General features: G+C 40.5%; 2 protein-coding genes across 2 annotated transcripts; one reads left to right on the top strand and one right to left on the bottom strand.

Annotated features, from left to right (window-relative positions):
* The first annotated feature begins 811 nt into the window (after nt 1-811).
* On the top strand, nt 812-50,984 carry sh3gl3a (SH3-domain GRB2-like 3a). Its single transcript, XM_073464561.1, has 11 exons — nt 812-943; nt 42,803-42,871; nt 43,064-43,136; nt 43,236-43,379; nt 43,544-43,677; nt 44,545-44,703; nt 45,223-45,326; nt 46,217-46,341; nt 46,455-46,487; nt 47,777-47,842; nt 49,233-50,984. Exons 1-11 carry the CDS (start codon nt 899-901, stop codon nt 49,433-49,435), a joined length of 1,155 nt encoding a protein of 384 aa, XP_073320662.1. The 5' UTR covers nt 812-898; the 3' UTR covers nt 49,436-50,984.
* Nucleotides 50,985-58,788: 7,804 nt separating this feature from the next.
* gjd6 (gap junction protein delta 6) lies at nt 58,789-59,994 on the bottom strand. Its single transcript, XM_073465036.1, has one exon. The coding sequence runs from the start codon at nt 59,992-59,994 to the stop codon at nt 58,789-58,791; it is 1,206 nt and encodes a 401-aa protein (XP_073321137.1).
* Between the last annotated feature and the right edge of the window lie 954 nt (nt 59,995-60,948).

Genomic DNA, 60,948 nt, shown 5'->3' with positions numbered 1-60,948 from the left:
TGTACAGTGAATTGGATAGCAGAAGAGTATATGACAGTGAAGAGAAACTACGAGGAGGTGACATGCAGCAAAGGTCTGCACTGAGATCTGAAAAGTTTTGAGGACTGCACTGAAGAGCAAGCTGCAGTTATGTCTTTGAAGTCATCAATTCTCTGCGCCGCGGTTTCCTCCGCACGAGCAGCTGTCAGCCAATGGGGTTTGAGAAGTGGCGACATCCCTGCCATTCAGGAAACCCTCTGCTCCCCCGCCACTCATTCAATTAGGCAACAGCACGTAAATATCACGTCCGGTTTGTACTTTCAAGATAAAACCGCAATGTTGTCACATCAAATAGTCCAGTAAAATTGAAAGGAGTCTGTACTCTGCAGTAAAATAACTAAATAAATTGTATAAAGGGCTGGAAACAGTTGAATTATGACTACAATTAAGCTCAACAACCAAAGCCTTGGATAGTTTGATTTAAACTTAATTCTTTGAAAAACAATTACATCATGTTCCATGTTATAATGAGGTTACTGTAACATTTTGGTAATACTCACTGAGCACACAACTCTCTATATGTGCCTCATTTCCTGACTGCAGAGATAGTAAATTTTCTACCTCACTCACTATGTTGTTCGTTTTGCATGAAATGAAGAAAAAAAACGGGCAATTTGCTGTGTTGAAATTATGCTTTTATTGTGACGGAAATAAAATCATTTCCGGTTGCGTAGTGTTGCGCTGCCCGAGCTTGATTCCGCTCAGGTCTTGCTGCAGTCTTGAACGGTGCTGACTGATGGTTGCGGTGCTGTGGATTCTCCTGTCAGCTTCCTTAACGTAGATTTTTTTTTTTTACTAGTTCAATTCAGTGTTTAAAGGGACATTAGACCAGAGGTGAAGCGTTGCACGTTGTTCGAAGATGTCTGTGGCCGGGCTGAAGAAACAGTTCCACAAAGCCAGTCAGGTATGGAGACGCCTGTTATTGCTCGTTCATAACAACACTTGTTTGGATGTGGACAGTGTTTGCAGTTAGCGGTGAAGGGAGTCAGACTCCAGGTGACTCAAAAACACGCACAGTGACCTACTTTAAGTTCTGACATGTACCCGTGCTGGGCTGTGGTGCACATTCACACACTGTTGCGAAACACTGTATGCTATCTGTGTAACGTTACTTTTCCATCCAGAGAAGTTCGTTTTGTTCGGAGACAACGCTAACCGAACTCCGTTGAAAAATCATCAAATTAAAGGTTTCCTCGCATGTGGGCGAACTGAAATCCGTTGTCCGACTTCATTTAAGGGCGTTTGCGAAACACTTGAATCCAGTGGGACAGCTCGGCATTGTTACTGACATATAGCAAGTAACGATACGTTATCAGTGGGTTAAACAATTAATATGATAATGTTAGGTAAGTCTATAAGAAAAGTGAAAATACTGATGAAAATCTTTATATATAAAGCATAATCAATATCCTAATATGTTTACCGAGCTATCATCTGGCCCAACATCTTGAGCCTGAGCCTGTAGTTGATACAGTATGGCTGTATTACAGTAGCTATTATATTGTGCTAGTGAGCACAGCTGATAATGTTCAGTCCAGATGTAGCACAGGTCTTCTGTATGTTGAAACGCTGTCTGTTTGCTCCTTCTGAGGAACAACAATCGACGGTAGCAGAGCTGTCTTCTGCAGCTACGCCAATGGTTCTCAAACCCTTTCATGTCATGAACCCCTAAAATGACACAAATTAGATTATGAACCCCCATTTGATAAATTCTGTCTGGAGGCCCCTCATCTGATAAGATTTTTTGCTTTTATTGCATATTACACAAAGTGACTGAAACTCATGATTACCAAAAGGTTCATATATTCTGTCATTGTGTTACTTATGGATTGAATTACAGTAAAATAAAATTATTCCTGCTGTGGACCCCCTGGAACCCTCTTAAGGATCCCTAGGGGTCCCTGGACCCCACTTTAAGAACCTCTGGTGCAGACCAGCACTGTGTTTCAAAGTTGTCACGCTGGCAGCACACAGTAATTTAAATGCAGGTAGAATGACTTTGAGCCATTAGAATCATTCACCCAACAGGCACTTTTATAACAACAACTACACACACAGAAGTTGCATACCCTATATTGTTTAGTCTGTGAATGCGTCCACTGCTCTTAAATTCAATTTAAAGTTACTCTTTTCATGAAAGTCACTCAATTCCATTCATAATTGGCCTGTTATTCCCACAGCCTCCTGCCACCAAAATACACCATGGTGGGTGGCTGTGAGTAACTGTGAACCACTTTTAACATTTAGATAACATGTCTTTGGAAACAAATGCTGCCTGCTGGATCATCTGATTGTCTAAACAAGCAGTGGCTCTTAATGGTTCAGAAATGTCTTGAGATTAATTTGAACCTTGTTAATAATCTTCTCCAAACAGTATTTCCCCTAGAATATTTCTCAGCAGCGGTGCTGTTTAGCGCGCCACGTCCATGTGATGCTGGCCAGTATATATGCATTTTGGCATCAGGGCTCGACATTAACACCCACTACCTGCCAAATGCAGGTTATTTTGAGTCGTGGCTGTGAATTTGCTCGACCAGCCAGGTTGGCGGGTAAATAAAAGCAGCTTAACAGACATTTGTGATAAACAGCACAGACTGAATTGTGAGTCTTGTTGTCTTGTTTTTGTTACTCAGACTCCTTAACAAAGAGCAGAGCCAGGCCCTGCCTTCAACTCATCAGTTCATACTGATTTTGCCAAAATATAACATGTAATAGGTCTATGTAGTATGGAATCAAAAGCAAAGTCTGCATTAAACAAAAGTGAAGGGCCAAAATTACCTGGATGTGGTACTGATTCGAAAAAAATCTGCACTATACATTGGACCAGTCTACCTGTGTACTGTGTCCCTCAATACATAGTGCTGGAACGGTTACAAAAACCAGTCAGGCCAACGATAGGAAGCATTTTCCGATTTTTCGTATGCTATTCCATGACTACATTTACTTCTAATCTAATTTTTTGGGCGAAAAATCAACTTTGAAAATTTCAAATATTATCAGTTTTCCAAAAATTGATTACAAGTTAATTAATTAACACACACAAAAATAGCATCAGTCAGCAAGTTTTAGGAATATGTTCCCATTGTGAAGCAAGAATAACAAGAATAATGTTACGCTTCCAAAGCAACAGAAATAACTTTGCCTGTGAACAACCTCCAACTCTCATTACATTTGCAGTTAAATCATTTGACAAAAGGCTGGTGAATCTGGTTCCTTCCAGTTATCAGACTTTTTTTTTTCAAGGGCTTAATGGGATGCTACACATTAGTGGCGGTTTGCCATTAGGTGTGTTATTGTTTACTTCCGCTTTCCAAAACCGGAAACCGGCAAGCCTGGGCTGGCATACTACAAAATAAACTGATATAACGGTTTCATACTGCATACTACTATGGCAATTATATGTAGTATGTGGTTCTAAATACAGCCAATGCTTACAACCTTGATGAGAGGATAAAGCAGAGCTATCCATCTGGTTATGAACACTGAAAACACTGAGAATAATTTGCGGGAACGGCAGTCAGGTAAACAAGTGTTTTCTCAGAGTTTGATGTCAGAAAATAGCAGTTACATTTAGTTGATGTGCTAGCTTGCATGACATCTCTCTGTAGTCTGTCTGCATTGCTTGCGTAGCTGGACAGTGCATCTTGCTTGCCTGCCAGCTGCTTCCAGGGCTGTGTTCTTTGACTTTGTGCAAAAGTAAGAGTGAAATTCAACTATTTGTTACATTGCCCAACCGACAACAATGTTTATAAACTGCAGCGTGACAAAGACATATACGATCATATACTCATGCACAAAAAATTATTTTCGTGATTGCACTCTTCATAGGCACATACAATCTTACAACAAAACAGTGCTTATGTAGTCAAGCTTTAGTTAAATCAGCCCTGGAGGATACGGCTGCAATGAAGGCACTAACCAACCTCAAGATGGATCAGTTAGTGAAGATGAGCATACTGTTAAGTGCAGCAAAAAGTAATTGAAAAATTGGATGTGAATGGAATACAACATTCTTTTTGTACTTCACGGTCATAGTCCGATAGTACGACAAAACTCAATTTGTAGAGATGAGAAGGGAGTCTGTTTTGAAATATATATATATATATATATATATATATATATATATATATATATATATATATATGTATAGTGAAAGTAGAAGAGATGAAGTGTGACACAGCGGTGGCAGTGGGTTGGCGAGGAGTCGCATTTCCAGATAGCAACTCCAAACCATGGACAGTTGTATCACAGCTTCAATCTTGCTTTCAGAATCGTTACTCCTAAATATACTAAAACTATGTCAGAAACAAAGGCCTATCTTACAGGCAAGTCTAGTATTTGATATGTCTTTATTGATGTGTCTTTGTGCTTTAAAGTTAAATAAAAAATCTGATCAAGAATTTTAGAATATTCAGAGATTACATATCATTTCTGCAATTGCAATATTGGTTAGATGTTTCCTGAACCTGACCTCATCCCTTGATGAAATTCCTTCCTCTTGCCACAGGTTATAACTGTCATAATGTCTCATGTATCATTGAAATTCCCGCACCAAATTACATCAGTCATCTAACTGGATAGAGAATGATAGAATGACGTAGGTGATGATAGCAGCTGGGTGAATCATAGATCAGGCCACAAGTGAGATTTACTGTCTAATTTAGAGCGTCATTATCTTGTCCCCTCACAGCTTGAAAAGATGTCTCATATTTTGAGGCTTATGAAGGCTCGATGCCAGTATTTATCTGATTACTTGTGAAGTTATTCCCATGTGCGCAAGCTTAATGTCAACCTTTTACTTCCTGTTTGTGTGTGTCTCAACTCCTCATTGTTGCAGTGGTGTGTGAGTCCCTCTACACTTTGATCAGTGTGCATTGATCTCAACATGATGTTTCTCTTTCACAGCCTGTTAGATGAGATAAACAGGAGGTCACGTCTCTAACATAGTGGTGTTATCCACTCTCACTTTTTTATTTAAATGAAGGCTCTTAAAGTGATTTCACATGTGAATACACTGTGTACAGTATGTTCTAACTGTTTGTTCCCTGGTACCTGTTTGAACTCACTGATGTTGCTCTCAGTCCTGCAGTAATGAGCAGTCAAAGATGAGGCTGTGAAGCTTTTCTAACATTTACAGCACGCGCAGCAGATTCCTGCTACTGGAAACATAGTGAGAAAATATTTGACAATAACAGCCAGACAATGTATCAATCAGACGTATCATTCCTGCTAAAAAGCACACAAAAGATCAGTTTTTAGAACAAGGTGTATGTCAAAATTATTGTTTGTTATTTCACCTGCTTCCTATAGTAGAAATGGGGAAGTGACCAGGGCCGAGACCAAGGTGTATAAATCTCTCTTCACATGGAGAAGATAACAAAAACGCTGTCACTTACTGTTTAATTTCCATATCTGAATCTCTTTCCACTATTATTGGAAAAGGGGTAAGGGTAATGTAGTAGAATATAATCTCTGGTCGTTTTAGATAATTCAACATGCTAGTGTGTGCATGTACACAGTGTCAAGATTTTATGAAGCAGAAAAACCTGCTTCTGTCCCGCCAGCATAGAAAAAAACTGTCACTTGTCTCCTGCTGCATGCTTCTCCCGTCCCAGCCTGTTGTGTCTTCACGTCCCTGGAGTCAGAGTCCTGGTCAGAGCCGCTGTATCACCTCTGTACTGTATCTCCTATTGTCAAACTGTATGTGGGACTTGTTAGGTTTGCAAAACAGGCAAAATAATGCTCTCCTTCTTCGCGTTATGCATATGAGCAGAAAACGCATCGGCTCGCGTTTTCACAACATCCGGATTAGGGATGTAACGGTTACCGGTGTCACGGTAAACCACGGAAAATTTCCCGACGGTGAAGGTTACCGTTTAAGTTTTAATTACCATGGTAACCGAAACGGTCGATAACCACGGTGTGGAAAACTCGCCAGATACTTTATCCAAGTCTCCCTACGCAGGTGCAACGTGCAACGTGCAACGTGCAACGTGCGCTTGTTATGTAGTGAAGAAGACATGGCGGAGGGAGGACGTGATAGTTGCGGCCCTCAAGGCATTTTTCCGCCTTCAAAGAGAACCAAATCTGAAGTCTGGGCGTATTTTGGTTATTATGAGAATGCTCAGGGACAGCTGGTCGAGGCTGCAGGAGCTGCAAGAAGAAAGTTGTTGCGAGGGGCGGCAACACATCCAATTTACTTACTCATTTGCGCAACCATCGCCCTCAACTGTTAAGTGAATGCAAGGTAAATTAACCTTAAAGGGATAGTTCGGATTTTTTGACATGAAGTTGTATGACATCCTCACCATCAGTGTCGTGCATCAGCAGTGACTTTCCCCCCACTGCGTCCTGTGAGCCGAGGTCTGTCCCGCTGTTGTTGCTGAAGAAAGTAGTTACGGCTAGTTTGCGGGGCCACGAAGATAAAGCGTTTTGCTTCAAAAAACAATATCCGTTCAAAAGAGTAAAACATTTGCATCACAAAATCGTTTACGACAAAAAAGTCAGACCTCACGATCACCTGGCACTATTTCCCCTCCCTTCGAATCACTGCGCGCTTCCGCCTGTTGACACACGGCACCGCTCCATCAGCTGTGGCTCAGCAGCCATTTGACCAATCAGATTGACCGAGGCCATTGACAACAGACGAGCAAGCAGACAGAGAGACAGACAGCCAATATATATAAGTAATATCAGAAATATATAATACTTGTGGATTATTTGTAGAATAGACTATATATAAAGAATAATATAAAATGGTGAATATAACAAGTTTCTAGATAGAGATACGAGCCAAAATAGAGTTTTTATAAGTAATTTAACAATAATCCTTTTTGTTTTGATCTAAAAGATTATCCAACCTGTTTCTCACAAAAGTGATATGATCTAGATTGTGAGTTTTGTGATTTGTTGGTTGCACCCTTAGTATTAAGTAACAATGACAGTAATAATTAATAATGACATTTTCTATTCATTTTTTTCACAGAGAGGGTCTGCTGGCCAATCGAGTGCTACTGCCAGTACATCTCATTCTACCTCTGTAACGCAGACATTAAAGGACGCATTTCAAAAACAGGCTGCTTATACCCTAACCCTTTTAATATATAATAAATCTATTTAAATATAAATCTTGGTGAAATTATTTCAATTTATCAGTGTATCAGTGTTTTTTCAACATTTTGAAGACATTTTAAAAATACCGCGGTATACCGATAACCGTGATAACTTTGGTCACTATTACCGTGGTGTGAAATTTTCATACCGTTACATCCCTAATCCGGATTAACAGTATACACGCACTGAATAAAATGGAATATTGGGCAAAAAACTAGGTGTGATATTGGACTTTTCATAATAATCTGGTAATTATTCAATATTTAATAATAATTATTAATTAATAATCTTTTACTCCATAAATCAGATAATGATTGGTTTATTAGTGTAAATGTTCTCAATGATACAGTGACTGTGTTTAGAGCAGACCGCTGTCAGCGCCCAGAGCAGAAGGAACATTTAGCTGTTGTCTAGTGGCAGTAAATGTACAGCACAGTTCTCAGTTTGACCATAAATAAACTCTGCAGCTCCTTAATACACAAGAAGAACTTCTGTTTGAGTGACAGCTAGCACTATCCCTGCTAATATTCATGCTGCTTGTCCATCCTAATGCTATCGCTAATCCATGCTAGCGATGTTGATCTTTCTAGGAGGGCAGTCTGGTTGTGATGTAATAACTATGTATGACTATAAACCGTGCCCGCATTCTCTGTTTGAGAAAGACTGTTGACCGTTAGACAGGAAGAAACACTGACTGGAGGGGGGGCTTTAAAGGTTCAGAGGAGAAAACCAACCTATTTGAATCCATGAAAAAATCTGACATGTGGGTGGTGATTTAGTTTTTCAGTTTTTACTGATTTTTGAGTGTATATGACAGCAGGCTACAAACAGAATGGCCTTAAAAGGCAAGTGAATGAATAAATCAATAAAAATAGATAAATAAAGGAACAAATATGAATTGAGTGTGTCTCTGTATGTGAGAAGGTGTAAGGACATTAGTTTCTGTTGTGCTGTGATGTGATGCTGTAGTGACACATAAAGAAGACCTAGATATTAGCCGAGGGCCCAGTCTGTCCTGCCTTTACAGTATATGACTTGATAATGGCAGTGTTGTTGTTTCCGATGTAATGTTCAGTTTACTGTTCAAAGTCTACAGTACAGGTGGAACCTACTGTCACTGAAGTTTTATGACTAATACTCCTGACGTCTCATTTACACAGATGGGAGGCGGTGTCATAAAAACCTGCAGTTACTCAATTTCTCTGTCTTTCACTGATTGCCACTTCATCTGAGTGGGATACACTTGTTTAGTGGCTGGTGGGCTCCTCACCATTCAGTAATTCACAACAGTTTTACTGTCTATTAGGGGTTTCACGACTACTTATTTTTACTTGTTTTTCATAACAGCAGTCGACTAGTCGACTATTTGTTATTTAAGAAAGATGCAGAGAGAGGAGTTCTAGCAAACAGTGAAAATTGTATTTTGTAATGCAGAAAGTTCAATCATTGCACTGTTACATGTCACACTATGTGGGATCGCATTTTCTAAACATAACAAGAAATTAAATAGCAATTTGGATATTTTAAACAACAGAAGAACAAAAGAACCAGCTGTCATCAAAGAGATGCAGCTGTACGGGGCTGGCAGCTAGGTTGCCATGACAATGCACCGCATATTTGGCATATATATCATATATATTATATCTATGTTTGACAAAATATATAAAGCTACATTAGACACTGTGACAATGAACAACAGCTTTTTACATTACATTACATTCTTTTTTTAGCTGATGCAATAAGAACAGAAACTGGGCTCACCAAAATGACAACCAAACTGTGTGGTGGTTACTTAAAAGAACAATACATCTGGTGTGTTGGTCAGTAATAACACTTTAACCGCCGTCATTGCCAGCTCACTTATAACATCCACCCAGCTATCTTTTTGGTTAGCGTTGAGAAAAACTAGGACACCAACCTGGGATGGAGGACACTCCCATGCCTACCGTTGCTCTCTATCTTACAGCCAACTTACAGTACGGCATTCTGGTGGTTTAGTGCAAATAAACCTGCTGTAAGTAACTCGAATAAAAACAAATTATCAGACGGTCACATGAGGCGAAATCTGCTTCTCTTTAAATTTGAACATGGACACCTTGTTAGCCTTAGCTAGCTCGGTAGCTTCCAGCTAGCTGGGGATCTTTAAAACCCCCCTCCAGTGTTTTTTGGTATTTTTATGATATTAAATATTTTTGAGTCCTCTCTGTACAATGTTGATGACAAATGACTTAATTTTGTGCTCAAATTCACTAAATTGAAGTTGTTGCTAATAAGGAATAATGACATAAATCCATAATAGAATCTGTTGATCCTGCCAGAAGAGCAGTCTGGTTGCAATGGTAATAATTATGTATGACTATTAAACCATTCTCTGTTTGAGAAAAGACATTGACCATTAGACAGGAAGAAACACTGACTTTAATGGTTCAGAGGAGAAAACTCAACCTATTTGAATCCCTGAAAAAATTTGACATGTGGGTGGTGATTTAGTGGTCTGACACCAAGACAGAACTCATCCTTAGATTTAGATTTTCACAGTTTTTACTGATTTTTGAGTGTTAACAGGCTACACAAAAAGAATGGCCTTAAAACGCAATAAGGAAAAAGGGATGTTTATATAGTCACTTGTATTTTTGGGTTAGTTGAATGGATAATTGTTACATAAAAGACTGACTGTTAGACAGGAAGAGAAACTGACTGGAGGGAGGCTATAAGTAACCAGGCTGCTTTCGGCTTACCACAGCTCCACCTCTTTGCCCATTTTTGATTAGCCGGGGCTTGCATGCCAAGATGGCAGCCGGTACAACCCACTTTGAGCGTCATTCTGGCTTTTGAGAACCCTATGGCCGACGACACAGTGGCTCTGTCCACTGTTTTTACAGTCAGTGTGTGGAAAGCTCAGAAACACCTGTTCGGAACATTCCACAGGTAAACTGGTTCACTGGTAGAAGGTGACATTATAATTGGGTATGAAAAGGGCATCCTCGAAAAGGCTCAGCCGTTGCAAGCAACATAATTGTATAAAGCTGGGTTATCAAACTTACTGCTCAAAGGTCTGCATCTTATTTATATTCAAGGTCAGACGTCAGGAAAGGCTGGTGCTGACAAAATAACATCAGATCACTTATAACGTATAAGTAACATACATTCAGTGTAAATTTAAGTGTCCTCACCTCTGTGTTCTGTGGATACTGCTATTCAAAATCGCTGTACTTGGTGTCATAGTGGCGTTTTATATCACAACTCTTTACAATACTGTTTCAGTCCGTATTATCAAACAAATATTACTATTATTTCTATTTTTACCACTATTTTTTTTTTTAGAATTAAGAATTTCAAACCTATCTTATGATTAGACAGTTTCTCCTTAAGAGCATTTATGGGATTGCACTTGCTTGTACACAAAAAGGGACAGAGGCATTTGTGCAAAGAATAAAAACAGAGATGATCACACCTTTTCTTGTTTCACACCTAACACACCTTGTTAATCCTTTCGTAAAGTGAGTGTGATTTTTGGAAATGTCTGCTTCAGAAATTTACGAAAACCCTGAATTCTACTGTTGTGAAGGAACCAGACATTTAAAACCAAGCTCCAAATCAGTGAAATGATCCAGGCTTAAGTATCTCATGGGATGAGCTGCCATATGTCTTCACCTCAAACAACTGATGTGCTGTCATGTGCATGCATGCCTGCAACAGAAACAAAATGCCACTAGGTACAGCTGACACCTCAGTGGAAAGCATCCATCCATCTTTAATGATGTATGAATGATGTCTTTAGTGATGCAGAGACTGAGCCACAGTCGCCTGGTGGTCTCGCCGACAGCCTTTCAGCTCATTAACATTTCAGCAACTCATCATCATTCTGTGCTGCTTCACTGTGACGTGGATCAGCCAACTTACGTTGGTTGTACAAAATGAGTGCCTTAGGATATTGGTACCTTCTCTTTTCTATTGAGAATGTACAGTGCCTATAAAAAGTCCTCACCCCCTTAATTGTTTACCCGTTTTATTACTTTTATAAATGGAATCATAGCAAACATACAAAAAAATACATAACCAAAAACAGATTTCTACAAAGTAATGTCAATTAATTAAAAACATATAATGTAAAATAAGTGATTGCATAAGTATTCACCCCCTTTAAAGTTCAACAGAGGTCCAGCCAATTGGTGCTAGTAGTCTCACAATTAGTGAAATGGAGATCACCTGAGTGCAGTGAATGTGTCTCAAGCGACTGTAGTATAAAAACACTGAAGGTCCAATCACTGGTTAATCAGTATTCATGGCTACAGTTACACCATACATACAATTACAGCAGACAAAAGAACACTCCAAGCAACCCTGTGAAAAGGTTATTGAAAAGTTTAAGTCAGGGGATGGATACAAAAACATTTCCAAGTCACTGAACATCCCCCGGAGTTCAGTTAAATCCATCATTAAGAAATGGAAGGAATATGGCACATGTGTAAATCTGCCTAGAGCAGGCTGTCCTCACAAACTGAGTGACCGTGCAAGGAGGAGACTAGTGAGGAAGGCCACCAAGACACCTATAACTATTCTGAAGGAGTTAAAGTAGGGGTGTGCGATATGACGATATTAGATCGTGAAGGATTAGAATGTGTAGACGATCTGCCAGAGTGCAGAGATCGTAGGGATCGTCTAGGGCACAGTCTATAAATTGCAGTTCTATGCTGATGCACCGACGCACCAAACGTATTACGTCGTGCAGTGACGCGCCTTCTTACCCGCCTCCTTGTTTATGTGTGTAGCGGTAGCCGCATGCAGAGCCATGGCTGAAAGCCAAACGGAGGAGTTGGTCGCTTTTTAAAAAAAACAAAAAAAACAGCGTTTCACCATCTCTCATCTCTGCCAGTTAGCCCCTCCACCTGCCGCCTCTCTCGGGTGCGCACGCACGCACGCACGCACACATGGATAGGTCGCGCTTGGCCGCTAATAAACCGTAAATGCGCTAATTGTACAGTGTTCAAATTACCGCGACCCCCCCACCCCCCGTCGGATAGTCCGACCACTGACGGACCCTTTTCAATAAGCTATTAAGTGTTTTGATATACTTAAATCCTGTTAAAATGACTGTGTTGAATAAAACAAACAGTAATGTCTTCATTGATATTTTACTTTCATGTTTATTGAAAGCTACCTTTTATGTTGCAAGAGTGCACTTTATCAGTGTTGTTTACCTTTTAGTATGTTTACCTTGTTTGCACATGTTGGCAAAACTGCAACTATTTAAATTAAAATCTGTTCAGAAAGGTTCTTTGGCCTAAATTGTCTGTTTTTCTTTTTTTTGATTTAAGATCGTGATAAAATCGAAATCGTGATTTTATTTTTAATAAATCGTGATATGATATTTTTGCCATATCGCCCACCCCTAAGTTAAAGCTATAGTTGGTAATGTTGGAGAGCTAGCAAGATTTGAAAGTGTCACCTCCTCTAAGCTCCACCCCCTCCACCCCCTCCTCCCCCTCCCGTCAGTGCGCCATCCAAAGCCACGCCCCTGTGCGTGGCTGTGGCTGTGCAATATGATCAAAATGTCATATCCTATAACCTCTTCAATACGAGCGCCCCCTAATCAGGGGCCAGCATGAGATGCGTCGAGTACAAACACTCAATGCTCCATGCAGGAAGCACAGATCCTATAAGTTAGATAAGCAGTATGTACCGACGACCTGTAACGTTACTGGCTTACACCGACAGAGAAGCTAATGTTAGCATTGGGCTAATACGAGCTACAAAAGAAGCTAAGTTGGCTAACGTTACATATTTCATGAAAATAACAAATCCCCCCGAAGCAAAACAAATAATTACCTGTCCAACAGAAAGACAGCAACCTCTGCATCACTTCTTAGGCCCTTCAGCTCCCTCAGTTGTCTCCACCGTTCAAAAGCTGAACCGATGTTGACTCTGGTTTTCCCTCTGGCTTTATCTAAAGCCTTTTTCGTTGCAGCCTTTTCTGCCTCCGGCTTTCTTTTCTTAGCCCGTTTAGCGTGGCGAGCCGTTACAAGTAACGCTGGCAGTGCTACTTTTGGCTACATTTTCTCTGCCATTGTTCTCTCCTGCTAACTCGGTATGGAGTGTGCTGAATATTTCCAGCAACGGTGACACATGATGAGTGCACGCAGGGAGGAGGGAGGGACAGAGGGGGGCGTGGGCAGGACGAGACATGAAGGCATCTGATTGGTTCTTTCCACTCGCACCGAGAGGCAGGGATTAGTCAGAGTTTTTACAGGCCTGCAGCTGCCACAGAGGTCTGATTTTTTTCGTTCCTTTTTCTGAACACATTATGTATTGACTACTCTCAGGATGGAAGGACCATTTCACCCAGTACAACAAACAGTGTTTCTGAACAGGATTACCAACTATAGTAGGGCCCTATAAAATCTGTTTTATTTTTTCCCAAATTCCGTTTTATTTTTCCCAAATTCCGTTTTGCCGTTTACATTTTTGGGAATTCCGTTTTTTCCGTTTAAAGTTTTGAGAATCCCGTTTTTTTTTACCTTTTACTCTTATTTTACTACCAAAAACAGTGTGTTTTTAATGTAAATGACTAAAATGTACACAAATTAAATAGAAATTAACTTAAATTTATTGAGGTGACAACAACACATTTCCTCAATACTGTACCGTACAGTACATTAAAGTCCATCAAAAACAAGCAGAAAGTAATGAAACTTTAGTTGACTTGTCATAAAACAACAACCAAACATTTTAAACTTCTTCAAAAGTAACTTAAACAAGTTATTTAAGTTGTACGACTAGTTAGTCCTTGTTAGCTACTCTCTCTTCAAGTTTCCCACCTATCAGACAGAGCCGTGGGCAGCTGCTTCGCCATGCTTACATTGTTTTGAAGGGGGAGGGGCTCAGTCTGTGGAGGGGGCTTGTTGTGCCACCCAGATGTGCTTCCCTCCGTGCAGTTTTCCCCAGACATACGTTCCTCTTCCACACGAAAACAGCATTTCAGTGAAATTATGTCAAATTCCGCGTTAAAAATAGATTCCGTTTTAATTAGCCAATTCCGCGATTCCGTCCGCGATTCCATGATCGCAGAAATCATAGGGCCCTACTATAGCTTTAAGCAGCTGAGATGGGAGAGACTTTACAACAACTGTCGCCTGGGTTCTTCACCAGTCAAAGCTTTGTGGGAGAGTGGCAAAGAGAAAGCCACTGTTGAAGAAAGCTCATTAAATTTCCACTAGAATTTAGCCAAAGGCATGTGGGAGACTCCAAGGTCAACTGGAAGATGGTTCTTTGGTCTGATGAGACCAAAATGGAGCTTTTTGACCATCAGACTAAACGCTATGTTTGGCAGACACCAAACAATGCACATCACCACAAACACACCATCCCTACCGTGAAGCGTGGTGGTGGCAGCATCATGCTGTGGGGATGCTTCTTGACAGCAGGCCCTGGAAGGCTTGTAAAGGTAGAGGGTAAAATGAATTCAGCAAAATATAGGGAAATCCTGGAGGACAACCTGATTCAGTCTGCAAGAGAACTACAATTTGAGAGAAGATTTATTTTCCAGCAAGACAATGACCTGAAGCATACAGCGAAAGATACACAGAAATAATAGTTTAAAGACAAGACAAGGTGAATGTTCTGGACTGGCCGAGTCAAAGCCCAGACCTCAGTCCAACAGAGAATTTGTGGTTGGACTTGAAAAGGGCTGTTCACGCCAGATCCCTGTGCAGCCTGACAGAGCTTGAGCAGTTTTGCAAAGAAGATTAGAGTAAAATTGCTTCCAGATGTGCAAGCCTTATTGAGACCTAGCCACACAGACTCAGTGCTGTGATTGTGGCCAAAGGTGCATATACTCAATACTGACTTGAAGGGGGTGAATACTTATGCAATCACTTATTTTACATTATATATTTTTAATTAATTGACATTACTTTGTAAAAATTTGTTTTCACTTTGACATTAAAGAGTTTTTTTGGTATTTCCTCCTACTTCTTATAGGCACTGTAAAAGTGTAGCTAGTCTAATGTGAACAGAGAGATTATTCCAGGCCTGGGTTGCATGATAACATGTTCGTTTTGACTTTTGGAACAACCAATATACTGGTCCCAGATTTCCTAAGGGTTCTGGATGGTTCATAAGGCAAGAGCATGTCAGTGATTAGTTTCTGCCAAGAGCCATGGAGTGATCTGTAGACAAGTAACAGAATTTTGAAAAAAAATCTCTGAGGAACCAGTAGCCAATGTAAGGATTGTGGAATAGGTGTTATATGGTCAAATTTGACGATTGACAAAATTGATTGTCAGGACCCTGGCAGTGGCATTCTGAATTAGTTGGAGTTGACAAAGTGCTTTCTTGGGAGCCCTTGGAATAGACCATTACAGTAATCTAATCGTTTAGATTGCTGTAGTTTTTCTATATCATGCTTGGACATTATTCCTCTAATTCTTGCTATGGTTTTTAAATTGTAGTACGCAGACGAGGTGACTGATTTGTAGAGGTGTGAATCTTCACTGGCCTCATGATTTGATTAGATTATGATTCAGTTGTCAATGATTCTCGAGTATGGCATCCTCAATGATCTATATTACTGCACATGGCTACTTTTTCATCATTTAAATTCCTCTTTTATTCAGAAAGTCCGTCCAATAATCAGACTACAGCAGTCTACAAAATAAAAGCTGCATCTTTTCAATATTTGTATCTCAGTTCATAAACATCACAAAAATATTTATCCATCTGCAGTGCCTTACACGTTTGTTGTAGTATATAATACATATATTGTACAATAAGAGCTTTAAGATAAGGCATTTATTGACTGTGCTGCACACACCTCTCTCAGAGTTGGACGGCAAAGTTGACAGCACCTCCTCCTCCTTATGATTTATAGCTTGCAAAAATGGCTAACATGATTAGTAATTGCTGTGAGGCAGAAGTCACACTCTGTGTGGGTCTCGTCCAGTTAGTGCTTCCCAGCAAGATCCAATATGTGCCCTGAGATGTCCGTTTAAAAAAATGCTCAGCAAAAGCTGCAGACTCTCGATTATGCTCTCTCTCTGCATCGATGCAAAATCTTCCACATCCGCATCACGATGCATCTTATAATCAAGTAATTTCCACACCTGTACTGATTTGATGTGACTATTGAAGTGTAAATCTGAGTCTGTGATGTCATTCAGCACCTTTTATGAGTACAGTCTCTGTGATGGGGCCGAAATCCTGATTGAAAGATTATACAAACATTATTCATCATTAGAAAATTACTAAGGTGGTGGTAAACAACCTTTTAAATAAATTTTATCCAAGAATGGTAGGTTTGAAATCGGCCGATAGTTGTTCAGCTTGGTAGCGTCAAGGCTGGTCTTCTTTAGAAGGGCTTAAAGACAGCAATTTGTAAAGCCTTGCAGTTCGGAAAATGACTCATTGGGGAGAGTTGTTAACTCTGTATTTTATGAGACTGTTCAACACTGTTTTAAGGAAGTTGGTGGGTAAGACATCAAGGCTTTTCAGTCAAATCAACGATTTTTCATTAATGGAATTGAATTGTGTCATGACTACTAAGCTGCTTCTAGAAGATTGTTGTGGAGGTGCTTCTTTGTTTGGCATCGTGGGGGTTCTTAGTTTGTCTGATGCCTTTAATTTTGTCATTAAAAAAAAGATGCAAACTCTGCATTTGCATCTTAGAAACTAGCATCAGGGTTTTGAGGCTGGAGGATTGGTTAATCTGTCAACTGAAGCAAATAAGATGTGTGAGGTGTTACTGTTCGGTGTTACTACAGTTTTTCTTTATATATTCAAAGTGAATCTGGAGGTTTGATTTATGCCATTTTCGCTCTGTTTTATGGCACTTCCTTTTCTGGGCTCTTACAGAGTGAGAATTTCTCCATGATGCCTTTTGAATATGAACAGTCAGTTTTGACTTTAGTTTGACAATTACGTTTGCAATTGTATGAGTGAAGACATTGAGCTGATCGTGATCATTTGATGACTTCCATAAAAAGTATCCCTTCTAAATAAAAAAATACACACAATTAATCTGACAGGGCAACATCAAGCACAGTGACATGCTGACACCCTTAGTAATAAACAGATCAAGAGTGTGTCCTCTGTTATGAGTTGGCACTTTTACACGTTGAGCATAGCATTATCTATGTGTACATTAAAATAATCTACAATGACAAAAGTCAAATTCAGTGCAGATAATTGAGGGCATCTCAGTAAAATCATCAAGGAAATATGTAGAGTATTTTGGTTGCCTGCATATCACTATAAATAAATTACTGCAGATAATTTTATTTCCATTTTAAATGACAGATATTAAAACGATAAAAAATCGTCAAATGATATCGTCTTGCAAAGCAACTTATTCTTAAAAAAACAAACAACCCCTCCTTGTTTGTTTAATCATGATGTCCAACTAATTCTTGGTTAAAAACATAAAATCAAGCTTGTAAGAAGTTATAAAATCATTGATTAAAAGTAATAAGTATACAACATTGAACAGGCTACATTCATTGAGTGTGTCAGATACAGAATTTATTAATTAATATCTTGTGTTGTGCAGATTATTACAGGTTGTGTATCTGCCTTCTTAGTATTATAGATCTCAGTTCAATTTGAGTTTTAGCTCACAGTTTGTAATTGTCTTTTAAGAGTGCTGTAGGGATGACATATTTTTGTAGGCTAAACTGGAAGTTAGCATCACCCTGGTTCCCTTGACACAAAGCCTATGGGATTTTTGAATTGGATTTTGGAAAATCACCGAAAATAAGCTCTGTGGCGATAACAAGTTTGTGATACTTGATATAAGCTTTGTTGGCTTATAAACAGACGACATCACGGTCACATGACTTAAACGTCACCACCACTAAGCATCTTACTACACAATTACTATACATGTTTTCTATAAACTGATCAATGTACAAGTTGTAAAGTTAGAGTTAGAATAGTTTGTAACTAAAGTCGCCTGTAAAGATGGACTAGTGAGTAGATGAGTCTCCATGTTCGCTGAGATGATGTTTAATGTCCCAGATAACCTCTGTAGTCTCATTTAGACACTTGTTAGCAACCGCCATTTTTAACACACGTAAGAGCTTTATAATTAAATTGTGGGACATTTAATTATGTATTTTATGTGCAAAAATAACAACAAATAACAAAAATATCTTCAGCCTGGGGCAACCACACACCATATTTCAGGCACTCAACCCAAAAAACAATTAAAACTCATAGACTTTGAGACGAGGGAACAGGAAGAACAAAAATGCTAACTGATTTCTGGGTTTTAGGACTACAAACTACAGCACTCTATAGCCACCAATTTTACACATTCAAGATCTGAGTGAGTGCTACAGCACATGAGAAGTCCGTAGTCTGTAGTATGTTTGGCTGATATTTTGTGATGCAATTCCAATAGTGCTAATCCTAAACTAACCTTTTTTTTGTATTTGGAAGTTTTGAGAATAGCTTTGCTAAAGCAACATGCTTGTTAATTCAGACTTGCTAAAGGCATCATTGTTCACTTGACACTGAAACAGGAACCTGTTCCTTTTTAAATCTGCCTAGATATTGATGCAGAGCTTCCAATTTGTTTTTATATTTTGGCTGATAAATACCAAGAAATGTAATTTCAGGAATAGAAATTATCAATTCAATTATCGGTATTGTTGGAAATCTAGTATCAGTTAGTTACGCTGTAGACAGCATTGACAATATATCAGTGGTGTAAAGGGGCTTCCATTCTCTTACATTGGCAGTTTTCCAGTTAAACTGTCCAAATTAACAACAGAGAAACCTAATAGGGAAAATATTAAATATGAGTGGTATCCTCCTCGCTAGTTTATCAGCTGTCATTATGATTCTGTGTTCCACTCACACCATGTGGCCTGACTGAAGGAATAATAATTACATTAGATCTGGCCAGTGCTCATCACTACTGATAGTAATGGACAAGTGTGTCCCTGCTCTGGACAGGCCTCTAATGAGGAAATTACCTGGAATGGCAGGTTTAACCCAGGCATGACGAAGGACAATTAATCCAATAATTTCTTGTAAGTCATTTGATTGTCTGCTTCCAGTAGACAATCTTGTTAACTTACTTACAGTTAATCAGTAGATGATTCTCCTGCAGCAACTGGCGGTGTCTCAGATTTCCTGAAACAGCAGTGGTGAATTGCTTTGTAGGTTGGGTTAGATACATCTGCCTGACTGCCTTGAAGGGAAATTTGAACAATACAAAGTCTGCTAGACTGCCTGCTGCCTCTTCCTTCCTGCACACAATGAAAGTCGAACACATTAAAAAAGTTCCACCCACGGCTCAACAACCCTGAGTATCCCCCTCCACACACACACACACACACACACACACACACACACACACACACACACACATATAAACACCAGACAAGTGAAAGCTGTGGTTCTCTATAATCACAGTGCAACACACACACTGACAGTGTTGTTTGGTAGATAACTGTGTGCTGTAAATGCTGAATGAAAGGCCCTTTTCATAGTGTTTCTGAGCCAAGGACATCTCAAGCTTTTCAACTTACAGATCTTTGAGATGGACACATGTGAGGCACTGAGGATTTTGTATCAATGACGCATACGGGAGGGAAAAGTTTTGCTTTTGTAGTGGGTGTACAAGCGGCTAGCTGCCATTCATTGACTCCATCAAATCAATGACACAAAGACACACAGTGAAAACCTATGTAACAGAGGATTTTCTATTTGCTTAAAGAGAACGGAATTTAGCCACTGTGGAATGTGTGCCTTCCATCAGTGATCGTAGTGATGTGATGTGGTCTCTGCTACAGAATCTTCTCTTAAACAAATGATAGTTAAAGTTCCACCAGTCTTTGTGTCATGTGAAAGTTGAGGCTGCAAGCGACAAACAGAATTATCATCCAACGCTGCAGCTCTTCTGAACTTTTTGGCTTCATTGTTTGTCTTTTTTTTTTTTTTTTAGCACATTAAAGTGAAACTCTCGCCAAAATGCAACCTACACTTTTTTTGTGAAGGGTTCATGTGTAGAGACCCTGGTGATACTACGCGCAAAGTTTCATGTTGTGTCGAGTCTTCTTAGTGTTTTAAAAATAGCGATTTTGATGCTACCGTAAAGTTGCCCCTAGCACGCCATTGAAAATGATTTTGACCCGAAAACGAAAATACGGTAAATCTTAAAAGTGGCTTTTTCGTCGTAATTATGCTTTTACACGAAGGTTTGACTCGGGTTCCTTCACAAAAAAAGCCTAGGTTGCATTTTGGCGAGGGTTTCACAACTCTATGGTTCAGGCCTATCACTCACCAACCCGGTTTCCTGTTTGTGTTTTTTGACCAAGCATTGTTTGAACCCACAGAATTCCATCTGAAATTGTAGTGGAGATCTGAACTTTTCTGAGATACAAGGTACAAGGTAATTTATTCTTCATTACAAATCACAGCGTTGATAACGAAATGAAAGTGTGTAAACTCCTTCATGCTACACAAATTACAGGATCGATCACGCACACTCACAAGAAAGAAGGAGCACACAACTTGTTCAGCATCTATCTACAAACTGTTGTTCTGTGTGTTGTTGTCCTCTACCACGAGCCACTCTGATCAGTGCTCCAGACTAACTGTGGTTCTCCCTATGGAATATTTTAGGAGGATTTAAATTGTCATGCAGCACAATACATTCATATTTTTTCCGTCTTAACTGTGTAACTGATAAAACCTTCGGTAGTAAGTAGACAGTTTACAGAAATAACAGTGTTCTGTTTTATTTGAAAGTAAAACGTCACAAAGAGACCATGTCTTCTCCTAAGTCCTAATGAAGTCTCCTTCACATCTTTCCTTGACCTCATACCTTTTTACATCAAGGTCAAGGAATAATGTTTAGGAAAATAGACAGGGTGTACGACTGCAGCCCTGCTCTTAGTTGTCACTCTACCACTGCCTTGGTAAATGCCCACTCAGAGGTTTTAGTTAAGATGTGTCCACAAATACTGTTTGTCCACAAATTGTTTTATTTTCTTGTGAAAAATAGAAGAACATATACATTAGCTGCAGTATAAGGCCGGGCAGCCTTAAAATAATATCACAATATTTTTTGGCTATATCATGATATACAATAGATACCTCCATATCTTGAAATCTTCTCAAAAGTACTTCATAAATGTTAGGACGAGACGACAAAATCAAATATCACAATATTTTTTTTTAAATAGGCCCAATACTCATCAGTACTGTGGATATAGTGTGGGTAAAGGCAAGTATTAGAGCAAGTATAACTTCAGAAAATTACATAACTTTACTGTAATGCAGGAAAAGACAACACTTATGTCATATCATGATATAACGACATCCAAACTCCAAACTAAGCGATACAGCATGTAGTCTCACATCACGATAATGATATATGTCCTATGTATTGCCCAGCCCTACTGCGGTATCATTATCAGTCATTTTTACGGACCCAAAGAGTAAGCACAAATCAAATTTCAGTTCATTGAATCACTGTACAGACCTACTGTAATACCGCTTCACAATATTGTGTTAGTTGCTTATCTCAGCTGGAAATCATTGGGTGGCTCCAATTTCCAAATCATTCCTCCCACCACTGAACAAACAGACTTTAGCTCAAAACAGCAGGAAGGTCACAGCTCAATCCAATATTATGTACATGTTTTTTTTACTTTTGTTCTCTGGAGAATTCAATTCTGTAAATATCTGACTCTCTTAGAGTAAAAAAATAATCAAGAATTCTAAAAAGTGGGTACAGTTTGGATATCCACAACACAGACCTTTTTCTAACAGCATTAGTTATTGGTGTCCAGTCCCCTCCACTTTGCAACTGCAATACGGCTCCTTTGGGAGACACAGTAAAACAATGTGATTCTACAAACACACACAGATCCACAACAACAAAATTCCTGTGTACGTGTGTGAAGGCCAGTGATTCAGCTCCTTGAGAGATTCCACACTGTTTTAAAGGAAAACTGCCTTTTCTTCACTAGGCCTTGTGGTTTCACTTAGTGTCACTTAGCATATATTAGCTGAGGAGAAAGTGTGATCTGCGACAGACTGACAATGAGTCACAGAGCATCGAACAGGCAGAGCATCACACTTTTGTTTTTCACTTTCTTATGACCCTCTGCATTCTTTTTCCTCCGTCCTACCCTGCAGACACACAGTCCAGCCCAGACTAATTTCCCACAAGAGCCACCACGCCGGGAGCCTGAGAGAAAAGACAGTGCTTAACATTATCTCTGCATTGCATTAATTAGTGTGAACCAATATTAACACCCTGCATAATCTGAATAATTTAATTAACCTTGATGTCTTTAAATCCTACCTCTCTTATTAACCTTGAAATCTAAAGTCAAATCTCGTCTAAGAGGTTAAGATAATTTGACTTCGCCCAGTGCATGTCAAATTGCTTAATGAATTTTGCAAGAAAATGACTTTATCTCAATATTAGTCATATCAAAGTTTAGGACCTAATGAATAATTCGATTTCTTGTTAGAAAGATTTAATTAATACTTAATTGCTATGCTCCAGGTAGCTCCATACATGTGTACAAGCCTGTAATCTGCTGCCTTCACTTTTAATTTGACTAGTCAAACAAAGGTTCACAAGCGTATTTATTGAAAAGAAATACATATTCAAAAACTATGTAACATAAATAAATAATAAGAAATACATATTTACAAAGTAAAATACATTTTCCAATTACAAATGTATAAAATACAAAACCAGACCTAATAGAATTTACATAATAAAATACATTCCACATTTTAAAAATGTATTCAAGAGATCAGCACACTTGAACTGCAGAGTTGAACAGTTAAGCTTTTTGTCATGTGTCTGCACATTGCACAGTTGGTTTAGCTGTTTTCCTTGATTGATTAGACAGAACAGCTAGGGCAGATCGGATGGTGTTGTTCTCTGGGACAGATAAAAAGTAAAATGCTAAATGGGTCGCCAAATATACTTGGGCAGACGTTAATATACGAGTGGGGACCACCCAAGTAAAATATATGTGTGGGAAACACTGTAGTATGTTAGTGTTGTTATTAGTGCCATAAAGCCATTTCGGTGGATGAATGCATGAGTTTGTGTTTTGAATGACTTAATTTACGTCTGCCATGCAAATGAAGTAGGGATGCACATTTTACATTTTTTTTATGACCGATAACCGACGCTCATTAACCGATTAATAACCGTTAACTGATAAGATTTAAATGCTCTATTGAGTGTCTGTGACCCATTCAAAAGTACCGTGACAATTTTTTTTTTCTTATGGGCTTTATTATTAAATGTGCAAATACAGCCAAGTGAACACAAACCAAACAAACACCCCGTTGCAACAATAACCCGATGCACAAACACGTTAAATCCGTCATTTACCGCCAGCTGCAGTGTGTGTGCAAAACAGGGGATCCAGTCCCAGCTGACCCGTCCGGGAGAGTTGGCGGCCACGATGTTGCGCGCGTTGTCGTGGACGCATGCAGACACTTTCCCACTAAGTCCCCACGTCTCCACCGCATCAACTAGTTTAGCTGTGAGGTTATCAGCTGTGTGTCTACCTGGCATACTCTGCGTTAACAGGACGGCGGAATTAACTGAAGTGGGCTGTGGCGGAAAGCACGTAAAGGCACGTGTTGCACGTATGGCACGCGTCGACACGCCCCCATGAGTTGATTGACAAGTAGGCCAGCTAAAAAAAAATAAAATAACCGATAGTATTAATCGGTCAAGGTTCCTGTTATCGGTTAACGGTTAAACGGTTAACCATGTGCATCCCTAAAATGAAGCAGTATTAGAAACCTCCATTCTAAAGTAAGGTTGCAGTACAAGCAGAAGTAAAGCTAATCTAATAGGCTAGGCTATGAAAATGTAGCTAAGCTAGCTTTCATTTCCTGTGGATGCAGCTTATTACAGAGTAACACTGGCAGCTACTGGAACCTTTAAGCTGGACTGTTTTCTTGCCTGTTACTCAGTGCATGAGTTGAGGTCATGAATCAGTCAACACCCCCATAAAGGTCTGTTGGTCTGTGAAAGGGGGGATTCTTCCTCCTGGTTTAGGCCAATGCCCGACCTCATGTGTTCAGAGTGTGTAGGCAGTTCCTGGATGACGAAGGCATTGATGCCACTGACTGGCCCTCTCATTCCCCTGACTTAAATCCAATTGAGCGCCACCACAGACTTTCCAGGATCTCACTGATGCCCTGATCCAGGTCTGGTACCATTCGCTGACTCGTCAGGAGCATGCCCAGACGTTGTCGGGAGTGCATACAGGCAAGCGGGGGCCATACACACTACTGAGTCACATTATGAGTTGCTGTGATAAAATTCACACAAGTTGGATAAGCCTGTGATTTAAATTATTTACTTTGATTTTTTCAGTGTGATTTTTAATCCAGCCCTCAATGGGCTGATGATTTTAGTTTCCAGGGTTTTGCAAGAACTTTATATCATGTGTTACCTTCTGGGTGTGAATCGTTTAAAGGCAGGCAAATGTTCACCAACAAACATCACGTCATTGTCTAGCATAAAGATTGTTTTATTTGAATTGATAGAAGATTTGAGAAGGATTGGAGGGGGTCTTGTTCGGTGGAGGATGGGGTAGAGGTCAGTGGATGGTAGAGGTTGAGGTTGGTGGATTATCCTGAATTTAAGTTATAATAACTTCACTCAGAACATAATAGTTATTTCATGTCCAAAAGCTATATTGGATAGATATGGATAATAGATAGTGGCCTGTTGTGTTGGAATTCTAACATGCCAGAAGCACCACCTGCTGGTTATTTAGGCTTCTTCCTCGCTACATATAGTAGCCTATGTGAGTCTAGATAGACATGGATGGAAACAACAACTTGACTCGTGCACAGAGGCAGTTAATTTTTTCTTTGGCAAAATGAGTCAAGGGACTGGCATGATCCATGCATTGAAAAGTTTGACATAACAGAGGTTACCAATTGTGACTATTTGTATAGTTAAATAGTGATGGTGGTTGGACAACTGCAGGCCACTGGGTTATTAATGGGCGTTTCCCTAGGCTGGAGAAAGAACTGTTGATCAACTTGTAGAAATAACTTCTCAATTTGCATATTTCTTGCCAAACATAAAGTTAAAAGCTCACAGCAACCACTACAACAGTTTTCAGGGTTTTTTTGCTCGTAAAGTTCATGGATCTAACAAGGGAAATCAGTATGAATGCATTCTACTGTCTCTCCTTCTCATTGTATTGTTCTGTTCTTTTTTGTTGTTGTTGTTGTTTTTCCTCACTCTAATCGATGGTCTAAGGACAGAGGTTGTTGTTCACTATTGTAAAGCCCACTAAGACAATGTGATTGTGATTTGAACAGTTTGAACTGCTCAAGAAGACAACCTGTTCTCATAAGACCCGCCCTACTCCACCTCTGATGATTGGCTTCATTGGTTTCGTTCTCGATGCTTGAATCAAACTGTTAGCTCACACAGACACTCTATTAATGTCTGTTTTCGAGGGTGCTGGAGCTGGAGTAACACTCCGACCTCTTCACACCAACAAACCGACCTCTTTACACATTCTCTGGAGCCGCTCTTCGCTACAAGAGACAGCCAGGCAGTGTACCAGCAGGGAAACTACGGCTCACAATCCCCTGCATCAGCTCTACTGCTTGCTGTTTGTTTTTACAAACCAACCGCAAGAAAAACACATTAACCCATTATAACCAGGCATAATACAGTTGGGGAATAATAACGTGCCAGTTACGCTGACAGTTTTTTTTGAGAGTTTTTTGTGGTTCTGGTAGTCCACTGGACAACAAGAGGGAGGGAGATTGGTGGGACCCACTGTTGAGTGCCTGTTCTCGGCTGTCCTCGTGTCACACCCCCCTGGGTGCCGTGGTAGACCCACTGTACAGCCAGAGGGAGGGTCATTCATCAATCATTCATTGTCAAAGACAATTCATGGCTACTTTTTACACATGTGTAGGTCATGGCTGGCTACTCTTATTTTACATAGAAGGAAAGCAGAAGTACCTCAAATATAAAAACAGTAAAAACAAACTGTATAAAAATAATAACTGCCGTACACATCACACGTCAGATTTATTATTAAAGGACACTGTTTAAGTCATGTACCGTGAGTTTTTGGTATCGGCTCAGCCATCACATTCAGGCAGAGATGTCAAAGATTCAATATGATTCGGAGAGGTCTCCAAGTCCCTTCAAATGAGTTCAAGGAGCCATTGAGGGAAAATCTAAGCTTTTCAAGTCTAATGGACAATAACTCTTAGCTCTTTCACCCACCTGTTGTGAGATGGAGGTTGAGTGTGTTTCCAATTAAGGAGTATGAGTCACCTGGCCAACAGGGTGGTAAAGGCAAGAACAGTCTGCATGACTTTAGTGGTAATAGGCTGCGAGGGGGCACCAAATAAGGCCAAGAGAGGTTCAGGAGTGATAGTAGTATGCTGTGCTAATGTTTTTGAAGATTTCGGACCAGAATGTGGCAGTTCTGGGACAGAACCAGAACATATGGGAATGGTCGGCTGGAGATTGTTTGCACCTATTACATGAGTCAGTTACATTGGGGTAAATCCGAGATAGCCTCAAATTAGTGTAGTGAACCTTGTGCACAACTTTACACTGCAGGAGGCCGTGCCTCGCACAGATTGAAGAGGAGTGAACCAACCATAAGACTTGTTACCAATAATCATCAGGTAGCGTGGATCCCAGCTCTTGCTCCCAAGAGTCCTCGAGGCCGGACGCTGGGCTATCAATAGTAGAACTGATAAGACTGTAAATGCTAGAAATTAGCCGCCTTTGTTCAGGATCAAGAGCCAGTAAAGAGTCTACCAGAGTTTCCGGGGGACGACTGGGGAATTTGGGGTTCTGATTCCCAATAAAATGCCTTATCTGAAAAAAACCAAATAGGTGGGAGTTAGGTAGGTCGAATTTCTTTGAGAGCTCAGAAAAGGACATAAAAATCCCTTGGTTGTAAAGGTCCTTAAATTTAGTTATCCCTTTGTCAAACCAGGTCCGAAAGGTTAAATCGGAGCAAGAGGGCAGAAACAGGTGATTGTTTACAGTGGGGGAGAGGGCCGAAGCCCTATGAAGGCCTAGACTTTTCCTAATTTGAATCCAGATTCTAACAGAGTTAATTACCACTGGGTTTGAGGTAAAGTTAGAAGCAGTCAAAGGGAGTTGAGAACAAACCAAGGAATGAAGAGAGAGTTTAGAGGATGCAAGTTCATATCCACCCATGCGGGGCGAATGTCATCTGCTCTGTTGTTAATCCAGTATAAGAGTTTATGAATATTACAGGACCAGTAATAGTGTAAGAAATTGGGCAATGCTAAGCCACCGAGAGCTTTGGGGAGCTGTAGCACTGATCTCCCAATGCGTGGATTTTTGTTGCTCCAGAGGAAAGAACTTAAAAAAATATGACTTCTTAATAAGGATGGGGATATGCAAAAAGAGATATAAAAACTTGGGTAAAACAACCATTTTAACCAAATTAACTCGACCCACTAGAGATAATGGGAGACTACCCCATCTAACAAAGTCTAGTTTACACCTCTCAAAAAGAAGAGAGAACATTTTGGAGAAAAGTCGATTAACTGCATAGAGGGGGCCAACGTGGAGGTGGTCAACACATACAAGTACCTGGGGATACACCTTGACAATAAACTGAACTGGTCAGCCAACACTGATGCACTCTACAGGAAAGGGCAGAGCCGGCTCTACTTCATGAGGAGGCTGCGGTCCTTCAATGTCTGCAGCAAGCTCCTCTGTATGTTTTACCAGTCTGTTGTCGCCAGTGTTAGTTTTTATGCTGTGGTATGCTGGGGAGGCAGCATTAAGAAGAAGGATGCTGGGCGACTGGGCAGGCTGTCAAAGAAAGCTGGCTCTGTTGCTGGCCTTGAACTAGAGGGTATCACAGCTATTGCAGAGAAAAGGACACTGAACAGACTGCTTACTATCTTGGACAATGATTGTCATCCACTGCACAGCACTTTCACAAAGCAGAGGAGCATAATCAGTTCAAGACTACGCACACTGTCATGCTTAATGGACAGGCTGGGGAAGTCATTTGTCCCCAGGGCCATACATCTCTACAATGCGTCACTAAAGGGAAGAGGAGAGATTGACTTCTCTGCATAAGTCTGTCTCCCTCTCCACCACTTCCACTTCCACTACCACTTACAACAATGTTTGTTTTTCTGACTGTCTACTGGCTATTAGCCCATATGCACACCCCCTCCCTCCTCCGCCCAACCTGGACTGTGTCCTAACTTAATACTTGAATACTGGCTGTAACTTTAATACTTAATACTCTTAATATACTTAATATTTGCTATTGATTTGTGTCTCTCCTACTGTTTACATTATTCTCTTTTATTTTCTATTGTCCATATTTAATGCTGGTTTTTAGGCTTTAGCCTTGCACTGTAATACTCCTTTGCACCACACCATGGCACACATTCTTTTAGAGCACCTTACAATGCACACTGAATCACAGGGTCAGTCCCTGCCCTGCTACTGCAAGGGTCTCATGCTTATACATTTATTTTTACATTCATGGCAGAAAATAGCTTAAAAAACTCAACAGTAAACCCATCAGGGCCTGGAGTTTTACCATTCTGAAGTGACATAATTGCCTCCTGTACCTCCTTGATAGCGATTGGACTGCCCAGCTCTCTACACAAATCCTTGTTTATTTTAGGGAAAACAATCCTGTCGAGAGGGTTATCTCCATCTCAAATATCTGAGGGGCATTGCGAGGAGTAGAGGTCAGAGTAAAAAGTACAAAATATCTTATTAATCTCTCTAAGATCTGAGGTAACCTCCCCGGTCGCAGATTTGATCCTGGGGATCAATCTGGATAGTGTAGCTGCACGCGCCTGATGTGCTAGTAGCCGTCCTGCCTTATTCCCGGTCTCAAAAATATGTTGTTTAGCCAGCAATAACTGCTTCTGTGTTTTACTTGTGGATAGCAAATCAAATTTGGACTGAAGCTGAAGGCGTTTTTTATAAAGAGCAGGGGTAGGGGTTAAAGCGTACAAATTGTCAACTCTAAGTATCTCCTTAGTGATTGCCTCCAACTCTGCCTTTTCTACCTTCCTTAAGGTTGAGACGTATAATATTATTTGCCCGCGCATAAATGCCTTAAAAGCTTCCCATAAAGTGCGTCTAGAGGTCTCTGGAGAATCATTCGTATCAAAGAACAAAGAGATCTGTGCATGAAGAAATTCTTTAAAAGAAGGTCGGGCTAGCAAAGAGGAGTTAAGTCTCCATTGGCTGGAGGGTATGACACAACTAGGAAAACTCAGGGGTGTGGTCCGAGATAACAATGCTATGGTACTCACATGAGTAAACCTCTGATAAAAAATAATTATCCAGGAGAAAAAAATCTATCCGAGAGTATGAGTGGTGGACGTGTGAATTGTCTGAATGGGATTTAACTCTCCACGGGTCAAAGACCTAAACTGATTTTATATGCATCAAGGACTTTAGCTGACTTGGATAACGACTGAGGATTAGATGAAGACCTGTCTAGGGAGGGGTTTTGAATTAAATTGAAATCGCCGCCAATAATTAAGTAGTGGTCGTCAACTTTAGGAAGAGAGGAGAAAAAGCTTGAAATGAATTTATCGTCATCCCATGTAGGTGCATAAACACAGGCCAATATCACAGGCATGCAACATAGTCTACCAGAAATAATTACAAATCGACCATTAGGGTCTTCAATGGAGTTTGATAATTCAAATGGAACACTTTTATGTATGAGGATAGCCGCGCCCCTTGCCCTTACTGGGAATTTAGAGTGAAATACCTACCCTATCCAAGGTCACTTGATCCGGTTAACCTCTGAGGAGCAGAGGTGAGTTTCTTGTAAAAAGAAAATATCGCCCCTGAGTTGCTTTAAATGAGTCATTACCTTATTACGTTTAATAGGCTGGTTGTTGCCCTTCAGGTTCCAGGAGATAAAGCGAAGATTCTTACCCCTGGTTGTCGTATTAAAAAGACCCGAGGAGTAAAAACCCTCTCAGTTCTGACATGATTCCTGAGCCAAAGGCAAAGTGAAGAAAAACAATACAAAAACAAATGACAAGAACAAAAAACATACAAAAAGGAGGACATCAAAACAATCTCTCCACATCTCTCCCACCCCCCATTCCCTTACATAAACCAAACCCATCCACATCTTCAATCCCAAAAGGATAACACTTTCTGCTTCCATTACCTTCTCTTGTTCAAGAGGTCATTCAGTTCAACAATATGAAAACATACACCACTCCTTCAAACGCGACATCTGATTACAGAAAAGCAAAATCAGTCTTCACATTTAACTAAGGTATACAGGTATACAGACCGTCAAATAAATTTGCCTCAATTTTTACCACAACTAAGGAAACCATCCTGCTTTAGAAACTCTACAGCAGGGCAGTATATGGTACAGAGAAATAAAAGCAAAAAAGGAGGTAATTAGGTTGGAGGAAAGAAAAGGGGAAAAAAAAATCTAAGTAAAATAAAATAAAGTGCCTAATAAAGCAACGCCTGATATGAGATAGATATGAGTGCACCAGAGGTATATCAGCCAAACCACAGTCTCATTGATACCAACTTAACATGTGTTCCGTCATAATCCAGACGGTAATAACATAACTTATGGCATCAGCACTGTACAGTTAGGGGTAAACAAGTCCCGAAAGTAACAAAACAAAATACAAGAAGTCCATGTACATCTCTCCTGAAGCATGATAAGAGTAAACACAGATCATGCGCTTACCCGTTTCCATGGTTACCATAACGCTCATTAAAGATGTCCGCAGAACAATAAGACCATAGGGTAGCGTACAGTAGCAGGAGCAGACGGCCTCATCTGATTAAACGGGGAAGATAACCCCAGGCTTGGGTGGCAGCTGGGAACACCATACTGCGCCTTACTCCTTGTTCATCACTTGCTGGTTGTAAAATACGTGTGCGTCCTCCGATGTCTCAAAAGTGAAAGTTTCATCTCCATATGAAACTTGCAGGCGTGCAGGAAACAGAAGCCTAAACTTGACACCTTTCTGGTAGAGGGCTTGCTTGATTTTGCTGAAAGCAGCTTGTTTCTTCGGTGACGTCCGGGTACACTCGCAGCATTGCTCCGCGGTATTTAAGCTCATGTTGCCTTGCCCAACGAAGCACCTTCTCCCTCACTTGAAAACGGTGAAAACATAGCACAAAAGGCCAGGGGTTACCTCCCGGTCCGGGTTTAGGGGCTAGGGAGCGATGTGCTCTCTCGGGCTCCGGGGATTTGGAGAGGACGCTGGGGCCAAGGTTTTCCATCAGCAGACCACATATGAACTCGATCAGGTCCTGGCCTTTTTCGCTGACCTCTGGGATGTTTATTATCCGGAGGTTGACTCTACGGGACCTGTTTTCAAGGTCCTCGAGGCGGTCTTGGAGGGAGTTGTTCTGGGCCTGCAGCAACTTCACTGTTTTCTCGGTGCTTGTTAGGCGTTCAAAGTTTTCCCCAGCCAGGGACTCTGCAGCAGCGAGGCGGCCGTTAAAGTTATTCACGGTTTCGTGGAGTGCGTCCACCGAGATCTGTAATGGTTTAATCACATCCAGGATTAATGCAGACATGTCTTTCCGAAGCGAGGCTCGTTGATTCTCCAGTTCCAAAAACCAGCTGGCTCCTATATAGAGTGTCCGGGGATTCATTGATGAGACCAGGTGTGTTGTTAGCGTCAGAGCTCACTGCCGCCATCTTAGCAAGTTTGCTAGCTATAGTAGCCGCACTGCCGCGCATAGTTGGGCAGCTCGGTGTGTTGCTTGCTTTGGATTTAGAACCACTCATTTCATGGCCAAGTACAGGCTTTAACTGTAATCCGTCGTCTAATACACTGTTCCGAAACAAATGTGGTGTTTACAGGGATATATTAACAATTCGACTGGGAGACCTCTTTCACGTGGCTTTCTCCTACATCGTCACCACTGGAAGTCTAAATACACATCTTTGACCAAATATACACCGATCAGCTACAACATTAAAACCACTGACAGGTGATGTGAATAACATTGATCATCTCATCACAATGTGATGTTCTGCTGGGAAACCTTGGGTGCTGGCATTCATGTGAATGCCACTTGACATGCACCACCCATCCAAACACTGTTGTGGACCAAGTACACCCCCTCATCACAACAACACTACCCGATGGCAGTGGCCCCTCAGCAGGACAATGTGCCCTGACACACCACAAATAATGCTCAGGAACAGCTCGAGGAACACAATAAAGGGCCAAGGTGTTGACCGGGCCTCCAAATTACTCAGATCCCAATCTGATCGAGCATCTGTAAGACGTGCTGGAGCAGGTCTGATACATGGAGACCCCAGCCCCCAACATACAGGACCCAGAGGATCTACTATAAAACGCCCTGGTGCCAGACACCACAGGACACCCTCAGAGGTCTTAAGTCCATGTCTTGATAGGTCAGAGCTGTTTTGGCTGCACAAGGGGAACCTTCACAATATTAGGCAGGTGGTCATAATGTTATGCCTGATTGGTGTATATATACATAGTAAAATATAAATCATAGTCATGGCATTGTGAAGCCCCTCCGACTGTCTTGGAGGCCTTCTTGGCCAACCTCACCAAGGCTGAATCCAAATTTCCACCCTCTGGACTTGCAGACTGAACCCTTTCGGGCTTCGGTCTGATGTACAATGATCACCACATCAAGTTGGCGAGTGCGTGAGACTGCAAGGCAAACATAAGCCGTTGATAGACAGGCCTAAAGACTACAATAATAAAATGACAATGTGGCTGAGTATCATTTCTAGCATACACGATTCAAGTAACATTTTAACAAAGTAACTGTTTTACACATTCATATTAAGTTCTACAATGTCACGTCCGTATTGCATTGAATCATGGGTAATTAAATCAGTGAAGTCTGCAGCCCAAGAGGACTCCCTGGAAGTCTGCAGAAAGTCTGCTTGGATGAAATGTTCATCCAAGCAGACCAAAATGTGGATGAAACATTCTCCCTACTTTTCACATTCCCTGAGTCAATTTGTGACAATAAATATAGTACTGCAACGCTGCAGACTAGCTGTGTTAATATTGTGTTTTTGGGTGACAACAGCCTTAGTGGCCGATCAAAGCAAAACCAATGTTTTCCTATTCTTATAGTTTTCAAGCCGTTTTTAAAGTGTTGAAATATCTTCAACTTTGCAGTGCAAGTCACAAAGTTGCCAAGTTTTCCCATTCATTACATATGATGGCTGGCTGTGCACGCAGCCCTGCTCCACAGGCGCACCATACTGTTTTGCCCAAAACAGGGTTTCTATATTTGAAGCAGCCGTGCCTCTAGCAATGAGTCTTTGTTTGATAGCACCTTAGTCCCTCTCTTACCGCTGATTGTCTTATCATGTATCAATGCCATTGCTACCACAAAGTCAAACTAGCCGAAAAACATGAGCAGTCAGACAGGTTGCAACCAAACCATCATTTTATCCACACAGTCATCTATACCACTTTGTTTTTAGTGAAGGTTGCTAATAATCCTTCATGATACTAGAAAACGTTCTGTGCAAAATTGCGGTAAATATGTCATGTCAGAGTTGGACCAGTAAGTGGGTCTTCAAACTGCAATGGATGGGCAAACTGTACAGTTTGGGTAATTATTTTAGTAGTTGCCTTTGTTTTATTTTTCTTTCTTTGGTTTTTATTCAACCTGTCTTGTGTTTCTGCCTGTAAAGTACATTTCCTCTTTCGTTGTAGGGTTGTATCTTTCTTGAAAACATTTGATTGTTCAGTGGCTCCTTGGATTCCTCCGCATGCAGCCGCATTCATCTCCCCTCAGACTTAAACTATAATAAAAGAAACAGCATATCATATAGATAAACCTATGTTGAAGTCATTTTTTTTACAGTAACCCACAGTTATCTACTTTTTTCTTACTCAGATGTTCACAAAACAGGACACAAAACATGCCTACAGAATAAAATTTCACAAGACAATAATTTGTGCTATACTAGATGAGTGCACTCAGTAGAGTACAGATGTCTGCCCGCTGTGTGTGGGAACAGGGAGTGCAGGGCAGGCTGCATGTCCAGCATGTAACTTGTAGTTGTTGTAGTTGTGGATCACATGTGGCCCCTACCAGCCAGTTAGAGGAGTGATGAGTCAGCCAACAGTGGTATAAAACAGAGCAGTCATAAACACAGTTATAAATGTGTGAAAAATATGAGACTGGGATGCCTAGAAGCTTACTTGGTAGAGATTGCAGCCCATGTACAGAAGTTGTGTCCTCACTGCCAGGATTGGACGCTGTGTAAAACATAACTAAAAACAGAATGCATTCTTACTGTAATTGTGCTGCTTTGTTTGTGTGCTCTTTACAAAGGAAGGAACAAGCAGAGTGTGTGCCTGCCTTCTGCTCTCCCAGGCCTTTTTGTAAAGACGTGTGTTTGGAGTACAGGAACACACATACAGTATCTATCAACACAGCCACACAATCAAAGCAATGACCGTAAATGAATGTACAGTGCTGGTGCTTTCTTTGATCTGTGAAAAAACTAACATCCTGAAGGTGAAGATCGTAGTTCACTGGAGTCTCTTCATGTTGATTGCAACAGTTTTACTCTCAGCTGAGCCTGTATTCTGTCTCAGTTCACTGCTCAGGATAATTGCATGTCTAATGTGTAGATTAAATGACATCAGTGTGGATTTAAAGCAGTCATTTGCTGCCCCAGCTGCCACCTGCTGCTGCAGCTTGTACTGATTTATCTGGCAGTGGGGCATGCCATTGTCCTGGTTAGCACTGCTGCAACCCCTTTCCATTCTCTCTTTAATGCATGGCCCGACATTACCTTTTCAGATGGTTGTCATTTGGACAAGCAAATTTACCCTTCACTTGTCCGGGCACAAAAGTCACCTTACAAGTAACAAGTAACCTTTTTTAATTTTGTTTGTGAAGGCAGAATTAAAACAGACATACAGTTGGAAGCATTCAAACAGTGTCAACTTAGAGCTGATTAAAAATAGAATTGTATTAAGTATTATAAGTATTAATATGTGAACGGATGTTTAAGAGTATTTCTACATCCATGTATGGATAATGGATTTATAAATTAGATTCAGTCGTATGGTGAAGAACTTGGCCAGACTGCATAGCTGTAAAGCCACATTATGCAGGAATTGCAGTTTGTTGTCCCCACAGTTTCTGAGTGCAACACCACAGAAGTAAATACAAATCCCAGGTCACTGTAACAATATTGTCAGATGTAATGTACATGCTAACTACAAACAACACTGAGCAGCATTAAAACAATGATATGTCTTGAAAACATGTCTTGAAGTAAACATGCATGCTCAGACATTTTTTGCAGTGTGGCAGTAACTCACTACAGCGGCATACTAGGCTGGTGTAACCTGAGCAAGAGTCAATAAGCTGATTACACCTGGCCGTAACATGGTACTGGTTAAGCCGTTTAAACATAAGTATTAAAATTTGTGGTCTTTGTTTCTGTTCCTGTACTTAGCAGACAGATATGAGATTGATATGAATTTTCTTCTCACTCAGACCCCTTTGTTAAAGTGAAACTCTCGCCAAAATGCAACCTAGGCTTTTTTTGTGAAGGAAACCCAGTCAAACCTTCGTGTAAAAGCATAATTACGACGAAAAAGCCACTTTTAAGATTTACCATATTTTCGTTTTCGGGTCAAAATCATTTTCAATTGCGTACGTAATTGCGCGCATCAAAATCGCTATTTTTAAAACACTAAGAAGACTCGACAAAACATGAAACTTTGCTCGTAGCATCACCAGGGTCTCTACACATGAACACGAGCATTGAGAACATTGTTTGTGTACACAGAGTTTACTAAAAAGAAGGTTTTTGAACAACTCACGCTAGCAGTAGCTTGCTCCGCTCGCCGCCATCCTGCCAGTCGAGAAGCGTCGATCCCCGAGTGCGACGTAACATGGAGGAGAGTAAAGGTGGAAAGCTCCTAAAGCATCGCACTCGGGGATCGACACAAACAATGTTCTCAATGCTCGTGCTCATGTGTAGAGACCCTGGTGATACTACGAGCAAAGTTTCATGTTGTGTAGAGTCTTCTTAGTGTTTTAAAAATAGCGATTTTGATGCAACCGTAAAGTTGCCCCTAGCACGCCATTGAAAATGATTGTGACCCGAAAACGAAAATATGGTAAATCTTAAAAGTGGCTTTTAAGTTGTAATTATGCTTTTACACGAAGGTTTGACTCGGGTGCCTTCACAAAAAAAGCCATGTTGCATTTTGGCGAGAGTTTCACTTTAAGCCTTTGATTGTGCAATAGTTCTGCAATTTTTCATGCCGGCATTCTGCAAGCAAAAGAGACGTGACCATCAGGATATTTAACACAACAGCGTTGACGTCTAGTGTAACATTTGACATACACATTGGCTAGAGCTCTCTAAACAATAACAATAGTATAACATGGCATTAACAACCATTTACCATCCCTGTTATACAGCGGTTAGCTCCCATTATCTCCCCAGTTTGCTGATGTTTTAGCTTTCTGTTCTAAAAAAACGTCACATCAATCCTATCATACTGCCTCACTCTTTTTACACAGATGCTGATTCGTCGCTGTTTCTACCTCTGCTCCCGGCTCAGAGGTTGACCAACAATGATCCCCCCATTCCATCTTTGTATCTTTTATATAAAACATCGAGGTGGAATAACAGTCCCACCTTGAACAGGCTGTGTAAAAGGGCTGAGAGAACAAGGAACAAATTGTTTTCCCACAATGTTAAAGCATTTGCCAGTTTTTTGGCGTAAAACATGACCTTAAATGTGTGACAGCGAATTACTTCATGGTCCAGACAGTTGTTGAAGTAAACCTCTAAAGTTGTACAACAGTACCTTCCTGCTAATTTCATTCAGCACACTGCGGACCCTCCTCTGTCCTAGAAAGGCTCTGGCAGGCAGATTGGGCCCATTTCTACAATTTCCCCTGCAAATGCATTTCCCTTGCTAATTTTACCCAGGCTCTGACCCACTTGATGCCTTCAACTATCTAATGCTGGCAGCAGCTACTTGGACAGACAGACAGACAGACACACACACACACACACACAGTACGTGGATAGGTGCCGTAGGGCGCTCTGTTTAGATTAGCTGTCTGACCAAACCATACCAGAAAGTAAAATTTGGGTTGGGATTCAGATTAACTTGTAGCTTGTGGTAGTGCCAGTAGCAGTGGTGAAATATGGCGTTTTAACGCAGCAGTTTGTTGATTTTAATGACTAATTCCACCTAGAATGGCCCTTTTGTTCTGTTTTCTGCACAGCTTCAGTCAGACAGCAGAATGGCATTGTGCATCCAGTCAATTCTCAAAATAAAACACCCGGTGCTGACTTGGGATCTACAGCACAACAAAGTTGGAAATATTAACAATGAACACGCTTAAAACATACAAAAAACAAAACAATTTAACTACGTAGCTACTCAGCCACAGTAGAAGCACACTATTCAAGAAATATTGAAAGACACAATCTGAGCAAGTAAACAACATCAGGCAGGCACTCCCAGTGGGATATGCAGTTGTGTGGAGGACGGAACAAAACAGTGACGCACATGCCAGGTAACAAAGACGTGCTCAGTGGAGTCAAATGAATAAAAATGACAGATTTAAAAAGTTAGTGTTGCTTGAAAGTTTTAAGTTCTTTGTACCACAAGCCAATTTGCTTGTCTCAAAAAGTAGAAAGTTGTGACACCCAGACCCAAATGTTGTGAGTTATAGACCATTTTTGCAGTTACTTTTCATAAGGATGAAGATGAGATCAAGTTCTTATGATTATAGATTTTCTTATAGATATTTGTTTTTATCAGGGTAATAATGCTGATAGAGGTGTCTTGTTTTTTAAAATAGGCTACAGTATGGCATTCTTGACATGCACTCTTACTCAAAAAGTGAAAGCCATTTTCATGGCCGAAGTGTCAAGTCAAGTTTTGTTTATATCACCTAAAATCACAATCAAAATTGCTTATTATACTCTGTGACCTCCACAAACCTCAACACACAATCCCTGTTGTTTTCAAGCCCTTATAAATATATATATATAAGTATATATAAATATATACTCTTTTTTCCCCACACCTAGTTGCAGGGATCATCAAGTCTCTTCTGTAGTGGAATTAACATATTATTATGCATACTCTTATCATGTTGGCCCACCGGTAAATGCAGACATAAAATACAAAGCTTAAAATTATGAAATATTCATTCCTTATTCAAAATAAGAAAAATACTTAAATGTACGTTATGTAAAACATGCCATATTTATTAATGACAATTGCTTTTAAACAAAACAAGTAAGATACATCCTACCTAAAACAGGCTTAGATGATGCTCACCCTGAGACAATCATAACAATACCCACAACCAGGGCAAATTTGGCCTATTTCACAAGTGACAAAGTAACTAAACATAACTTATGTTCACAGGGAACATGGGAAAAGTGCATTGTACAACTTTGTACATCGGCAATGAGCTTCCCAATGTTGTTGTAAATGACCACTTGCAGCTCAGGTAAGGCTACATCAGAAAAATACCTCCAACTGGGGACCGTGTAGCGAGGCTCAACGTAGTTAAAACATAGACTTAGACTTAGACTTTTCTTTATTGTCATTCAAAGGTACACCTCACAGTGCAGATAAGAACGAAATTTTGTTGCATTTGGCTCAGTGTAGCACAGGAAATTGACAGCAGCAAGCATTTACAATAATAAATAAAAAATAAAAAATAGAAAATACTGTACACATAAAAATTACGCAAACTGGCTGGGTTATTTGCTATTAAATCTCCGGTGCTATCGCGAGCCATTGCAGCCGCAGCCAGACAGGGCGCCGCCATCTTTAAAATCTGCGGAATCCGACGTCTTCAGCGAATGAAAACAGCTGGTTGTCCAGAGCGATACACTCCATCAGTTTCCATCAGTGATGCCTTTTGCCCCCGGGTGGTCGTGGTTGTAATTCTTGGCTTTATCCAAGGACTGTAGAAGAGGCAGCTGGTGAGTTTTCTACCGCCGGTTACCTGTTGTTTCCCCGTGTCCTTGTTTGTTGTCACAACGTTCCGGATGACGGTGCTTCAAATGGACAAGTAATTTGTGGTGTTTAAAGAATTCGTCTTGGCTCCTCCTCGCATCACCGACGCTGAACAATCATTGCAAATACAAACTTTGCTATCCGTTTCCGACACCTTAAAAAACTTCCACACCGCTGACATTTTAAACTTCTCCCTTGCTCTGCTGCAGGTTGACGTAGGTGATGTGTCACGTCGAGCTGCACACGAAATCCTTGCGCCGTCGGGCATTTAATCGGATTTAATCAAGGAAGCAGCAGTCTATTTATTTATCGGCTTATTATATCGGCGTGTTATCCGATATCCGATAGATAATTTTAAAGTCAATATTGGCCGATACCAATAGCTTGCCGATATTATCATGCATCCCTAGTTGCTTACATAAGGCCTGGCACCAGCAACATTTAGTGCAGAGCTGTCGTCATTTACTGACATCAGAGAATGCAGCATGCTGAAGGTGATCGTCTCACACTCACTCGTCATCAGCCTCAGCATCTTTATTCAGCATCAGTTTATGAACTAGGAACATGTTTTTATAGTTGTTGTGTCACGTTGAATCACATGGCTTCAGATTGTCAGAGGTGTCAAGGAGCTTTAGCTTTAGAGCTTTTTTAAAAAAAAAATCTTTTTTTGTGTTTTCATACCTTTTTATAATTATTACATTTGGACTGTTTGACAAATAGGCAAGGGAAATTATTTCTAAGGCACCTTTCAGTCTCAGAGGTAATTTATAGTGATTTGGGTAATGGAAAGAAATGCACTAGAACTTTTAAATTATAGGGCAAATAAAAAAATTGAAACTGAAAAAGGCAAATAGCATAAAATTTGATAAAAACAAACTGGATAAAAGACAAGAAATACAGTCCCAACGCACCTATGGTGCAGTAATAAGTTACCCCAAATTTTATAACGAATTTATTATCAGGACTCATTGTCTCACTCTGGTGTTAATAGGTTGTGCTTGTGGTTTTCTTGCTGGCTCGTTTAGTGGCGGAGCTGGTGTGGTGGATTATGAGCCATAGTTGCCCCCGTGGTTGCGTCAACCACTTTGGCTGTCGCAGGTGCACTGTCTCTGGGCTTGTGAGTAAAGCAAACAGGCCAGGTGGCAGAGCAGCATGCTCTTCTATTGTTGTCAGTCACATGGCGATAGTGCAACTGACCTTCACACCTGTTAAATGATTGGCTGCTTGCATGTCACTCGTAGCGCACTCCATTATCAATGGATAGGCTGTTTATAAGCCAGGGCGTACTCACTTTGTGCTTTCAAGTTGGTTTGCATTTAATGCATACACATGAACTTTGTTGTTTGCCAATATGGAGATGCTGCTTCTGTAGTCTTTGGGGATCTGCACCTAAGTTATATTAATCTATTGTTCCATATATAACATCTGATGTCCCTGTTGACTCTCTGCCATACACATGGATGACTCAAGTCTTGTTTCTATTCTGAGTCGATATCCAGGTTCTCCCAATTTTCCCACTGTTAAAGGAGCTGCTAATTAGACCACTTTTAGCTGGGCTGCGTGTCATCACAGTCTGCTTTAGAATTACCCTGTAGCTAGTTTACTAAACTGCTCCTCCTGTAAAAGAAAGGCCCTATAGTTTTTATGTAATGAGAGAGTGAGCTGGACTGCCTTATTGGAGGGCTGCATTAAATCATTGCCATCTGAAAGCTTAAAATCCTCTTTATTGGTATGTCCCTAAAATTGATAAAAATGATGACATGCTACTTTAAGGGTTAGCTTCATGGGTTGTTCATGTAAGCATGTCAATGTAAAAAAATATTTTCAGGGATGCATAAAAAGTTGCAATGTATCTTGAAGGGTCTCTACTTACACTTTTTTTTGCCAGGTATGCTAATTAGCCCATGACATAAAAGGAAAGTGGGTTCATCAGAAAGTAAAATGCTACACACAGTTACAATAACTCCTGAAACAGGAAAGAGATCATTTTTCAGTTGTAGGACATGAACTGTAGTGACTGAACTGACTGAAGTTTTTGTCCCAACTGGCCAACTGCCCTAAATCTTTCAGTATTAGTCCACTATTTGTGCACACAGAATTTTAATCCTCTTTAAATCTGCCAGGGAATTGTGTCAAAGTCCCATTCTTTTGTCTGACACACATTTACAAACCATACCCGGTCACTGTTAAGGCACCAGTGTTGTACACTAAGATATCAAGGGCAAAAAAACTCCAGGGAGAATTTGTATTCCCAGAACAATGGGCCTTTGGACAGAATCTTTAAAATGTTGTTAATTTTAAATTTTTATATCTTTATTGTTATATTGTTCATTATGTATTATGATCTATGAACTACCTTCATCATACATTCGCTATGTATGTTTCAAGAACATGCATAGTTCTTGGAAATGAATAATGAGTGGTCTCTGTAAGATAAACAAACAGAGGGATATTCTCTTAATTCGGCATAAAACAGCCACTTGGATTCAAGGATGAATGATTACATTTTGGTGGTCAAAGGTCAAAGGTCACTGTGACCTTGCAAAACATTTTTTTGGCCACAGCTCAATAATTCATATGGTAACTGTGACAAGATTCCACAAAAATGTCTAATAGAATAAAAAGATTGATGTGATGACGATTTATATCCAAAAGGTCAAAGGTCAACTTTACTGTGACATCATAATGTTTTGCAAAAACACTTTTCTGGCCATTATTCAACACCATAACTCAGGAACAGAAGGGGAGATCGTGACCATATTTCACATTTGGTCAGACACTGAATTAGTGACACTAATCTTGGATGTCCACCTTCACTCTGTGCTGAGGGTAGAGATCATCTGTGCTGTTGGTTTAACATGTGTGTGAAGCCTCCATGTTTTAGATTTTGTAGCCTCTCTGTGTTGTGTCAGAATCAGCTTTTTGCTTTTTGTTTCTCTCATGAACTTACACACTAATAGAACACAGAGCAGTGTGTGTGCTCATTGGTTTTGCTGATATTGATCTTCAGCTGATTGTTGTTGCACCATGTGATGAAGCTCTCTATCAGTCCTCTGTACTTCTCTGTACAAATAGTCTCTAAGTGAAGACAGCACTTCACCTTCAATTTCACTTTTGACCTTTTATTAAATTCCTTCCAAGTCTTCACTACATTTATTATAAGCCTCATGCAGTTTTATTCCTCCTGATGAGCAGGTGGCATTTTACACCTTCTGCGACCTGTTTATGAATATGTGTGCGAATGGGTGAGTGCTGGCTTGTGTTGTAAAGTGCTTTTAGTGTTCGGTAAGACTAGTGAAGAGCTATACAAATGCAGTCAGTTAACCATTAAATTGTAAATAGGTCTGATTGTGTTATATAAAATGTTCTGCAATTCTGTCAAATCACCTTAATGTGGAAAATAACACTCAGGTTGTAAGAAAGTGAGTTGCGTGCTGCAAAATAATGTAGACACGCTGCTCACTGAGTGTTAACAAAGCAACCACACACTTACACATCTCATGAGCTTTTGGTTAATGAATTGTTGTTCTTCTACCCTCCTATTGTTGTTTATGAAGTGTATTTTTCAGTCCTCTATAATCCTGTCTCTGCTGTCCCTATACAGCTACTCAGTGAAAAGATCAGTGGGGCCGAGGGGACGAAGCTGGATGAAGACTTCATGGAGATGGAGAGGGTGATGGATGTGTTTTATCACTTATAATTATATTAATTTACAATATTGTAATAGTTATCCATTAGCCCAGCTTGGACAACTGAATCAATAACTGACTGAATTGAGCGTTTCTTGTATCCCATAGGACAGAAAAAAATAAATACACATAACTGTAATATCTCTTTTTTTATCATCTTTTCTTGCTCCTATCAGAAAATTGAGGTGACCAACAAGTCAGTGTTTGACCTCTTGTCCAAAACAACAGAATACCTTCAACCTAACCCAGGTTAAAAAAAAATTGCTTATGTTATTTTGTTAAAGAATGTAATAAAATTTTATCTTCCATTACAACACTGTCTTGCAAAATAATTTTTTTCCTCCTTAGCTTCTCGAGCCAAACTGAACATGCTTAACACAATGTCAAAGATCCGAGGACAAGTGAAGACCACTGGCTACCCTCAGACTGAAGGCCTGCTGGGTGACTGCATGCTGCGCTACGGCCATGAACTGGGAGAGGACTCCGTCTTTGGTACCAATTCTCATATTTAAGAAAATTGGCATTTCTCATTTGTAAACAATCAACAATGCAGGGGGGTTCATATATTGACCTTCAGTATGTAGAAATAAAGCATCTTGCTGGAAACTCCAAACACACACACACATAAAACGATGATGTCTGTCTCTGTCCTCTAGGCTGTGCTCTGGTGGATATGGGTGAGGCCATGAGGCAGATGGCAGATGTGAAGGACTCCCTGGACATAAGCGTCAAACAAAACTTTATTGACCCTCTGCAGAATCTACAGGATAAGGACCTGAAAGAGATTACGGTACATTACAGCAGCCTGTACCTGAAACTAAACTTAAAAAAAGAAAAAACTCTGTAAAGGGACTAATAAAGTACTTCTTCGTACATGAGGTGAAATGTAGGGGGATGTAAGATTATAGGATTGCCTTTGTTCCATAGTTCAAAACCAGGCCCTCAAGTTTTCATAATACTGATAGCTTTTGCAACACAGGGGGAAATGTGATAACACCTCCAGGGTGTGCCAAGATTTCAGCAGCACATGTGTAACTGCTGTTGGACCAGTGTAAACCTGCACGATTATTATGTTGCCTATATTTAATTTGCATGAATGCATGCAATGTTAAAGGTTCTGCCACTTCTTCTTTTGGGCGTATGATTGACAGTGAAACATCATCCAACTTTCTGTGTTGGAGTGTAGACTAAACAGCCACAGTGGGTAAATGTAAGATTTCTGAGGGCTGACCTCATAATCTCAAATATAAAGCCTGGTTGGCTCAGAATACCAAATGGGATTCTGCGACATATTCAACATGGTGGCAGTAGCATAAATACTGTACGCAGAATGTAACATGCATGTTCCCACTTGGATTTTCAAACCATGTATTTACTTCTAGCTATTTGTACTTACATTTTAAATGTTGTATGAAAAGTCTGGAAAGTATGGAATTTGAAAATGAAAAATGTGTAGGAACCCTAAAACAAAATTAGTATTTACCTGCATACTGTGTGTACAGGATGTGTGCCTTTGCATTGTTTCTCTTACTATTATGTCAGTCTCTAAGGTAATGCCAGTACAGGCCATACAATATGTTTGCAGGAGAAGTGTTTAGACATGTGACAATGAAAAAAAAGATACATGATATTGACATGTTCCTGTTTGTGCTTGCAGCACCACCTGAAGAAGCTGGAGGGCCGTCGGTTAGACTTCGACTATAAGAAGAAGCGACAGGGGAAGATTCCAGAAGAGGAGATCAGACAGGCTGTGGAGAAGTTTGAGGAGAGCAAAGAACTGGCTGAGAGGAGCATGTTTAACTTCCTGGAGAATGATGTAAGCAAATATGGAACTTCTACATTAAAAAAATTGACATATAGCCAATATTAAACATAAGGCAGTTAGCAATCAAAACATGTATAGTAATGAAAAGTATGAATTACAGAGTTTCAAAATACTGCCCAATAGGAGGCAATGTCATCAAACTGTTCAACATGGAGATTAGATTAGATTAGATTTGCATGCAAGTTTTACTATATTTCTTTCTCTGTGGTTGAAACAAAATAAAAGTTACTTCAGATTTTTGCATTTTTAGATGTATTTTATGACGTAGACATGAGAAAAGATCAGGTTTGATACATACATTGTGAAGAGACAGGCTGAGACAAGATTTTACAATGTACTGACATCCAGTGTACAGTAGACAAAGTGAGCATTATAAAAATAATATATTACAAAGTGTAATGTTCCAGACTTTTTACTAAGAAGTTGAGTCACTTTGCAGGAGGGTGAGTCAATGTATGTATGTGTCTGTGTGTATTTGCTTGTGTCTGCACACATGGTTGTGGCCAATAGGTGGAGCAGGTGAGCCAGCTGTCAGCACTGATTGAGGCAGCTGTAGAGTACCACCAGCAGTCGAGTGAAATCCTGGAGGAGCTCAGCAGAAAGCTGCAGAAGACGTAAGAGACATGCTCTTTCTGTTGTATTTGAGGCCACCTTCACTCTGCTGTCTTTAATTAAGTGTTCATCCTCTTAACAATCTCATTCTGGTTCTACCATTTAGAAAGTCATTTCTCATTTCAGCGTGAATGCCGTGACAGATGGTCTTTGAGCAGCAAATTTAGAAACTATGTACTGGATGTACTGGCTCTGAGCATGTAATGGAGGCTCACTTGGTTGTTGTTGTTTTTTTCTTTTCTTTGTCAACATATGGGATATTATATATGTTCCAGTTACAGCTGAAAATAACAGCAGAACAAAACACATATGCTAATTTCACATATCTCCACAATGCAAATCAGCGGCCAGTCATCTACGTACTTAGAAGTGGTTGTTGTGTTTAACATGACATCACAGTGATTCGGTCCATAGGAGCTAACTTGTTCAAAACTCTTCACACAGTCAGCACAACAGCAGTCAGTGTGGACTGAACCGTGGATCACCTGTCCTGGCTAGTATATCAACATATACTGAAACCAAAACAAAAAAGACTTGGGGCTATAGTTCAATTAAAGGGATATTATGTAAAATATAGACAAAATCTACTTTAAACATTCCAAAAATTAAATGATGTTATCTACAGAGCGTGAAGAAACAGCAGTGTTGATGCTATGTCAAAGACATCTATGTATTGTGTTGCGGAGATGTCTACTGAAGTTAGCTTGCTAACATGCTTGCCTGTCCTGTCTCATAATGCCACTTTGTACAACAAGAGGCAATAGTCGGACAGTTTAGCCTAGCTAGCTAGTCTTGGTTTGCCTTTCCATAATCACCTCTTGTTTGGTCGAAATATCACTTTTTTGTTTTGTTTTGCCTTGTTAATAAGTGTTTTTTACACTGTGCTTTCCAGGATATCCGCAGCTAGCAGCCGGCCCAAGAGAGAGTTCAAACCTAAGACCATCAGGAGCAGCATGGAGACCCTGGAAAACAGTCAGCACAACGGCCTCTCCTACAGTTCCTCGCTAAAGTCCAATGGTACGGCTGCCACATATCAGTCTGTATTTTATCTGTGCTTTGTTTTTCTTCAGCCCCATCTTCATTGTTTGTTTTGAGTTCTAGTCTATACTTTTTTCTGTTGTCCCTCACAGATATCCAGATCAACCACCGAGTCAATGGGAAAAGTAGGTATTCTGTTACACAGTGTTTAGGTGTAAGGCACTCACAATTAACTTATTGGCTCCTTTTTATATTTTGTGTTCTCCCCTCCATTTTGCATTGATTTTTGTCATGTCAAATATAATGACGCTGGACCACATGTTAACATAACATCAAATGCACTGATTATACTTGCAGCTCACCATGTGCAGTGTTTTAGAATATTTCCATCTATTGACATTTTACTTCCCCATCCACCTGTTTCCTAACAAACCCTTTAGGTTGGTTGGTTGCTTTGTGAGCTATGTGTCTGTGTGTATGCTTCTTAAAGGTGCAATATGTAAGAAGTGGCTACATGTCAAATTCATACTCAAATAAAAAAGGGGGCAGTATCTCACTAGAGTAACTACCATCTGCTGCTGTTGGCTAGTTAGCTCAGTTAGCAATGCAGCTAGCCGTCCGAACTGGGAGATAGGAGCACTGGTGAAGTGCTGATTTTTATACCGCTAGCACAGGAGCTTTGGACCAGGACAGGCTGAGGGTAGCTGGTTAGCATGCTAAGTTCAGTACAGATGTTTCTCCTTTCAGAAAGCTCCATTGCTGCACTGTTAAAGGTGCCGTGACACGGCAGACACGGGGGACTTTTATTTTATGCAGCTGATTTTGCATCGGTGCGGCTGTAGCTCAGGAAGTAGAGTGGTGAGCAGTTGGCATCTTGCATGGCAGCCTCTGTCATCAGTGTATGAATGTGTTTCCGTTCCATTAGCTGCAGTGCGCACCAGCAATCACCATGTGGCATGTGAGCAGTCCAGACTACAGTGAACACATCAGAGTTTCTCTCTCTCCCCCCTCTGGAACCAGACACTCTGTTTTATTAGACACCTCAGTTTGGCTCATTTGACTCAGTCCGTATCTACAGGAAAAAACTGCATTTGTAAACCGTGCTCTCGGTTTCACTGTCCGTGCGCACAGATTTTGCCCTCTTCTCAATGATCAGCTGGAAGCACCATGGATACAAGCAACCCAGCACAGCTACTGACAGTCCTGTCTTTCTACACAGAGTTTGCCCTTGATGGTGATCAATAATCAATAAAGATGATGAAAACAACTCCGTTTGACTGTATATAAGCAAAATGTGTTGATGTAACGTAGTCCTCTTCTATTAAAAGTCTGACGCAAGTAGTGTACTTGCAGTATGGAGTGGTAGTTTATAGTTTAATTTGGAATGATTTCTTCATCATACACTGATTGTGTGCATTGTTTCATGTTGTTTTGTGCTCAACACCATCTCCATTTGTCTTTACATCTTACCCAGCTGATCATATAACCTCTGTTCCACTGTCATGGCCTGAGAGCCCTACTACCAATGGCAATATTCAACGTGAGTAACACACACTGACTCTGCATTCAAGACTGTTTAACAAGTCTGAACAGATTAATTGACAGAAAATCAACCAACAACAGTTTTCAACAGGTTTCTGCGGGGTCTTAAAAAGTCTAAAATTTGACAATCTCCATTTTAGGCCTTAAAAAGTCTTAAATACGTCCATATTTTGCATATAGGTCTTAAATTACATTTAGTTAGGTCTTAAATATGAATGTTCATTTACCGCTTTGTCATCGCCTTTTTTGTTTTTTTGTTTTTCGTTTTTGGGAAATGTGTTGGTGAGATTCACAGTTAGCTCCGTGTGTTGTACTTCTTTCTGAAGTATCCAGGAACGTAAGTGACATTTTGCCAACAGCCCGGTCGGAAGTTATCGCCGTACACTTCGCCAGTTCCGGAAAGATTTCGACTGTGGAATCTTTACTATTACTTCTACAACTATGGGAAAGTGTAAATTTAGTGTGTTGGCTTGAACAACCAGAATTCAGTTGGTTAAAAGCCGCATAATAATGAATCTGAAGCGCAGTGTACGCTCTGCAAGAGGACCCTCAAATTGGGCACATTTGGTGTGAAAGCGCTGGCGTCACACACAAAATCGGATAAACACCAGTTAGCTTCTAAAAGTCTCCAGCAGAGTTACGCTATCACACACTTTTGTACGCCTTTGTCACCAGTTCCCGGTCCAAGTTCGTCCAGTTCTGCTCGACCTGAACTCTGCGCCGCCTCTGCCGTCTTGCAGTCGAGCAACATTCAAACCATCTTCGTTTCAACTCCGACGTTGAAAGCGGAGGTGCTTTGGATTTTGAACACCGTGTGTGTGTGTGTGTGTGTGTGTGTGTACAGTTTTTTTAAAAAGTGTGTGGGTTATTAGAGTGAACTAAATTAGGTTAAATTCCTAGATAAAAACTAAACTAAAACTATTAATCACTTCTTAAATTAATTAAAACTCAACTGAAATAAAAAGCAAACTGAAAAACCAAATTAAAATAAAAACTAATGAAATTTAAAAACTATAATAACCCTGACACACACTCACTCCATTCTTCATTGTTTGAGTTGCTCTGTGAATGGCAATAAATGTAGTTATTTTTGAAAGTAATTCTGGGACTTTATTTTTCCTTACGGTTTCGTACTTCGTGTAGGTCTTAAATTTAGTTCAAAATGGTCTTAAAAAGTCTTAAATTTGACTTGTTCAAACCTGCAGAAACCATGTTTCAACCATATCTCACAGTCATCATCAGTTGGTGGAGGTTGCTCTTTTTTTGTCAAAGCAATTAAAAAAAATCATGTCACGTTCTTTTCAGGCATTTTATTGATCCTACAATTAATTGAAATCATTAATATGATTAAATGATTCCTCAATAATTATATCATCTCTTCCTTGCAGAGTCCGAGGTGATGGACCAGCCGAGCTGTCGCTCCCTCTATGACTTTGAGCCAGAGAACGAGGGTGAGCTAGGCTTCAAGGAGGGTGACATCATCATCCTTACCAACCAGATAGATGAGAACTGGTACGAGGGCATGATCAACGGAGTGTCCGGCTTTTTCCCCATCAACTACGTGGAGGTAATCGTCCCCCTGCCACAGTGAAGACCTGCACCTGGAGTCTTCTGCAGACTCCCTCCTGCCTCATCACACTCAGCCTCTGTCCTCAGCTCGACTCGGGTCTGAAAATGCACAGGGCTCAGCCCGAAGCTGAAAAAATGTCTGTCTTCTTTCTATCAAACCGAGCCAGAGAGGTAGTAGTCTCCAGCCAACTTAAGATCAAATGTTGCTGATTACATTGTGTTCTTCTGTTGATATTTATGAACCTGAAGCCAACTTAAACCCAAGCCATTATGTGGGACACTCCTTCCTGGTTGGTCTTACCAAGGTGAAAATGTTTAGCAGTCAAACTGTGTAATTCATCCTGTCAGTCGTTCAGATGATGCTGCTCTCTGTTAATGCTAGTGGAAGCTTATCTCATTGAGACCACAAGCTGAGGCTCCTAAACTCTGAAGTATACCGCTGGACATCATGACTGCATTGTTAGTCACTACAAACAACTTGTATGCTTTTATTGGCGTTATAGTCACAATGGGAACATTATATACACTTTTAATGTAATGTAATGAAAATTTTAATCTTATGATATTTTCATACAGCTACCCCCAAAAAAATAATAATAATAATTCAAGAATAAATGTTGTCACATGATACCATGGTTAAATGATCAGCTTGATGTTTAAGACAAATCACCTCTGGTATCAAACCATGCAGATAGTTTTTTTTTTATTTGTCCAAGTCATCTTTGTCTCTGAGTTTTATGTCTTCACCCAAGACAAAGGGGTGAATGGAATTTAATTTGTGCTGCTAACAGGATTGAACAAAGACAAGTAAAAAAAATGTTTTAATTTAGGTTAACTGACCCTTTAAAAAAAGAGAGATGAAGACTTGGTGAGTTGATTATCAGCCTGTATGTTGAAGAAGAACTCCCATATTTTTCTTAGCTGCCCTACAGGACCTTCAACATGGCCACCATTGTCCTGTCCTCCACTGATTTTTGCATTGAATGTTTTGTGTCGTTATTGATACACAAGCCTCACTTTTCTTTTAATGATGCTTTGGGGAGCCTTATGGTGAAGTCTTGCCAAAGCTTAATGACTATTTGTGTTCATTACAGCATCAGTCTTGTTTTTATAGTTTTGGCCATTATTTCTATCAGTAATGATTACATTGTGATTGGTTCAGTCTCACTGCTCTCATCAACTTATTTCCAGCAGCAGCAGCAGGGCTAACAGTACCTGCACCAAGTAGCAGATAGACACATTTAGAAGAAAGAAAGTTATAATATGTTGTGACACGTGTGTGATGTTCATAACTAAAGCTGAGGATAAACCAAAATCCAAGAAGTGCAAAATGCCTAAATACAAAGTAGCAAACAAAAAACATCCACAAAGTGCAAACCAAGAGTAAAGTACAAATCAAAAGCAAAGTTCAAACCAGTAATCACGAAAGCTAAGTAGGAACATAAAGCCAGGAACAAAAACCAGAAACCGCGTGGGAGACACTAGGAGACACTGGAGATGTCGGGTGAGATAACACGGGTGAGAAACACAGGGTGGCAACACAGGATGAACTGACAAAGACAAGAGGGAGCACAAAGACTATAGCTGTATCTCAATTCAGGGGCTGCATCCTTCGAAGGACGCAGCCTTTGCAGAGGTACCTTCGAAAGCCGCGTCCACCGTTGTTAAATGGGACGGTCTAGCCTTCGGAGCATTTCCTGGTTGCATCACCAGACGTTCCCGCCCCTTACCCTTACATCACGATTTCTGCCACCCAGGCCCACGAAAGTGACGATCTACACCACTTGGTGTTGCCATTTTCTTTCTTTCTTTCTTCTGTTTCGGGCGCACAAAGGATCTTGGGATATGGGAGGCCGCGAAGGATAGTAGCGGTGCATCCTCCAAAAAGAGGGAAAAGAAGGCCGTATTTGTGGGGTGCATTTGGAGGAGCCTTCGAATTGGGACAGCCTTCGCGCGGCGTTGTGCACCGCTACTATCCTTCGCGGCCTCCCATATCCCAAGATCCTTTGCGCGCCCGAAAAAGAAGAAAGAAAGAAGGAAAATGGCGATATCAAGTGGTGTAGATCGTCATTTCGCGGGCCAGGGTGGCAGAAATTGTGACGTAAGGGTAAGGGGCGGGAACATCTGGTGACGCAACCAGGAAATGCTCCGAAGGCTAGACCGGCTTTCGAAGGTACCTCCGAAGGACTCGCCTTCGGAGGCCGCAAAGGCCGCGTCCTCGGAAGGATGCAGACCCTGAATTGAGACACAGCCACAGCCTATATCCACACACACACTAACGAGGGGATGAGGTACAGGTGGAGTGAGGCAGGGAAAGGACAGGGGAGGGAAAGGAACAGAAAAGGAGCACTGGAAGGAGGGTAAATCACACAGAGGGAGGAACTGAAATGCAACACGCGACACATAAGGGCACAATTTCAAAATAAAACAGGAAATAAGAGAACACAAAAACCAGGATCATGACACCCATTCTTAACAGGTGTTCTGTTTTTTACATCCAAACCAGACTGCAGTTAATGTAAGCTGAAGTGCAGAGGTTTGCGCAGAGTTGTTACTATGGCTACAGCTTGCGTTTTTACCCTACTTTTTGGTAGTTTTGAACTTCCCCAATGACATGTTTAGCTTTGGGTCCTCCATCCTCAGCTAGCTAAACCAACATGAATGTTTGCGGCTTGGAAAGTAACAAATAGCTTCCATGTTGTGTTAAAAGCATTGTCATGTAAATATCAGGACATTTAGTCCCAACACAGACAGTAGGTTCATCACTTATCATCATCACTTATTATGAATATATCTTATTTTTACACTATATATATTTATTTTTTCACTATGTTTCCACTTAAAGAACTTGAAAGCACAGAGTTTTCGTCCAAACCTGGCCTAGCCGGTTGGGTCCTGACAGGTTCAGAATCGGGTAACCATGCTCTATAACTCAAACTGTAAACATCCATCACAGTTCACAACTTCCTGATTTAACTTTGACTTGCCTTACTAGGCATAGCTGTGTGTGCACCGTTTTCATGGTGCTTTCTAGGTTTACAAGCAAGGTTTCAGGTGTGCTCACTTTCAGTTTTACTTCTAAAATAAGTTGTTCAGGAATTCTGGATAATGTCTAACTTCTTCTGTTTCCTTGTCTGTTGGACTTTGTTGTAGTGATCTTGCCATGTTCCCAGATTTCAGCAGTTACTTTGGTGAGTACAGTGTTATCATAACTGATAGAAATGATGGCCAAAGTCATGAAAATAACACCCAAGTCGTTTTTAACCAGAGTTATTCTTATTAATATGAAGTCAATCATTTGATCAATCTACTGTAGGCTTTAGCTCGCCGACACTCGTCCTTTTTCACACCAACATTCCATTGCAATTTATTTTGTACATGCTTTTATTTTCATACCTATCTCACAGAGTCGTCAGTCGGTAATCAGTGTTTAAAAGCCTCACATTCCACTTGGATCATTGTAGCGTTATTGTGACTGTGCTCAGGTCAGCCTGTCTTGTGTTGTTACTCTGTCCTTTCTGTTCATTTGTCCTCCTCAAACGGACTTTGCCTGTTTGCCTGCTGTGCTCTTAAGTGTCGCCCAGAACACATGTCGTTACAACTGTGAGGAGCTGAAGTGAACTCTGTCTTTCTGAATGTCCTTCTCTCTCTGTTTACATGCTCTGACTTATAGTGAAGAACTCTTCCACCTGCTCTGTGTCATATAGGGATGAATGCGTTGTCACACTGAAATTATATGAAAATGCTATTTGAAATGTTGTCTGTATTGCACTGAAGCTTTAGAAACTACCTTCCACTTATGTATTTGGACAGGCACCTTTTTATTGGTTAATGTTTTGTTTTTCCTTTTTTTCACTGTTGCTTTTTGTGTTATTCACAATGGGGTTAGAATCACTACCATATCAGATATACAATATATGTGGAGTCAAAATGATACTTAGATTTATATAACCACAGATGTTCTTTGTACTTTACTATAATGAATCCACTATCACAATTACTGTAATGTTGATTTAAAATAATGGTTGTATCACGTCTTTAATCAGATTTAGACGGCGTCTGTGGAAGTAGATTATCCTGTCACCTTGTGAAACTCATTCCAGCTTTCTTATTAGCTTGTGATAAGCTGTGCTGTGCTGATAGACCTGTTCATTTAGGGAGTCTCATCACAGTGCGAGTTGGTACCCCAGTAACCAGCAGTCGTTACTCCTGATAATTGATGTAAATTATTCAGTTAAATGCCACCAAACAAGAGGGGGCAAAAGGTAAATTAGCATAAATTGTCAAAGAGAGGCTGCAACCTGTATTTACCTAACGGCAGAGGAAACCAGGCCCTTAACGTAAAACTTTATTTCCATTTTATTACCCTTTTCTCATCTGCTCTTGTTTTATTTTGTGGTTGATGCAAACCCAAAGCTTGCTCCATGTTTTCCAGTCTGGATAATTTCCACAGAACAAATTCCATCTGCACAACAACAGAGTCATGTCAAACTCCTGTTGCTCAAAGGGCATAGGGCATCAAGATGAGAGCAACTCTTTAAAAATGCCCAGTTGATTTTCTCCTTAAACAATGTGTGTTGGCTAACATTTAGAGGGCTTGACTGACTTAAATGGGCATGAAATGTATTAAGTTGTCTTATTGATACATAGGATTAACAGTTGTGATTCAAAGTATCGGGTTCAAAAGTCAAAGCATTTTTGCAAGAACCATCCAATCAGAGTTAAAATATCTGCAATATGTGCTGCTATCGGTGGACACAAGCTTTAGATTATCAATCCATCCATTGTCTGAAACCACTTATCATTTGCAGGGTCACGGGGGGCTGGAGCTAATCCCAGCCGACAGCTTTAGATTATGTTTTAGAGAAAATTGATTTTAAAATCTGCATCTTAAATCAGTTTACTTCTCAATTCTGGGACAATTTTGAATACTATCAGCAATTTTAGCATTGTGGTGTATCTGATAACAGTTGGTGTTGTTCTACATTGTTCCAGAACCATCACTGCAACTAGGCCTGTCACGATAACACATTTTGCTGGACGATAAATTGTCCGAGAAATTATTGCGATAAACGATAATATTGTCGCTTTGAGACCATTTTTCAACTAATATAATGATAATGGCATAATAATGCAAGTACACCCTTTCAAAGATCAATAAACCTTTATTTCTAAAGAATATTTAACATTGGAATGTGAAAAAGACATTTTAAATATCCAAAATAAATAAAGATGGAGGCTGTGGCCAAAGCAATTGAGCCATGGCCAGCCACGGTTCCTTATTGCAGCAACAATGTTAGCACCATTGTCTGTAGTGATGCGGAGGCGTGACGGTACACGTGATGATGATGACGTATGTGTTTTTTTTCCAAGGTGTTTCCCCGGTGTCCTCCTGTTAATCTAAACATGTACCAGCTGTCTGTTTATAATCATATGGATGCTGTTATAATGTGTTGTAATTGAGATCCTGACACACCAAACATCCTGGAAAGTGACAAAGTTACGTTTTTCTATAATTTACATAATTACATAATCGCCATCAGTAAACTGGACGCTGTCTGACTATTTCACTCTCGGGGTTCACTAAGTTCACTGAGTCTTGTCGGGAGGGCTGACCGTCACCATGACAACAGTAACTGACCGTCGCGCGACAAACACTTGGTGAGTTAAAGTTTTTTGCCGGGGACAGACGCTGTTTTTCGGGCAGAAATGTGACGAAGAGTCGGTCAGACCGACAGGCTGACAGACGCTTCTCCACGAATAACTGCGGTATTTTTTTCCTCACATAAGTTGCCAAAGACACGACCAGTTACTACGTTCCTGTTGTTTGGTCCTGTAACGTTGCTTTGTGGGACATTTATCTTTATTTTGTTGAGTGAAGGATCTGTAGAGTTATCAGACACCAACACCATCAGATCGACACGCCCTCGCTCCGCGCCACCGGCTCGGTTCGCCTCTGATACTACCTCCGGAGGCGCAGCGAAATTTCACCCCTCACCACATCTGAAACGTTCACACAGAGGCGGATGCGGAGAATTGGCGCAGTATCCCCGCATGCAAACGGCTGCGTGAATGGGGCTAGTGACTGACAAGCATGCAAATGGAATTATCGAGGCCGGCAAAATTATCGAGCTCATTTTAATTTATCGTATGATTAATTGATTTATTGATTATCGTGACAGGCCTAACTGCAACTAACCATTCATGCTGTTGTGATGTCATAGCTTTGTGACTCGTGTTAATGTTGTACCTGGAACATCATTTCAACTTACAAAGTCCACAAAGTGGGCCTAATGGGTTGGGAACAGGACTCTCTCCCATGAGACTGGGGTTCATAAACCTGTTTAAACATTACGATACTGTTCACTTATTATTTTTACACTTAGTACACTTATTATTTTCTCTGTTCTCTGTCACTGTTTGTTGTTTAGGCAGCAAAAATACTTGGTTAGGTTTAGGAAAACATTGTTGGTGTTAAAATAGACATTTTCACAATGTTAAACATGTGTTTGAAAGGATAACTTCTTCCATGTGCATATTTTACTGGTCTTTTTCCCATCTCTAAACTGTGACAGTACAGAAACCTTATTGGTCAGTTGCAATGATGGTCCTGGAGCAACATTAATTATGATGTTCCAGGAACAACACTTACACGGAGGATATCAGATTCTCCATAGAATTCTCTACAGGTTTGATTCACACCTCTGACTGGCTGCTTCTCGAGAACAACAGTAGCAGAGGCTTATGGGTACTGTAGTGTTTAGAGCTGTCCACTTTACCACCGTATTAAAATAATTGCAACAGGTGGCCAGAATATAAACCCGCAGGATCATTACATTATCCAGGAGAGTTCAGTGCTTCTGTAATATTGAGGATATTATAAGAAAAACTTTTATCTGCAGTTCCTGGTATGCATTTAAGTTTCATTGATAATGGGTTATCAGCACTAAAAAATGGCAAAGAGAAGTGATTTGGATTATTTGGTTAATGAAAAAAGACCAGAGTGGTGAGTATGACTTGGCTCTGATGTTGCACTGATGGAATAAGTGGTCTGGAAATGTACATTAGACTGAATTTACCATGTGAGCTGTAAGAGTACATGTAATTCCACCAAAACCCAATGTCTAGCCACTGACTAGCCTTTATTTATTTGTTTTATTAGAGAATTTACGATACTCATAGATATGGCAAATCAAGCATTTTCCATTTCTGAAATCTGTTCATTTCTTTAGTTTTTCCACAAAGAATGACTAATAATGTGAACATACACAACCCCAGTTTGTCACACTCGATAGACTACATTCATTATCTACATTTCATCTTTTATTGTATGTGGAACAACGACTCTACTTTGTATACAATAGAAATAAAATGTATTGGATTCTTACTGTTAGCTTGCAATTGCTTAGATGTTCAAGATGTTGCATGATGATTATGGTTATTATGGATTGTGAATACTTGGTGGCTCTTAGCACAGGGTGCTATTTACAACAAAGTCACAATATATTACAGAATGGATTATCCATCAGGAGGTTTATTCCTGCATTCAGTCTTCAGGAATAAAAACATGTGAAACAAGTGGAAGCAGCCATAATAATTATCCATTTTCAAAGTGTTTGACTCTGTTTACAGATTTAAGACTGAATGCAAGATTAGACCGTAACTTTTTTTCAGTTAGCCCCACAGAATGAATGAATGACTCTTTGATACACTAAAACAAGATCTCTGTCAACACTGTACCTCTGTTTGCCTTTGCAGTCCACAAAAGTCTCTCAGTACTCATTTTACAACCAACTTCCAGGCAAAGGAAACTGGCTGCGCAGTTCTGTGTTTTTTCAGTAGCATAATTTATGCAAAATGTGTTTTATAGATGTTGTAAATGAATATATTAATAAATATATTGCGTAAATAAATGACAAGCAAATATGGAGCTACCGTTCACGTGTGCTTTGTTTGTTTGCATCTTGATCTGTGAATTACACTACATGCTAAAAATGATGTGTCTACTCTTGTATTGTGGCTGCTTTTAGTTCAAAGGAAAGGATTTATTTATATATTTTTTCCACTATTGTGACATCATTACTCAAGACTATTGCTGGTGAAGGAAATAAAAAAAACAAGTCTGCCACAAAGGACTTCATTTATTTATTTATTGTACTTTTGTCTAACCTTTGCCAGTTTCATCCTGGATCATTTAAAACTGTATAATTTTAATTTATTTAATTATAATTTTCTCTAAAAGTGTCTCAAAACAAAGAGCCTAAAAACAAAAACACACTGCAGGGCTCTAATGTCCAAATTATTTATGCACCAAAGTAGTGACGTTTAAGTGAAGAGCAGGTTGCTTTAAACATCACTGCTTGGAGTTTTCTTGTGATTATCATGTTATTCAACCGGGCTGATTTCTAGTCGCCTAGTTTCTGATGAAAGGATGGGTTAGTTCACCCAAATTACAAGAAACATAAACTCAGTTGTCATTTATTAGGTAACTAGTCCTGCAGTAAATCCTCCTTCATGAAGGTTCTGCTTGGTCAGATTTTGTTGAAACTGTTGGAGAGAGAACTTGCTGGTCATTAGCTGCTGTAGTTTCTGTTTTGGCTGAAATGTTTTGCAATATACTGAGAGGTCTTTACAATATTTAGACCATCTTATTTTTTTATAATTCTGTTGTTATTTTGACTTTTGATAATATCAGTAGAATTATAGTAGGAAATGCAGCAGGAGATACTATTTTTTGAACCTTCATAAAAAGATGATTCAGTGCAAGGCAGTTCTGCGTTGGTTTAGTTTTTAAGCGGTTTAGATGGACATCTTGTTGTGTCGAGCGATGCAGATAGTTTTGGTTTTATGTATCCAGGTTTTTAGATATCTGTCTCTTGGGTTTCTGCCTCCAAGCCAGTAAATTGGGGGTGAAATCAGTTTGTGGTGCATGTTAAAAAATTATAGCGTATATTTCTCTAAAACAGTCACCTGGTTCTGGGTTACACAGCCTGTGAAAAGTTCTCATCTGACATATTTTGTGCTGAGAAGAATCACTGAAACTGCTGAAAGCCTGGACTGTGGGTTATCCTGATTAATAATTGGAGCTATTTTTTGAAACATATGTTGATTAATGTAATTTGTCCATGCTGTGAAGTTGAACATGAAAGACAAAATCCCATTCCCTTCCATTGTTTTTGGTGGCGGTAAAAAGTCTCCCAAAAAAATTCTATCTGCGTGGCTATATATAATGGAAGTAAGAAAATACAATTTTTTGTTATTTGGGTTGACCAATCATTTAAATCATGAAGTTTGCTGGGAACCCTTTGTATTCCAAAGTGAGCTCCATGGGTGTAGACAAATAAAGGTGGCAGCATGCTTCCCCTTGGTTGCAGACTAGATCCAGACCTCAGCACTCCGATGCTTTGATCCTTTGAAATCTCTCTTAATCTTCAGAGGCTGCCTCTCTCCTTTATGGGAGTCCTGTCTCTTTGGTTGCTCCAGTCTAATTCCTCTGACCTCCTCAGACCCCCTCATCCTGTCACAGTTGACAGCACAGGTCCAGGTAGGCTGGTGACCCAACACCAGGTCCAAAGTGGGCAGAGAGGTGGTGCTGGTCAAGTCTCTGAAGCCTAAAGAGGATGTGAGAGAAGGGCTGTCTGGAGGGAAGGTTTCATATCCTCCCCTCATACCTGGGCAGCCTCCCCAGGACGCCTTCTCCCTCAGCCTCACCACCTGCCGGATCTTCTTCCAACCCAGGTGGTTGAGCTCAAGCAGATTGAGCAGGATACAGAAAACACCCACGCAGAACATGAACAGCAGGAAGATGGTCTTCTCCGTTGGCCTGGAGACATAGCAGTCCACTGGCTGGCTGCAGGGGGCTGAGGTACACAGGAAATGGACAGGTACCTGGAAGCCAAACAGCTTCCACTGGGCCAGGACAAAGCCTAGCTCCAGAACAGCCCGTAGACACACATGGAAGACATAACACTTAGACAGAACCCCACCAGACACTATGTGGCCCTCTGCACTGCCCTCCCTGAAGGTACAAGCTCGGGTGTGACTCAAGGACACCATGTTGTTAGGACCTCCCCTCTGGAGGTTGCGGGCAGGGATGCCCTCCAGCACGTCTGCCAGGCTGTGACCTAGATGCTTATGAGAGGGGATGGAGCAGCTGTCTGAGTCGCAGCTCTGATCATACACCTCCCTTCCAACGCCTTTGCCTACATCTGGGCCTTCCTTCCCTGAGATATCCCCTGGACCTTGCCCCTGCCTCTGGGTGGTGCTGTGGGGCAGCTTGGACAGGTTGTGCCATGTGTAGATGATGAAACAGAGGGACGGTGTGGAGACACTGATGATATGGAAAACCCAGAAGCGAGGTTGAGAAATGGGTGCGAAAGCGTCATAGCAGACGGTGGAGCATCCTGGCTGCAGCGTGTTGCAGACAAACATCTCCTGCTCGTCAGTGTACACATCCTCAGTTGCCACGGCGACAATGAGCAGCCGGAAGATAACCATGACTGTGAGCCATAGGCGACCGATCATGGTGGAGTGCTGGTGGACAGCATCCAGGAGACGTTTAAGCAGGGTCCATTCCGTCATGGTGGCCTGTGGCTTCCGGCTGTCTGTAGGTCGGACAAGTTGCCTGGAGTAGTGCAGTCTGCTCTGGACTGATCAACCTCTCCTCCTCCTCAAGTCCTACCTTGTTGGACCTTGTGACATCTTACACCACTGTGAAGAAGACCTGAGCGGGCCACACTACCCCATCTGACCTGCACTACCTTCTGTTCTTTCCAAATTCTACGTCTTACTTCTTAATCAGAAGATTCTTCTAAAATCAGAGCACCTATCCTCCCTGGCTGAAGCCTGCAGTACACTTCCTCTCTGCCTGAGTATTCACCAGCTCTGCCTGCCTTGGGAGCCATGGAGCCACTGAAAGAGAGAGCCACCCCATCCTTCATAGATAAGGATGTCCACTTGACATGAGTCACTTGGCGCGCTCACTTCTCTCTTGTCTTTAGGATCCATTTAAACAGAGACATCACCCTTCCTCAACTGGAGGAGCTGCTGATAGTGCCGACTGATAGAACATTCTCCATAGATTAGTCCTCTGAAAGCTAATGGATTCCTTTTTCCTTTAATGGGAAAGGTACAGAAGAACACATTTACTGTCAGATTCTGGATGCACACTCAGTGATGTTAAATACAAAAATACATCCAGAAGCTTGTGTCATAATACACAACTGAGCAAAATAATTAGCAAATAAGTTTTGGACTGGTGAAATAAGGCTTGAGTGTTCAGTCCGTGAGCTTTTCTGTTCTAGGGCTTGTTTTGACGGCTCCTCTTCAGCCACTTGCCTATTCTCTTATCTGTGTTTTAAAAAAAGACCCTTGAAAGGTCTGCTAGCATCAAATCGTTGTGTCTCCCAGATAAAACACTCAGTGATCCCTTTCCTTACTTCAAACAGTCCTGGCAAGCCCTGTCTGAGTCCCTGGCTCAGAGCTCAGCCACTTTCTATTTATGACATGACCAGCTCATTTTTTGTTATATAAAAT

The sequence above is a fragment of the Pagrus major genome, chromosome 4, assembly GCF_040436345.1.
Source record: "Pagrus major chromosome 4, Pma_NU_1.0".
In the NCBI taxonomy this organism is placed as follows: Eukaryota; Metazoa; Chordata; class Actinopteri; order Spariformes; family Sparidae; genus Pagrus; species Pagrus major.
This window is presented reverse-complemented; position numbering and strand designations above follow the sequence as displayed.

Excerpts from the sequence above, each read along its gene's own strand:
- sh3gl3a (XM_073464561.1), top strand. The coding sequence starts at position 899 with ATGTCTGTGGCCGGGCTGAAGAAACAGTTCCACAAAGCCAGTCAG. Across the intron at positions 43,380-43,543 it reads GGGAGAGGACTCCGTCTTTG|GCTGTGCTCTGGTGGATATG; the intron begins GTACCAATTCTC and ends TCTGTCCTCTAG. Across the intron at positions 45,327-46,216 it reads AGCAGAAAGCTGCAGAAGAC|GATATCCGCAGCTAGCAGCC; the intron begins GTAAGAGACATG and ends TGTGCTTTCCAG.
- gjd6 (XM_073465036.1), bottom strand. The coding sequence starts at position 59,994 with ATGACGGAATGGACCCTGCTTAAACGTCTCCTGGATGCTGTCCACCAG.